General features: G+C 38.5%; 3 protein-coding genes across 3 annotated transcripts in view; all 3 read left to right on the top strand.

Annotated features, from left to right (window-relative positions):
- Positions 1-2,387: 2,387 nt before the first annotated feature.
- On the top strand, positions 2,388-20,567 carry LOC143855632 (uncharacterized). The gene is made up of 4 exons (XM_077365737.1): positions 2,388-2,955; positions 10,135-10,302; positions 19,737-19,945; positions 20,240-20,567. Exons 1-3 carry the CDS (start codon positions 2,428-2,430, stop codon positions 19,938-19,940), a joined length of 900 nt encoding a protein of 299 aa, XP_077221852.1. The 5' UTR covers positions 2,388-2,427; the 3' UTR covers positions 19,941-19,945; positions 20,240-20,567.
- A 21,301-nt stretch (positions 20,568-41,868) lies between these two features.
- Positions 41,869-42,327, top strand: LOC143890267 (uncharacterized). Its single transcript, XM_077394882.1, has one exon. It carries the CDS (start codon positions 41,869-41,871, stop codon positions 42,325-42,327), a length of 459 nt encoding a protein of 152 aa, XP_077250997.1.
- Positions 42,328-43,720: 1,393 nt separating this feature from the next.
- Positions 43,721-53,484, top strand: part of POL (Protein phosphatase 2C family protein) — a 16,344-nt gene continuing 6,580 nt past the window's right edge. The window contains exons 1-2 of the mRNA XM_077365696.1: positions 43,721-46,919; positions 51,274-51,387. Coding sequence (XP_077221811.1) covers positions 44,604-46,919; positions 51,274-51,387 — 2,430 coding nt within the window. The 5' untranslated portion in view covers positions 43,721-44,603. The remainder of the gene's footprint in view (positions 46,920-51,273; positions 51,388-53,484) is intronic.

The raw sequence follows: 53,484 nt of genomic DNA, 5'->3' as shown, positions 1-53,484 counted from the left end.
GGTTAGGATGATCCTATGGATCTGATTTTTTGTGGACACCCTATCTATGTGAGGGCCTTTAAAATGAATGGTTTGGATCACCCAAATAATGTGGCCCCCACTGTATTTTAAGCTAGTGTGTAGATAACTTATCTACACATATGTGTAGGAACCGTTTTCTCATATATATATATATATATATATATATATATATATATATATATATATATGAGAATAAAGTTCCTGAGGGTGCCCTCATATAAGCTTTTATGAGGTGACTCTCACAAAACATAAGGGGCCCACATTGTTAGGATGATCCGAAGCATTCATTTGAAAGGCCCCATCATAGATAGGGTGTGAACAAAAAATCAGCTCCATTGGATCATCCTAACCCCTCCAAAAGTGGGGGCAAAAATAGACAAAACGTGTCTATCCAGTTTTGCCCCCACTTTTGGAGGGGTTAGGATGATCGAATGGAGCTGATTTTTTGTACACACCCTATCTATGATGGAGCCTTTCAAATAAATGCTTCGGATCATCCTAACAATGTGGGCCCCTTATGTTTTGTGAGAGCCACCTCATATAAGCTATATGAGGGCACCCTCAGGAACTCTATTCTCTCTCTCTCTCTCTCTCTCTCTCTCTCTCTATATATATATATATATATATATATATATATATATAGAGTTAAGTGAAGCTACACATACGTGTAGCTAACTTAGCTACACCGACGGCTTAAAATACAGTGGGCCCACATTATTTGGGTGATCCAAACCATTCATTTGATATGACCTCACATTGATAGGGTGCGCCCAAAAAATCAGCTCCATTGGATGATCTCAACCCTTCAAACTGTGGAGGCAAAAATGGACAGATTTGTGAAGGTTTTTACATGTCCATTTTTGCCTCCACAAATCGTAGGGTTAAGATGATCCTATGGAGCTGATTTTTTGGGCACACCCTATCTATGTGAGGGTCCATCAAATGAATGGTTTGCATCACCCAAACAATGTGGGGCCCACTGTATTTTAAGCCGTGGGTGTAACTAAGTTAGCTACATGTGTGTGTAGCTACACTTTTCTCATATATATATGATGAAAAGGATTGTACGCTCGACCGTACCTAAAGTTAGGTACGGTAGAGTGCCAAATCACATGGGTGCCCCATTTTTGGTGGGCATCTAAACCATTCATTTGCAAGGCCCCATCATAGATAGGGTGCATACCAAAAATCAGCACCATTGAATCATCATAACCCCTTCAAAACTTGAGGGCAAAATGGGCAGATTTGTGGACAAACACTGTCTGTCCATTTTGGCCTCCACAAATGGATGGGTTAGGATGATCCTATGGAGCTAATTTTTGGTATGCACCATATCTATGATAGGGCCTTGCAAATGAATGGTTTAGATGCTCACAAAAAATGTGGGACCCATGTGATTTGGCACTCTACCGTACCTAACTTTAGGTACGGTCGAGCGTACAATCATTTTCCTCTATATATGAGGAATAAGAGTGTGCGCTCGACCGCACCAAGCTTAGGTGCGGTCGAGTTGGGCCCACATTGTTAGGATGGCCCAAAGCATTCATTTGCAAGACTCCATCATAGATAGGGTGTGTACAAAAAATTAGCTCCATAAGAGCATCCTAACCCATCCAAAAGTGGAGGGCAAAATGGACAGACACCGTTTGCCACAAATCTTCCCATTTTTGCCCTCCACTTTTGGAGGGGTTAGGATGATCCAATGGAGCTGATTTTTTGTACACACCCTATCTATGATAAGGCCTTGCAAATGAATGGTTTTGATCACTACAAAAAGTGTGGGACCCATGTGTTTAGGCCCTCGACCGCACCTAAGCTTAGTTGCGGTCGACCGCACACTCTTTTATATATATATATATATATATATATATTAAAACATGATCATGAAGATGATTGATCTATTTTGTATCCAAAACTCAAATCCAAATCAAAATACAAATGCATAAGGTATCCAAATGGGCTCTTACTTCCACTTGGTGGGTTTGAGGCGTTAATGGGAAAGAGATAGGCAGTAAAATTTGGTAGGTGAATAGTAAGAGAGAGAAATTTCTACTCTAACTTGTTCCTTTTGTCATGAGGGGTATTTAGGTAAAAGAGCATGTCATAAAAAGGTATTTTGACCTCCGTTCACAAGCTTTCAAAAGAGTGTCACCCATCCACAATTTTGCCTTTTCGTATCACCCAGTGAGTTTTATATGATGCCCGACCGTGAAAATTACACCTTGCCCACTTGATTTTTCATCTAGGTTTTGACTTAGATGAAAAATCAAGTCTTCACTGGATGAAAAATCAAGTCGGCTGGCTTTTGACACCCTGCCCTTGTAATTTTCACGGTTGGTTATCCTATAAAAACTCTTTTCCTGAATAGTGAAAAGCATCCCTCCCTTCGTAGCCCCCATATCAACAATGCTCGCCTTCCCTCTCTCTTCTCTGCACCCGCATTTACCTTTCCGACGACGCCCTTCTCTCGATCTTACCAAAACCCAAAACCCTAATCCTAACCCTAACCCTAACCCTAGTTTCTTGCTTACCGAAACCCTAATTTATCCTCCCAAACCCTTTCTCCTCTCCAAATCCCTCCCAAATTCCACTCCCAACAATGGCAATTCGGAATCCGAATCCGAATCCGAAATCTCCGTTTCCTCATTCCCACCGAAACCGCTCTCAAATTCCTCTCTCATTGATTCGGATTCGGAATCAGAATCCGAACCCTTCGTTTCCTCGTCGGATTCGGAATCCGTATCCGAAGTCGAGACCAAGATCGAAAAGATCAGGAGGAATGCGATTAGGATTCGTTCTCGGATCCGAATCGAGGCTGGCCTTGAAACCGTATGGAATCTGTTGACAAATTATGAGGGTTTAGCTGATTTTATTCCAGGTCTAGCCGTGTGTCGGTTGCTCGAAAAGGGAGAGAATTTTGCGAAGCTTTATCAGGTAGTGATCTTTTGCTTCTTTGATTTCTCATTCTAATTTCCCTTTTTCACGAATTTTTATTCGGTTTGTAGAGTTTCAATTTGGGTTAAATATGTTAGGTGTAGAGTATCACTCTGCTAAAACAAAGCTTATTTGTTACGAAATCCTTCTCTTTTTCATTAAGATATGACTCCTTAAATACCAGATGAATGCTAAAGTGAAGGAAGGGCGATCCATTGGTGGAATGTTACCAAAGTGCATTTAATGTTCTCTGACTTTTGCGTGTTATAAATGCACTGGGTCATCTGGTTTTTGCAAGGACGCCCATGAGTTTAGCATTCCTCTAAATATAAATACAAAAGTTTAGCATTACCCACCTACACGACACATAACAACTAACACCCACAAATCTAAAATGCATAATCCTACACTAACTACTTTGTGACTGCATCATATATATAGCACAACATGTACGTATCAACATCATATAGATCATGTACATATCAACATCATATAAGATAGTGAATTCCTTCCTCATGTATCACTGTTGTAAATTTGTAAGTATTTTAGTTTCAGAGTAATCTGGATGCGAATTGAAACTAAACTCAATTAAACAATGGGAATCGAGTAATTTTGACTTGGATTAAAAATAGGAGTTAGAATTGAATGCATTTCATTTGTTTGATCTCAACATCATTTTAATCTATAAAGATGGATGGCTTTCGGAAGGATCTAGGAGGAAAAAATAATGTGGGGAAACGCCCTCGAAGTGTATAAAGTTGGGAAAGAGGGAAGAACTAGGATAGGGTTTTCCGTACAGTCTGCTGTTATTTTGATGGAGCGAACGCATTGGGTTGAATTATGTGGACCTATCTCATCAGAAAGTTGGAAGAAAATGGAACAAATGGAAGAGTGGAGTTCAATCACTTGGGTTGGGTTGTAGGTTGGGGTTGTGTGTGTGTGTGTGTGTGTGTGTGTGTGTTGTGGGGGGGGGAAGAGATTGAAAGGGGAGTATTCTCATCGGGGAAGGATAAAGCTCCTGGCCCGGATGATTTTTTGTCTCGCCTTTTTCCAGAGCTGCTGGGAGTATGTAAAAGAAGATGTTCTCAGCTTCTTTAAAGATTTTTTTTGAAAAAATGGACCTCAATAAAGGAACTGATGCTACCTTCATCGCCTTGATCCCGAAGGTGAAGGGTGCCTTGTCAATTAAAGGCACCCGCCCAATTAGTTTGGTTGGGTGCCTTTACAAAGTGTTAGCAAAGGTCCTTGCTGAAAGATTGAAAAGCACCCTCCCTAATATAATATCAGGAAGCCAAAGCTCTTTTGTCAATGGAAGACAAATTCTGGATTGCTCTATCATTGCTAACAAGACCGTGTATTACTTTGCTAAAACTGGGAGAGGGGGAATTGTTTGTAAACTGGATATAGAAAAAGCTTATGATAGAGTGGAAATGGAACTGCTTGGATTATCTTTTGGGTAGAATGGGGTTTGGTGAAAGATGGAGATCATGGATAAGAAAGTGCATCTCGTTTGCTTGGTTTCGGTTCTAGTCAATGGAGTTCCTAAAGGCCTTTTTAAGTCTTCTAGGGTCAGAGGCAAGGAGACCCCTTATCCCCATTCCTTTTTGTTATTGTTGACGAGACTCTTAGCCGGTTGATTGGTAAAGGGAAAGCTTCAAAGTAGGCAATGAAGATACATAAGTTTCTCATTTGCAATTTGCCGATGACACCCTCCTCTTCAGCTCCCCTAATGTGATGAAAGTTATGAATCTCAAAGCCATATTGCGTTGCTTTGAGTTGGTCACCGGTCAAAAACCAACTTCCATAAATCTAAGGTCATTGCCATCCATTTAGAAGAAGAGCAAATTCAAGGTTTGGTGGGCATCATGGGTTGTAAGGTGGATTATCTTCCTACTTCCCCCCTTGGGGGGTCGAGCCAAAAAGACTAGTAGGGATCATATTATAGAAAGAGTGGAAAGAAGACTAGATACATGGAAGATAAATCTTGTATCAAGAGGTGGCAGAATTACCTTGCAACATTCTGATTTATCAGATCTGTCTTCAAATGCTCTTTGAGTGTTATGAAAAGAATAGAACAAGTTCAGAGAAGATTTCTATTTGGGGGGGGGGGGGGGGGGTAGTGAGGAAAAGCGAGGTATCCCCTTGGTGAATCGGGATGGTGTTTGCAAATCTATTAGACAAGGAGGTCATGGCAGTAGAAAAATATGGGAGGTGAATATTGCCCTATTGGGTAAATGGCTTTGCAGGTTTGGGAAGGAGGGTGATTAGCTTTGGGTGGTCGTGATTGAGAGCAAATATGGTGCTTCCTGGGGTCATTGTGAGTCGAGGGATTGTTTTGGGCATAATGGCCTAACAGTATGGAGAGATATCAAGCGTTTCAGTCATATCTTTGTAGAAAGAATTAGGTTCAGAGTCTATTCAGGAGAGAGAATTCGCTTTTGGCTTGATAAGTTGTAATACCCGACCCCACACACAATGACATCACACATTATGAATTTTTTTTATGGGTGTCGTTATCAAAATAAGTCTATAATTATTCTTTTAGATGGGTCCGTTTATCAATTTTATTAGTGGGTATCAATTGGTCACTTAGGGCAGGGGTGTCCTTATCAATCCTATAAGTGGGTATCAACTGGGCTCTTTGGACAATGAGTGTCTACCAATTTTAATAGGTAGGGCTAATTTTGTTGAAATGGAGTGCCCTTATCAACTTGATCAAAGACAATAAATCTTTAGGCGGGTGTCATTATCAAATGGAATAGATTTTAAGGAAGAGTTAAATGTGCATTTATTGTTGGGCAAATTTAGCCCAAGGCATACGAGAGAGAGAGAGTGGTAGACTCTATCCATTAATAAATACACCCTCTCACACCACTCTCTATCCTTTTCTTTAATGAGATACTCCATCTCCATGCCGTAACCTATAACCCCATAAATAAATCCCTCATTATTACCCACTCTTCATCTTTCCTTTAAAGATCACACTCCCTCTCTATTTTATTTCCATCTCCATCTAATTCCATCTCCATTTCCCTCTCCCCATATCCCATAACATACCTTATTTCACCACCCATCTCCATTAAATTTCAGTTTTGATTTTTGAGGAAAAGAAGAGCCCTTTGAGTGGATATTCGCGACTTTAAGAGCGGTCCGCAACAAGTTTTGCAACCCACTTTACATAATTGTGTGGCTGCCTTGTGATCACGGATTTCCGGTCGAATCCCACCAAACTCGTCCCTACTATTACTGATCTAGTGCTTCAAGGAAAGATATTGATCCTTTTTTTGTGCTTCTTAGCTACTTCTATATGCAAAAATTTTGCATTTACTTTTTTTGAAATAGGTTGGGTAGTTAGTAAGGGATTTTGATTCTATTAAGAGATGATTGGTTCAGATGTGGACAACAAACTGGGGCTATTTGATGCTGAAATAATGCACAGCAAAACTAATTATAATGGCTAAATTTTGGATGTGACACTCATCCGAGGAAAGAGTTACAAGGAATCTCAATGGAAGAACTAGATCTAGCCATAACCCCAATGATCTTTTAGTAGTGTATGCAAGGATGAATGGTTGTTTACATATATAAAATAATATTCGAAGAGCTGCTCTTAATAGAATCAAGATCCCTTACTAATTTTCCAACATTATTTCAATAGAAGCAAATGCAAAAATTTTGCACATAGAAGCAGCTTAGAAGCACAAAAAATGTTTAGTACATTTTCTTATAGCACTAGATTAGTAATAATAGGGTCGTGGTATTCGACTGGAAATCCGTGATCACAAGGTAGCCATACAATTACATTAAGTTGCTTGCAAAACTTGATGGCAGACCACTCTTAAAGTCGTGAATATCCGCTCAAAGGGCTGCTCTTTTCCTCAAAAATTAAAACTAAAATTTGATGGAGATGGATGGATGAAATGAGGTCTGCTATGGGATATAGGGAGAGGGAAATAGAAATGAAATTAGATGGAGACGGGAATAAAATGGAGATGGGGTGTGATCTTTAAATGGAAGATGAAAAGTGGGTAGTAATGAAGGATTCATTTATGGGGTTATGGCATGGAGATGGAGTATCTCATTAAAGGAAAGAGATTGAGAGTGGGGTGGGAGAGTGTATTTATTAATGGATGGAATCTACCACACACACTCTCTCTCATATGCCTTGGGCTAAATTTGCCCAACAATAAATGCACATTTAACTCTTTCCTTAAAATCTATTTCATTTGATAATGATACCAACCTAAAGATTTATTGTTGTTGATCCAATTAATAAGGGTACTCCATTTCAACTAAATTAGCCCCACCTATTAAAATAAGTAGAGACACTCATTGTCCAAAGAGCCCCGTTGATTCCCACTTTTAGGAGTGATAAGGACACTCACTAGGGGTGTTCATTATTCGGTTATAACCGAACCGAACCGAATTGGTTCGGTCGGTTCGGTTCTTTTTTTTTTTCTGTTCGGTTCAATTTCAGTTTTTTTTTTGGAAATTCGGTTATTCAGTTTCGGTTTTCGGTTATCTCAAAAATAAATCGGTTAACCGAATAACCGAAATTATGGATGAAAACCATTTTTTTCCAAAAAAAGTGCTATGTGTGCACTCCGTAGGATGATCAAAACCGTCCATTTGTAATTAGGTGTGCTAAAAAAATCATTTCGATTGGATGATCCTAGCCCTCCGATCCAAACCAAGATTTTCCTTTTTTCCCTCTTTTTCTCCCACAATTCGGTTATTCGGTTATAACCGAATTGTTAATCGGTTCGGTTTTTAGGAATTTCGGTTCGGTTTCAGTTACCGAAATTTGATAACCGAAATTATTTCAGTTATCAAATTTCGGTTTATTCGGTTCGGTTATAACCGAATAACCACCCCTAACACCCACTGCCCTAAGTGACCAATTGATACCCACTAATAAAATTGATAAAAGCACCCATCTCAAGGAATAATTATAGACTTATTTTGATAACAACACCCATAAAAATATTCATAACGTGTGTGTCATTGTGTGTGGGGTCGGGTATTACATAAGTGGTGCTCGATTAATCCTCTCAAGGAGCTCTTCCCATACTTGTTCTTAATTGTAGTGGCTAGGGAGGCTTTTGTTAAAGATTATATGAACAAGAGTGAAAATTGTGTAGATTGGAGGCCAGTGTTTAGAAGGAATTTCTTTGAAAGAGAGATTGAATTCGTTGCTCGACTTTTTCAGGTGATCGATTTGATGCGACACAATATCTTTCATACATGATCAAGGATACATCACTTCTCGAGAATATTTGTGAATGGGAAGTTTGTGACTTGATTATCAATTATGGAAGCTCTTAGAATATTTCTTGCAGTTGCAGTTCAAGGTGAACATGTTAAAGCTAAATAGTGAACCTCATCCCACTCCCTGAAGATATGTTGGTTGAAGTAATCGGTCAGAATTTGTACACAAACAATGGCTTGTTTCTTTGTCCACTGGTAAGAAATATAAGGATGATATTATGTGTGTTGTGGTAGATATGCCATATAATTTTAGGAAGACTATGATAGTGTCACCAAAAAAGAATTAATCATGTTGGGAAGAGTACTTGCATGTTTTATTGAAAATAAAGAGTTCTTGCATGTCATACCAAAAATGCATGAAAGTAATACTTGTACCATGGAAGAGAACGGTGATTACAAATCCAAAAGGAGAAATGCAATTTTCTTTCAATGAATGATTTTACGGGAGAATCTATAAAGGATGATGTTAACATTGGCTTGTTAGAACTTAGAACTTGTCATAGATCCAACTTGCCAAGGAGACGATGGCGAGGTTGATTGCATCTTTGGACAACGGGCAATCAATGGAGGACAGTCACTTTTCCAATATCTTGTCCATTGGAGATCTATGCCCTTTGAGTTCATCACATAGATCGACAAAGAATAATTAACGAGCATTGATGATATGGCTGTTGAAACTTGAAAGTGTGTGAAGACAAAAGTTCTACAAAATTAGGAAGAAGAAACATGGCCGAGGCAGACCGTATTGATGACATCATCATGATATCATGCTGATATTAGTTGAGGTCCCACTCATGTCCACATATGGACAAATATAGGTAAGCTTTTTGTTTCTTATTTTGGGGAATTTGGTCAAATTTTCTTTGATTTTAAGGATTGCGTAAGGGGAGTTTGTAAGGGGGTCACTTCACATGACTTTCTGTCCGAGTTTATTGTGATTAGCGTTGTAGTTTTCTTCCATAGAAGGGTTCCCATTATAGTAGTTGGTTTTAATAGGAAAGTAAGACTAATAGCTAAGAGGTGAGTTTAAACAGAGAGACTATTCATATGGAGATTTACACAATTTCCACAGATTTGTGGGGATACTAATGTAAAAATTTGGGGGTTTGTTTTTTCTAATCTTTTCTTCTTCTTGTTCCATGAACTGGGTAATCTGTCTGCTAATTTGCCTGCTTCCATGAACTGTGAATTTCTTGCTTCATCTGAACTACGTTGGTATTGTTCCAATGAATTTTCTTTTGTTTTCTGTATATTTCTGCTGGGAAGTTTTTTTCCCTATTGGGGCATCATGAACAAGGTTCTCGTTAATGTCACATTTACCTGAAATCACACCCTTCTTCCAAATATATTATTTCAAGCATGCAGTTTCTTGGGCCAAATTAATTTCCTTTTAGAACGAATAAGTGAAGCTTGCATTCCTTGAACATCTTACATGCTAATTGCTAAATGTAAGAAATTGATTTAATTTGGATGCCACCTCCTGCTTCAATTGGTCATCTATGTTTCAAATCTGAGGTTTTTCAGTCGTCCCGTCTATCATTGCAATTTGTAAAGAACGTCCATTGTGTCATTATATTTTGGTTCAACCAATAAAAAATGATCAAGAGAAGAAAGAACTTTGTTGTAGCTATAGATATGATATGAATTTATGTTGATCTTGATCCATCCTGAGGCATTTTGAATACTTCGAAAGTTGTGGCTGTGGCCATGTCACCCAATGGGTCATTGAATATCCATGGTATGCCCAATATGTAGGTTGCTGGTCTTGAAGTTATTGAAGCACTTATGAGATTTTATAGCGATTTTTATTGATGTTCCTTCGTTTATTTTGTTGCCACCTGGACTTCTTTCTGATTTTGTGTGCATACAATTTAAACTTTACATATAATTTTGTTTTTTTTTTCCAAACAGGTTGGTCAACAGAACTTGGCATTTGGGTTGAAATTTAATGCCAAAGGCATTGTGGATTGTTATGAGAAAGATCTTGAACATCTTCCATTCGGTCGAAGGCGAGATATTGAATTTAAGATGGTCGAGGGTGACTTTCAAACCTTTGAAGGCAAATGGTCGATACTTCAGGTAGGAAACTGTATTGGTTTTCTCCCATAGGGCTGCTGCTCTATTGTTTCATTTGGTGCACATCAATCTTTCATATTCAAGTTTCTTGAATTTCAGATATGCTTCATTGAAGCGTTTTCATAAACTGAATTGGCTAGTCCACTAAAACAATTAAAATATGTAAAAGAAAAAGAAAAGTGACAGGGAAATTATCAAAAATTTGATTCTAAAAATAAAATAGAACAAATCTAATAATAAAGATAAAAATAGAGAAAGATTTTCTTTTGGATAAGAATGGTCATTTGATTGTGCCAGTAAAGCTTTTTTTTAAACATTTGATTGTTTTAGATGAAATTCTACATGTAAAATACAGTGAATAATTGCTAGAAGTAGAAACTTCCTTGAGAAAATGATGTTTGAATAGGAGATAATGTCCACACCCCCAATTTTTATGCAAATGCCCTCTATTTCTCAGTTTTGTGACATGTAAGACATTTTATTTAATATGGCTAAAACATTTTGACTGGGGACCATCAGTCTTGAAAACCAGGTTGTTTTTATTTTGCTGTATTTATTTATATTGTAAGTTTATAATATTGTATTGAGACAATTATGGGATGTCATTTGTCATTCTCTCTTTGAAAGAGAGAGAGCCCCAAGTAGTTGTCTTACCATAACCTCCCATCTCCTAAAAGAGAAAGCCTTTTGAAATTTGAATGATGAAATGAATGAATGAAGAATAGAAATGAAGCTTTGAGCCTTGTGTGTGGAAGTGATTTTCTAACTTTATGATTGTGGAGGTAATGCTCATGCTCGAGCCTTTGGTGTGATGCCATTGCTGCCATTGGAGGGATTCCTTTGGTTTGCCCTAAGGTGTGATGCCTTAGATCCTACCGTGTGATGCCTACAAGACACCTGGTGTGATTTTTTTTTTTGTTTTCTTGAAATGGTGCAAATTATATAATAAAGGAGGGGAAGACCCCAAGATCGAGGTGGTAAAAAAATATGGAGGAAAGAAAAATACAAAGATGAAATACAAACGAAGATCAACGGGGAATATAGTAAAAAGTCTCCAGATTCGTCCGGTTAACTCCATCTCTGAAACTGGCAAGCCGATCTGCCTCGCTATTGCCCGAGCGGCGAACGTGCTGAAACTTGACTAAATGCCCCTCCACAGGGTATTGAATCTCATCGATCAACTCTGCGAATCTCCACGAGTGAGACCGACTACCATCCATTCATCTAATGACGTTTAAGGAGTCACCCTCCACTATTAGCCAATGTAAAGCACTATTTTCAGTAATCTTAATGCCTTGCCTGAAGAACCATTCTCATCTCTGCCCCATTAGCGTCCTTGACCCCAATGGGGCTAGAAAAAGCCCTTCTATTCACTCCCTCCTTGTCTCTAACCAGGACTCTCACCCGTGCTGGCCTAGGGTTACTAAGACTTGAACCATCAAAATTTAACTTGATCCAGCCAAGGTCAGGCGGTACCCATCTAGGTTGTTAGAGAGAAAGAATGAGAGAAAGGGTTTGTTTAAGTCAGGGATGTCTCCCCCTTACACATGTATTTATAATAACAAGAGGATAGCACAAAGATAGTTATACCCTTAGGCATTCTACATATTCTAACACACCTCCTCAAGCTAGAAAGTATGTATCATACATTCCAAGCTTGTTACAAATATCACTCAACTTAGCTTTGCTTAAAGGCTTTATAAATATATCTGACAGCTGATCTACGGTTCGAGTGAAGACTGTGGATATCTCTCCTCTATGGACTCTCTGACGAATAAAATGGCAGTCCACCTCAACGTGCTTCGTTCGTTCATGGAAAACCGGATTGGTAGCAATTTGTATGGCATCTTGTTATCACAATACAACCTAAAAGGGGAAGAAGGAACAACACTGTTAACTTACCAACTTCTCCAATAGCTTAAGCTATTGGAGAAAGGCGTTATTTATCTTTTATACTTTAACACTCCCCTGCACGTGTGGCCCACTTGCAAACACGAGACACATGTGGTCCCAATTTGGGCCGACCATCGCATGTGGATTTTTGCTATCCGGGAGGTTTTGAACTCGAGACCTTTGGCTCTGATACCATGTTAACTTACCAAGTTGGAGAAAGGCGTTATTTATGACCATGGCCGAGAATGTGAACAAAGCAAACGCAGCCAAACACCCTAGGCGTGAGAGGAAAAGGATCCAGCTGAGGGCGGAGAACCCGGTAGGGTGAGTCACCATGAAGAACCGTTGAAGGAAGACAGTTAGCAAGAAAACAGGCAATAAAGACAGCATCACTCCAAAAGGATTTTGGTACTTGCATTTGAAAGAGTAAGGTGCGAGCCACCTCAAGTAAGTATCAGAGTTTCCTCTCAGCCACACCATTTAGTTGAGAGGTGTAGGCACAAGAGAACTGATGTAGGATGCCATGAGTGGATAGATAATCTTGAAAGGCTGAAACCCATTTGAACATGAGATATATTAAACATTTGAGAGTGCCCCCACCCCTTTAACGTTATCTGTTAACTTTCAAAGGTAAGGAAAAACGTTAAGAGGGGGGGGGGATTTATCCTCAAGTAGTGAACCATTCTCACGGAAAACGTTAATGGGGGGTGGGGGCGGGGGTGATTTTATCTGTCGAAGGTGAGGAAAATATCATTCCCTCCATTATAGTGTGTTTGAATTTCAGCATGAAAGGCTCGAAAAGCAGAAAAAACATCAGAATGATCTCTAAGTAAAAACAACCATGTCATACGCAAATAATCATCAATAAAAACAATAAAGTACTTATAAGTTATAACCAGTTGAAGACGCGACCCTAAAGGGCCCCCATACATCTGAATGGACTAACTGAAATGGACTTGAGACTCGACTAACTACTCAGGGAGGAAAGGACACACGATGGTGTTTTCCGAGTTCACATGACTCGCACTGAAACGAAGAAACAGATCCAGGAACCAAAGGCGTCTACTGAAGTCGCTGAAGAGAAGGGTGGCCTAGACTACAGTGCCACTGATATGTGTCTACAGAACCATCCAAGGCAACAGAACCGAGCGACACTCCAGACGATAGAGCCCATCTATCTCACGCCCCAAGCCGATCGTCCTGCCAACTGAGAGATCCTAAAAGAGACAATAAGATGGATGGAATGAGAGAGTAATTTATAGTCTTAGTAAGTTGGCTAACAGAAAGTAAACTAAGGGAGACTTAGGAACACATAAGACTGAAGAAAGCGGAAGGCCAGGGTGAGGAGAGATGCTTCCAACACCAGAGATAGGAGTAGTGGTACCATCAGCAAGAGTAATGGACTGAGAAGCAGAATGAAATGGACGAAAAGAACTAAGCTGAGAAGAGTTATTACCATTCATGTGGTTTGAGGACCCCGAATCAATAATCCATGAACCAGAGTTAAAGAGAAGGGTAGTGTGCGAGTTACCTGGTTGTGCAAAGTCCGCAGTAGGATGGACGCCCAAGTGAAGACGCTGAAACTCCTCAAAGTCAGCCTTGGAGGCTGTGAAAGAATCATTGGACGTCACTGGCTCCATAGCAGGGGAAGGAGGAGCAACTGGAGAACTAGCAGTAGAAAGATGGGTCGAGCGGGACTGACGAAGCTCTGAATGCAGTCGAAAACAAGTGTCAAGACGGTGGCCCTTTCGCTGACAATGTGAACAATAAGGGCGACCACGGGCCCCACCAACACGGCCATCACGACCTCAACCACGGCTGAAAGAACCACCTCCGCTACCAGTGCGGCCACCACTATCATAGGCAGCTAGGATAGAGCTATCAGCAGAAATAGAGACATCCCGGGAAGCATCAGTCAAAAGACATTGTTAGGCACGAGAGTAGACCTCTGTGAGAGTTCTTTTCAAGTGGAGGAGAATGATGCGGATAATAGGCCAATAAGTGGCATATTTGCCTATTAGGATTTATATTTCCATGTTATTTAGTTTAAGAATTTATTTTCATGTTATTTAGATTCTTGGATATTTATTTCCATGTTTTTAGTTGTTTGGACTTTTGTTTTCCATGGAACTTTATTTCCATCCCATTGCCTATATATAGGCCTAATTGTATTAGGAATTATAACTTTGATGATTAATAAAGATTGAGTGATATTTCTCCCCTCTAATTTTCTTCTCCCCTAATTTCTACTCTTCTCTTCTTCTCCTCCTCTATTCGTCTTCACTTCTCCTATTCTTCTTCTACTTCTCCCTAAATTCTTCTCTTCTACTTCTAATCTTCTCTTCTTCTTCTTCTTTATCCCCTTTCTTCTATTTCCCTTCCCGGTCCTACATCAAATTTGGTATCAGAGCCAAAGATCCAAGTGTCTTTGACGATATTTTAAAGTGTTCTTCATTTTCTCATCCTCACAGATTGCATACCCACAACCCATCTTTTATTCTCAGCCGAAGCATCAGTACAACCCCTTTAATTCTCAGTCGAACAATTCCTTTTACAAAACTACCTAAACCCAAATCCAAACCCATCAGTTTGTTAGCAGCCCATATTCTACCTTTCCACTGTCCCTAATCCCGAAACCCATCTCTTTTTCACCTTGAACCTTAGTTTAACCCAAAACCCTAGTTATTAGGCCTGAGATTCCAGCCCAAACCTGTGTATTTTTTTATTTTTTTGCCGAATACCCTCACAAACAGTCCCTAAATTCTAGATCCTGTAAACCCTGTCCAAAACAGTCCGAAACCCCTAAACTTTAAACAAAAACCATCTTTAATCACCTTAAACCCAGCGCTCTTAAATCATAAACCTTAACCCATCTTCTTGTTCCTTTGGCGTCTCCAAAACCTTCAAACAGCCAAGCAGAAACAGCCTTTCATCTTCTAATTCTCAGCCTTGCTAACCTACCGGTCCGGAGAAATCTGCCTTCAACCACCAAGAAACCACAACCGGAATCTCAGGCGACGCTTTTCTCACTGCTTTCTTCTCCGACTAAGCTGCTTCTTGGGAAAAAAAGGAAACCCACTAGAGTTTCTTTCTTTCAAAATATCAAATTTTCTACATTGAAGCTATCTCATAAAGCATCTTGCCTTATCTGTAAGTCCCAATTACGTTGCTTTACTCGAGTCTATTTTATCTAAGTTAGTAACTTGCTCATGAAGTTACCCCTTCAACCTTTTTTTTACCTCGTAACCTGCAGTTCTAGGTAACAAATGTAACCGGTTTAGGTAACCCTCTTCTTAAAGTGGATCACGTGACCACTTCAATGATAGAAAAGGTGGAATAAAAAGTATTGCTTAAAAGAGAAATTCTTCTTATTATAAGGGTAGCCAAACTTGTCATATCAAAGGAGGAAACTTGCACAATACGGTGTCATATCAAAGAGAGGGAGTCAATTCCTTCTTGAGGCTACCAGAGTGTTGTACTTGTCCTTGAATGGAAAAAAGATACGGTAAGTTCATTTACTTTTTATCCACCCCTTTATTCCCCTGGACACCCCCATATTAAGTCATTGCTTACCTTATAAACGAAGGTAAGTTCCTACCCCATTCTTCCCCTAGGCACCCCTTCCATATTAAGGAAGGGCAATTTCACCCTCCCTTTTATCAATTAGTGCACCCCCCATTCTTTAAGTAATATTTGCCCTCTCTCTTTCCCCTGGGCAACCCCCTTCAATTAGGAAAGAACAATTACACCCCTATTTTTTACCTTTAGGTGCCAAAAAAATCAAAAGAAAAAAATTAGAACAAAGTGTGAACTCTTTTCTCTCTCTCCATTTTCTCTCTCCTCCATCAATAGTTTCTTTCTCTTCATCCGGGCACTTTTTGCTCGAAATTTGATTTCGCCATCAACACGAAAGTTGTTTGTGTCAACTTTTAGAGTGTATCCAGCACATTTTCAGCAGTCAACAACGAGTGCAAGCACTACAACGACCAACTTCCATTGCCTGTCCGTTTTGGTCCGACCATTGATCCGAATCATTCGGGAGTCCGATTTACGATTCAAGACAGACATTGTGTTCCTTTCGACATGACAGACAAATCAGACGGTTGATTTTATTTTTTCGACGCCGATCCCAATGGCATATGTTCCAGATTTTTATGGGTACGACTACCATTGTTTGCAACACTGGACTCACTACCGCTATTATGAGGATGCATGTCTACGGTGAATCTATGCTCTAGACGCATATCATGAGTACAATTGCTATGATCACCGCAAGACTATCTCTCGAGCCAGAGATACTGTACTACGACAAGCCCAGTTGTTCTGGCTAGAGATGGTGAGGGTGCGTCGTATTGCAGGTGCACCTCTATTTAGTCGATGGGAGGAGATTCGTTCTGAGTTTATGAGAAATTATGCATATCAGTATGTACAGAGATTGAAACGCGAGCGAGCAGCATATAAACAAAAATTGATACGTGAAGAAGCCGCTCGACTTGCACACGAAGCTGAATTTCAGGTCATATTGGAAAGGATAGTGCGTGACTTGGATGATAGGAAATTGACAAATCCATCAGCTAAGGACTTTGCTAACACTACTGAGGAGCCGTCCGATGATCCAGCTGACATTGTGGATGAGACCATTATAGTTGTTGAGCCCATGATTATGTCAGATACAGAGTCCATGATGGCAGATACAGAATCAGAGATTGCAGATATAGAGCTAGAGAGTCCATTGATTGATGATTCATTGCCAGATCATGCAGAGCACGAGCAGTTCATTGAGGATACCGATTCCATATCATTACATGAGCACAGTGACATCATTGCTTCTCCTATATATGTCCCGATTGAGTTGATTGTAGAGGTTGAGATCGAGGATTTCAGTGCATATGATGATCATCAAGAGGATTGTCAGCCTGACATCACTGAACCTAATACAGTTCTAGCAGATGGTTTTGTTGCTGATTCCATTGAGCCAGATTTGATACCAGCAGATAGCTTTATTAAGGCTGGTCATGGATTGGTACTGCCCATAGCTGTTATGCCGATTCCATCGATCCAGGAAGAGTACGTTGCCATTTTTCGAGCTTCATTACTTGTCAGGAGAGGTTCGCATATTTATGATTTTACATGGGCGTTTTCTTCACTCATTCCATCGGCATTTCAGACGCTTTTCACGGTTATCACGAGTCTTACACATCAGGAGTGCCTCCTACGGATTTCGACCACTACTACTTGAGTGGGTCGTCTACGTATTTGATCCAGGTGGACTAGAACTCGAGGTCGAGTTCTTTTCAAGCGGGGGAGAATGATGCAGATAATGGGCCAATAAGTGGCATATTTGCCCATTAGGATTTATATTTCTATGTTATTTAGTTTATGAATTTATTTTCATATTATTTAGATTCTAGGATATTTCTTTCCATGTTTTTAGTTGTTAGGACTTTTGTTTTCCATGGAATTTTATTTCCATCCCATTGCTTATACATAGTCCTAATTGTATTAGGAATTACAACTTTGATGATTAATAAAGATTGAGTGATTCCCCCCTCTAATTTTCTTCTCCCCTAATTTCTACTCTTCTCCTCCTCTATTCGTCTTCACTTCTCCTAATCTTCTTCTTCTCGTCTCCTATTCTTCTTCTACTTCTCCCTAAAATCTTCTCTTCTACTTCTCATCTTCTCTTCTTCTTCTTCTTCTTCTTCTTTATCCCCTTTCTTCTATTTTCCTTCCCAGTCCTACATCACCTTAGAGTCCTCCCTTCCATTGATCCACCCTGCGTCAAGTTCCCTTATCTCCTAGCCGTAGCTTGAATGTGAGAACAAAAACAGGGGCGAAAATAGAAGAGTATGGATTGAATTAATCACTTAATACGAAGGATGTGGTAGAAGTTGAGAAGTCAAATTTGGATTCGGGAATGTATGCTCTCAATCAAGTGATGACTACCTATAATATCCAAAATGCGATCATGCAATCGAGCTTTCCAGTATGGAATCCTTGCCAGAAACCCCAGTTTCTGGCTTGGGATCATTGCAACCTTGCATTCCTCTTGAAATTGAAGAACAACACGGCCAATTCCATTATTCAAGTCCTCAAGTTGTTTATCATCAATCCATTCTTCTCGAGGATAGAGCTCACACCCAAGTGATGGGAGGCTCTATTTGTTTTCTTCTACATTACACGGAAACTGCACTAATGCACGGGCTTATAGCTTGGACACTCTGTTGCATGGTGAAGCCAGTATATAAGAATGAAAAAGAAATTGATTAAATAAGCCAGAATCAAGGGTGAAAGCAGATCATGTTTAACCATTTCAAAATAAAATGAAAGGGGGAAAAAAAACAGATGTTTAACCATTTCAAAAGAAAATGAAAGGGGAAAAAAAAACAGATGATGTTTAAAGATAGGTTTGAAACAGATCCTAGACAAGAATGGATAAAAATGCACAGTGGGAACAAATCCTAAACAGCTTTGAAGTTGGAATATCGTGTACAGAATCTTGAATTGAAGCGGAAATGGTAGAATAATATGAAGAGGGATTTTTATTTTATTTTTTGAAAAAGATACCAATGTTTTTGGAAAAATTTGTGACTATACTTTGATGGTGTTGTGGATGCTACCCTCAATAAAGGAGCTCAGCCTAAATTAGTCTTCATGCAACACTTGGGACATATACCTAGAGAATCCAAACATACCATGTGTGGCAGGTACATAGAATCTTTTCCGCTTGTATAACTTTTTTTGAAAGATATATAATATATATATATATATATACTAAGCATGTTTCTTTCTACTGTCATTCTCTTTTGTTATAAAAATATTTCCCCTTGAAATTCGGCCCCCTTTTATCACAATTAATTCGGTTTTCAGCTTAAATTAGTTTTCCGCTCAATTGTTTTTCTGCTGACATTCCATTTATTCCTAAAACTTCGGATTTTTATTTTTCTGAAAATTTCGACTTTTCAGTTTCCCTACTCAATCGGTTTTCCCTCCCTAAATATTCAGTTTTCATTAACACTCAAATGTAACATTCTAACCATCCTCACATAAGATTTCTCTTGAATGCTATTTCACTTATCTATATGTGCACATACAGAGAATTTTACTGGAATTTATTTGATATGGTAGGACCTTCCATCTCTACCCAAAGCCATGCATATGGTGGGCACCATTTTACATCCATGGGAGGCCCACCATCTTTACCTGAATCCTTGGAAGGGGGCACCATTTTAGGCCATGTTTTAATTAGGGTGGGTCCTGCCATTTTACCTCATGTTTTGATGGAATAGGTCCCACGATCTGCACTCAAGCCCATGCATTAGGGTGGGGCCCACCATTTACACCTGTTTTGATTGGGTGGGCCCATTATGTTGCACTCTAAGAATGCTTGTGTGTGCACGTGGGCGTGGGCAATTGGAAACGTTAGATAGATAGATCTAGATGTAAGATGTATTGAGTAGGTAGGAAAAACAATCGATATTTCACATGATTTTTTATTTTTCAAATACGGGTTTAAACATTTCTTTCTTTCTTTTTTTCTTCAGGCTGACGAAAAATGCAAGGATGATGAATCTTCTGAGGCTCAAGAATTTCGAACAGTTCTTTCATACATTGTTGATGTGGAGCCTAAGCTATGGTTGCCGGTCGGCCTTGTGGAAGGAAGGCTCTGCAGGGAGATTGAAGTGAACCTCCTTTGCATCCGAGAAGAAGCTAGGCGATCAGTATTTGATGCTCTTCCAACTTGCTAATACAGGTAGAATTTTCAAATTATCTAATGTAATTAATGAAATTCAAATGCCATGTAACTATGTTTGTTAGTAATTTATTGAATATAATCATAGATGCTTCTAATCCCAGCTTGCGTGGAGTTCAAAGTTCACATTTTACTGTAAAAATGTTATCAGAGTTCACAGATGTATATATGTTGTGGCCCCACCTATGTTCATCAATGGCCATGACCTCATAGTAACTATTCGATCAATTGCGTTATGGGCCTTTGATTGCTGACCATTTTCTATCTATATGGTTTTTGTTAATGTGTTTGCAGATTGTTGATTTTATGGGTTGTATCTTCCCGTCAAGATGATTTTTGGGCCATCGGATATACAAGAGATATGACCCTCTAGATGAAGATTAACGGCTAGGATTTATCGAAGTTAATGACCACTATATTATCAAGTGAAGATGTTCCTCCCTGGTTCATTTTTTATTGTAAAGTGAAGATGTTGCCATCATCCATGAGTTTATCTTTGGGGTCATGTAAATAGTAGCCATAAGAGTGGGAATCAGTGTGTAATTATGTGGTCAAGATATCTCATGTAGGGCGTGTAAAAGAATAAATCATGCTATTGTCAGGTGGGGCGGTTTTCTTCTCATTGTTTTGTTAACCTTGCATTTGTAACTGATCAATCAAATAATTAGAATAATCCCAGACAGATTGGCATGGATCTCGGGGGTATCATTGGATCCACTTCGGATCCCATCTATGTCTTGGTGACAATTTGTTTGTGATCCCTTATCAGTCGGATCCTTTTCAAAGTGCTTTCTGGATCGTACAAAGTCTTAGTAACGATCCATTTCAACTTGGACCGTCATCAGTGTGTTCTAGGACTTGCATTGTGAAGTTTGCTCGAGTGCAGATAGCTTATCTGCACTGGCCCATTAAAAAATCATGTGGGCCCACATTTTTTGGATGATCCAAAGCATTCATTTGGATGGTCCAAAGATAGATAAGATGTGTACAAAAAATAAGCTCTATAGGATCATCCTAACCCTTCCATTTGTGGAAGTTAAAACAGATATAAATGGAAGGGTTAGGATGATCCTATGCACATTTTGTGCACACTCTATCTATGTAAGGGTCTTTCAAACGAATGCTTTGGATCATCCGAAAAATGTGGGCCCACATGTTTTTTTTAACATTGGTAGCTGTGGAAGTAGAGAGAAAAAGAGAGGGGTCTTCATCAAAACAAAAAGGGGAAATGACCCAACTTTCTTCCCTGGGCCAGCCCACACTAAAAATGGGTGGCCCAAGGAAGAAAACGGGGCGAATATATCATTTACCAATGTAATTAAAAAAAAACCCTCATGAAAAGACATAAATCAATGAAAATATGTAGGGTATTCAGATCTCGGATGCTCCAATGGATTTTGCGGCTACGTCTGGGTCCCAATCCAAAATGATTTTGGACTACAAAATATGAATCAAATAAACAAAAATCAGATCCAAGTGTTTGATCAAACGTTCGAATCCTTCGGAAGCATAGGACCGTCTGGGTCCATTGACAATTACGGCTCTTATTTTAATAAAAAAAATAAAAACATTACGGCTCTTATTTTAATAAAAAATATAAAAAGAAAACTCTGCCAAAGTTTATCTTTTTAACCCTTTGATACTTCAACTTTGTGCCTAAATTCCCAAGGTTATTCAAAATGTCAAAGTTTGGACAATTCCCTTCGATTGATATTCTTTATACGTTTGAAACATTTTAAGTTCAGTGACTCTCTTCCTTAACCTGATAGTTGTTGAATTTATACCCAATAAGAACATTTTGCTCAGAACATTATACAATAAACAATCATCGACGGATTAGTTAGGACTTGGGACAATTTACCTACTTAGACTTTGTAACATATATAATATATTTGTCTAACCATAGCTTGTTAACCTCTGGTGTAGATTCCCACCTAATCACACTTCCATTACTTTTAAAATCAAGTATGACTAGTGGCTCCCTTTTCATTTTTTTAGTAGTCAAGCAATAGTTGAGATAAATCTGGACCCAAATCTATAATATTAGTATTGTGCATGGGACAAGCCCTTGTTGATGTAACTTTATCGATCAATATGCCACACATACCATGGTGTATTGCCAGTAACAAAGTCTAACTAATTATTTCGAGAAGTTACAAATAAGGTAGGTTATATTGTTATTCAATGAGCTACTATCCACTCTTTCACGGGTGACTGCTTCTAGGCAAACCTTTTCGCTGTCTCTCTGCACCCCTACCTCGTTTATCACTGAGCAGTCATTTAGAGGGAGGTCATTTAGAGGGAGGTCATCGCTGGTGAATTGGGTTGTTTTTCTCTCGATGATGAAGCTTATCCTCTTTTTCTGATAGGTCGGCTGGGATTGAACCTCCCACCTCGGAGAACAGTGATATGTAGTGTTTGGTTGTGTGGCATAGACTCAGAGAAAGGGAAATAAGTAGGGGGTCTCATTACTAATAGAGAGAGAGAGAGCACCAATCTCAAGATTTTTCAAGCAAAATTCCACTTTTGTTGTGTGTGTGTGTGGGGGGGGGGGGGGGGGGGGAGGGGATTTGGTTTGAAAGCTATAAGGGACAAGAATTCCACCTCAGCGGACATGCAATAATTACCTAGGGGTATGTTTGGATGCACGGCATAGGCATGGAGAATAGTAGAATATGAAGTCAACAAAGAGGAGACAAGCATTGGATTTGTCCAGAATTACCTAGGAGAATAGTGGTAGTGTTTGGTTGCACAAACTCTTGGCAGCCGTCTAGATTTTGAAAGAATTTTAGATGTCATTCCTCGCTTGGTTGCCAATATTGTATTCAACTCCCAGGAGACTCCTTGCCATATCTCCTAGGGTAGTGTTTAGGGTAGTGTTTGGTTGCACAAACTCTCGGCAACTGTCAAAATTTTGAATGAAAAGTAAATCGGATTCCTCATCTGGTTGCCAACATTGCATTGAATTACCCGGAGACTCCCTAACATGGTTCTAGCATAATTATTGCATTTCTGTTGAGGTGGTATTCATGTCCACTCTTATAACTTTCAAACCCAATTTTACAAAAGAAAATGGGAGAATTTTGGTTGAATTTTTTTGAAAATTGTGCTTCTCTCTCCACTCTCTATATTGGTAATGACACCCCTACTTATTCCCCTACTCTCCGAGCGCAACCAAACACGACTAAGAAGCTTATCCCCATCATCTCATTGGGCAAACTTGAATGAGCTGTAATGCATGCGTGTTTGCCCCATTATGTGTGACATTGTCAAAGGGCTTCTTTAGATACAGCTAAAAATTATTGCATTTAATCTTAGATGAATGCTAAATTAAAGGGCGTCGTTGCAAAAACCCAACTACAAGGGCGCCCCCATTGGACCATCTCACCAGAGTGCATTTATAATGGCATAGAAAAATATAAAATTGAATGAATAATAAATGCACTTTGGTGAGATGGTCCATGAGCACACCCTTATCGCTGGTTATTTTTTCAAGGGCACCCTTGAGTTTCGCATTCCTCTTAATCTTATATACATGTAATATTATTTGAATATAATTTCCTATGTAAATAGTGTTCATAAATTGATGTGTAACTTTTTTTTATCAATATGCCTCACATAGTATTGCCAGTAACAAAGTCTAACTAATTATTTTGTGAAATTCCGAATAAGGTAGGTTACATTGTTAATCAATGAGCTAGTATGTACCCTTTCAAGGGTGACTGCTTCTAGGCAAACCTTTTGGCTGTCTCTCTGCACCCCTACCTCTTTTATCACTGAGCAGTCATTTAGAGGGAGGTCATCGCTGGTGAATTGCATTGTTTTTCTCTCAATGATGAAGCTTATCCTCTTTTTCTGATAGGTAAGCTGGAATTGAACCTCCAATCTCAGAGAATAGTGGTAAGTAGCGTTTGATTACGTGGCATAGACTCAAGAGAAAAGGGAAATAAGTAGGTGGTCTCATTACCGAGAGAGAGAGAGAGAGAGAGCCTCATTCTCAAGATTTTCAAGCAAAATTCCACCTTTTGGGAGGAATTTGGTTTGAAAGTTGAAGGCAGTGAAATTGCTTCTTATTCCCGTGTCCGATCTCTTCCATCTCTGCCCGTCAAAGGCATGGAGAGTGGTAGAATATGAAGTCAGCAAGGAGGAGACAAGGATTGGATTTGTCTGGAATTACCTCAGAGAATAGTGGTAGTGTTTGGATGCAAAAACTCTCAGCAGCCGTCTGGATTTTGAAGGAATTTTAGATGTCATTCCTCACTCGGTTGCCAATATTGCATTGAAGTCCCAGGAGACTCCATAATTATTGCATTTCTGTTGAGGTGGCATTCATACCCACTCCTTATAAATTTCAAACCCACTTCTACAAAAAAGGGTCTCTCCCTCCCTCCCTTTCTCTCTCTCTCTCTCTTCACTCTCTATATTAGTGATGACACCCCCACTTAGTCCCCTACTCTCCGTGCGCAACCAAACACGACTAAGAAGCTTATCCCATCATCTCATTGGGCGAACTTGAGTGGCTATAATGCATGTGTGTTTGCCCTAGGGGTGCAAGTTTGGCCCTGTGAACCCTGACCCGCCCTGAGCCCGAACAGGGTTAGGGTTGGAAAATCTAACCCTGAGGACGGACTTGGGTTCATTTTGTAGGCCCTGACTCAGGGTCGGGACGGGCTCAAGGTTGTTACCTCGGGCCAGCCCCGCCCGACCCTATTTACACTTTGGCCCTAACCCGCCCTGACCCAACCCTGTTTGACCGAAAAATCTTGACCTTAAAGTGATAGATAGATTTTTCAGTTTCTTTTTATGTGGCCAAGTTTTCTTTTTTATGAGATTTGTTGCCATGGGTAGAATATTTGCATGTATTTAAGCTGCACTATAATATAGTATACAATAAGGTATATATTGCTTTAGTATAGCCGTATAGGTGTTTGTTTGTATTGCAGAGTATTAAGAGCTATAAAGAAGTTTTGTAGAGAACTTCCACTGGCTGGAAGGTAAATATTGCCTATAATCTTCTTTTTGTAGCATGGTAGATGATGGTGTAAATATGATATATGAGCTTTTCCTTTTGGCTTAATCTTGGGTTCAAGTGTGCTTACTGTTTGGATGTGATCGCTAAACCATACAGACAAATTTGCACTTGCTCAACGGAGATCCAATACATTGGCTCGTCAACAATTCCTTTGAAAGTGGATGAGAAAAATTGTTGTGTCACACTTTTCTTCGTATAGTTAATTTTTTATAGTTTTGAGTGTTCTATTGATAGCTCTCTGTTCTTTTTCTTTTTCACTAGGATCAATCAGGGCCGACCCGGCCCAGCCCGGCCCAATCAGGGCGGGTCAGGGCTGGGCTATGCCTTGCAAGGCGGGCATTGGGTTGAGGTTTTTAGGCTTGACTCAGGGTCAGGGCGGGTCATGGTTGAGATAATGGGAAGCAGGGTTGGGCTAGGGTTTTGAAAAACCCGGCCCAACCCGACCCTGTTGCAGCCCTAGTTTGCCCCATTATGTGTGACATTGTTAAGGGGCCTCTTTAGATATAGCTAAAAATTGTTGCATTTAATCTTAGAAGAATGCTAAACTAAAGGGCGTTGTTGCATAAATCTAGCTACATGGGCGCCCTCATTGGACCATCTCACCTAAGTGCATTTATAATGGCATAGAAAAATATAAAATTGAATGAATAATAAATACATTTTGGTGAGATGGTCCATGAGCAGACCCTTGTAGCTGGTTTCTTTCGAAGGCACCCTTGAGTTTAGCAGTCCTCTTAATCTTGTACACATGTAATATTATTTGAATATAGGGAAAATGACCAAATAGAAGGGGTTTCTACTGACTATGACATTTCAAGAGGGGTGTTTTCTAAATCACCAATCAAGAGTGCATATGACTAAAATGCCCTTGACTCTCTCTCTCTCTCTCTCTCTCTCTCTCTCTCTCTCTCTCTCTCTCTCTCCCTATCAAATCACCTTTTTGAAATGATTACATTTAGAGAAAAACAAATCCCAAAACCCACCTTTTTCCCTCTTCTTCTTCTTCCTCCTACCTACCAAAAAAACGTACGTATGAAAAACCCAAAAACCTTCATTGTTAGATGCCAAAAGCTCCATTCTATTGCTGAAAACCTCATTTTTAGATGTGAAAGCCTTCCTAACCCTTCATTGCATTGCACAACGCCTCCATTTTCAACAAATATTGGAAAAAAACGTTATTGGATTTGGAAATCTTAAAAATCTTCACTAGAAACCACCATTCCATTGCAGAAAGCTTCCATTTAATGGAAAGGTGTGTATTTTTACCCCTCTCCCCTCTTTTTCCATTATAAGGCATGTTTATAAACTTGAATGAAAGTTTTCCATGTTAAACTACTGTCTTCCATTGCAGAAAGCCTTCAATCACTATTTAATCTTATTTAAATTACTTTAAACACTTTATAATCATTGTTATTTTTCTGTAAACCACTAATTTCTTAAGTTTAACCACTATTTCACTACCATAAACCGGTACTGAAGTGGGTGTTTATAAGTGGTTTATATAGCTTCTTTGGTTAAGAATCCTCCGTAGTGGTTTATAATCGTAATTAGTGGTTTATTAAGGCTTACCAGTGGTTTAGAGTGTTTATAATTGGTTTATAAGGATTTATAAATGATTTATACAGGGTGAGCAGTAGTTTATAGTGTTTATAAGTGGTTTATATAGGCTTATAAGTGGTTTAGAGTGTTTACAACTGGTTTATATAGGGTAAACAGTGGTTTATATAAGCCTATCAGTGATTTAGAGTGTTTATAAGTGGTTTATGTAGGCTTATCAGTGGTTTAGAGTGTTTATCATTGGTTTATACAGGATAAGAAGTAGTTTATAGTATTTATAAGTGGTTTATATAAGCTTATCGGTGGTTTAGAGTGTTTACAACTGGTTTATATAGGGTAAACAGTGGCTTATATAAGCCTATCAGTGGTTTAGACTGTTTATAAGTGGTTTATGTAGGCTTATCAGTGGTTTAGAGTGTTTATACATGGTTTATACAGGGTAAGAAGTAGTTTATAGTGTTTGTAAGTGGTTTATATAGGTTTATCAGTGCTTTAGAGTTTTTACAACTGGTTTATATAGGGTAAACAGTGGTTTATATAAGCCTATCAGTGGTTTAAACTGTTTATAAGTGGTTTATGTAGGCTTATCAGTGGTTTAGAGTGTTTATACATGGTTTATACAGGGTAAGAAGTGGTTTATATAGACTTACTAGTGGTTTTAGAGTGGCTTATCAGTGGTTTATAGTGTTTATAAGTGGTTTATATAACCCTATCAGTGGTTTAGAGTGTTTATAAGTGGTTTATATAGACTTACCAGTGGTTTTAGAGTGTTTATAAGTTGTTTATTTAGGATTACCAATGGTTTAGAGTGTTTATAAGTGGTTTATATTGGCTTAACAGTGGTTTATAGAATTTATAAGTGGTTTATATAGGGTAAGCAGTGGTTCATATTTCCTTGTCATGACTTAGTAGTGGTCTAGAGTGTTTAAAAGTGGCCCGAATTGTCTTAGTAGTGGTTTATGTTGTTTTATGGAGATTTAGTAGTGGTTGAAGTTGTGCATAATTCTAAAATGGCTGCTTTACTTATTAATTGGAATGATTTTTTTTTCAATTGGTTATTTTGACAATGGTTTAATTTTGTGTAAACAGAAGAGCGGTAGAACGAAGAGCTTCTTTTATCTTACACGTTGACGGCTTTGTAAAGGATGCGGTATCATTTGAATACATCGGCGGGAAGAAGTTGCCCGTAATTGTGGGTCGAAAAAAAATTATGAAAAAATTGGAAGCAATTAGGGGTTTAAACCAAACTTTAGGGCTCTAAACCATACAATTCTAAGAAATTAGGGGTTCAAACAAAACTTTACGACTTTAAACCATATATTTCTAAAAAACATAACCAAACTTTAGGGCTTTAAACCATAGATTTCTAAAAAAAAATTAGGGTTTTAGTTGCTGATTTTCCAAACTGAAAGAGGGAGAGTACCAACCCTAACTTATTGGTTTGAGTCTAAACTGATTTGGGAAAATTATAGAGTTTTCTAAACTGATTTTCCAAAATATACGGTTTTCTCAACTAATTTGGGAAAATATAGGGTTTTCTAAACTAAATTTCTAAACCAAACTTGGAGGTTTAAACCAATAATCTGTGAAAAATTTGGGAAAAATTAGGGGTTTAAACCAAACTTTAAGGCTTTATACCATAGATTTCTAAAAAAATTAGGGGTTTAAACAACTGAAAGGGAGAGACTACCAACCTGTGAGAGGAGGTTCACTCAGAATAAGAGGATACCGGAGAGAGGTGCACGAACCTGAGGGGCATTGTGACCCTCTAATGGACGGTTGGGATCATCCCATGAGAGAAAGAGGGCATTGTGGCCCTCTAATGGACGGTTGGGATCATCCCATGAGAGAGAGAGGGGCATTGTGACCCTCTAATAGACGGTTGGGATCATCCCACGAGAGAGAGAGAGGGGGGGCATTGTGGCCATCTAATGGACTGTTGGGATCATCCCATGAGAGAGAAAGAGAGAGGAATTGTGGCCCTCTAATAGACGATTGGGATCATCCCATGAGAGAGGGGGAGCATTGTAGCCCTTTAATGGACGGTTGGGATCATCCCATGAGAGAGAGGGGGGCATTGGGGCCCTCTAATGGACGGTTGGGATCATCCCACGAGAGAGAGAGAGAGAGAGCCCTCTAATGGACTGTTGGGATCATCCCATGAGAGAGAAAGAGAGAGGAATTGTGACCCTCTAATTGATGGTTGGGATCATCTCATGAGAGAGAGAGAGAGAGAGAGGTGACGGTATTTTAAAAATGAGGGTATTTTTGTCCTAAACCCTTGCAAACCAGTCACCATCACTATAGATTGGTTATTTCCAAGTCTCCCCTCTTCATATGTCATAGTCAGTAGAAAGTCCTTTCATTTGGTCATTTTCCCTTGAATATAATTTCCTATGTAAATAGTGTTCATAAACTGTTTTATATCCACCTTAATGGCTTCCAAAGTGGCCGTAATGTCCCATTTCCAAATGGGGTTGTTCGGCATGGGGATAATTAAGGTTTGCAATCCTCGGTCTGCAGAGAAGGGGGAGAGAAGCCGAGGCAAGCATACCTGAGCTTAAAATTATTGCCCGTCTTAAAAACTATGATCTACCCAGAGACTCTTAAGTCCATGTCTGGCTGCCATGAATTTTTTTTCATGATAAATCGGAGTCTCCAAGTGGTGAGAGACGGTTAGGGCAGTGGGAGAAGGAGAGAGATTTGAGAGTGCATGATTGACATGAGTATGAGAAATAGCTAAAAATCAAGATCAAGTTTATCCAATTTCACCCCGAACAAATGACAAAGGTATTTAATAAAGTAAACAGTACCTTAAACAACACAAGGGAGTTCAAATACCGTTTCCCTAATTTTTTAGGGTTTATTTTTTTTGCAAAAGAAGTCTTATACTTTGCTTTGTTTGCAAAACCATTACAATTTACAAATAGAGTCTTCACATTTGAGTGAATTTTTCAAATCCCATCATGCCATCAATCATGACCAAAATACTATGTTAGATTTTTTTTTTTACCTTATAAAAAAACCAAAATGTCCTTATATGAAAATACGAAAATTGCTTTATAAAAAGACTAAAATACCCATGACGCTCAATGATATGTTTTGAATCAAGGGTGTGAGAATATAAGCATTCTTAGGCCATACTATGCTGGTGTGAAAAAATGGGCCCACCCCATCAAAACATGAGGTGTAAAATGGTGCAGTGCCCAACCAATTACTTGGGCTCGGGTGGAGATTGTGGGACCTATCCCATCAAAATATAAGATAAAATGGTGGCCCACACCTGATCCATTGGCTTGAGTTGAGTTGGTGGGACCCATGCTATCAAAACCTACCAAGGATATTTTAGTCATAAATTGATAGCATGATCTGATTTACAAAATTCATTCAAATGTGATGAATATATTTGTAAATTGTCAAACTAGAAGACTGTTGTTTTTGTTGCAAACAAAGCAAAGTAGAAGACTTCTTTTGAAAAAAACGCCATTCTTTTATAAACCACAACCCCATCTCTCATACACCGTAGCAGTGTGTATATCCTAGAAATCGTGCATGCACGTGTTTTGTAAACCATCATCTCCGAGAGGTAGACAGGTAAAAGAAGAAGAAAAGAACAAAAGAGGTAGAGAGAATCTGATGTAACATTGATCACATATATGGTCAAAGCTCATGACTCACTTATTTACAATAATCAACAAGACCAGAATTCAAAACAAAGATAAAGTTTTTAATATTTACATGTTTGGTTTTATTCTCAACCACATCCCCATCTCAATCAGTCTCCCTCAGCACCAAAACCCATAAAAATGCTTTTTTTCCCCTTTTCAAATGCTTAGTGGCCTACAAGGGGTGTGGGAATCAAATTAAGACCTTTATTAGGGCTTTTTCCTTTTCAGCATGTGAAGCCTGATATGGGCCCACCAAGATCTCAACATTGATTTGATCTTAACCCACCATTTGGTAGGCCCTATATTTGAGATGACCATGATCAGAAAAATCACATTTATAGGATGATCTCAACTGTATAATCAATTGCAAATAGTCAAAATGAACAATGGCGGCCCACATTCGATCTTATGATCGGGTGGCTAGAAATGTTTGATCAACATTTGGGGCCCAATTAGGCCTTTTTTTTATGTCGATATATCTATTTCAAGTCCTAAGGTGGGCGTAGGGGGGACGTTTATGTGAAATTAAGACTGTTGATCTTGTGAGATGACTCACATGATCTTGGTCCCACACTAAATGGACATCACATGTTTAAGACAAAGGATTACAAATAATCAACTGTTTAGTTTTTTTTTTTTGGCAGAACCCTAACTTGGCCTAGGTTCATCCGATGAAGGTGTTCTTAATGAATTTTTGGCTGAATTGCCTTTCACATCAACAACGGATATGATCATATCATGTAAATGAGGCAGAAGTGAGACCCAATAAGTGTCTTTTAGGAAAGATTGTAAAAGTGATTTCTTCCATACATGTATTTACTGTAAGATTTGTTACATGGGGTTGAAAGAAAAGGAGTGTTGGATCACAAAAGTGCCTGCCAAAAGATTTTATGGGCTTTGGACTTTGGTTGGGGCTGTGGTGGTGCCCACTTCAACCACTTTTTATATGTAATATTTTTATGTTATGTTTTTGTCCACACCCCCTTGGAAATTGTTTCTTCAACAAATAAACACATCAAAAATGTTTTGGGGGGTTGAAAAGAGAACATGGGGTTCGTCCTTTAGTGGTTCTGGTTAGTCAAAATCTAATGGGGTTGGTGCTTCTTGTGGAGTAGGCCTTCAATGGGCCAATGGGCAATTTTTGGATGCTTGCATGATATGGATTTTCATGGAAATGGATGTATATGGCATGGCCATATGGGTTATGGGGGAGCTCATGAATGTGTCTAGGACACTGTTTAAAAACTCACTAAGTCAATTGTCGAGTTGCCCTACTAGACTCTTCTTTTGGAAATGTATTTCCATTAGGATGGCCCACATTGACTTTGCCTAGTGATTTAGGGGTCTTTGACATTTTTATGATTTTATCTAATATGGGTTTTGGGCTAACTAAACATAACTCTCATTAGGTGTCCTAAACTAACAAAGAGTCTTAATTAAATTAAGCGATTGCTTAATTGGAGCAATAGATCAAGGAAAATAAGACCAATTAGGGTTCTTTTCTGGGTGGTCCCTGATCTACCAAGGAAATGCCAGTGATTCCATTGATCTAAGCATAAGGGCTTGGTTATGTGATTTATGTTCGTCTGGAGCGTCTCACCAAGTCAATTAAATTATCTTGGATAAGTTTTCACTTGAGTCCAATCAATTACCAACTCTTTTTACCCAAGCTGAATTCTCTATTGAGTCTGAGTTTTGCTCTACCAAGTCAATTAAAACTCTTTTGACTCACCTGAGTCAACTTCCTTTTATCTTGGCCGAGTTCTCTTCTAAGTCAGTGTTGAAACTCTGGGTTTGAAAATACTAGTTAAAAGTGCACGCCATGATTTAGGGGCGTTATGGGTTATGTATATGGTCATGAAGAAGGTTATTTTGTGTGTTAGGAATGAATGACTACATTTTCTCATGTGGCTGCAATCCATACATGCATGCATTGAGTGACCATGTGCATGCATCCATACTCAGTGCTTACAATACATGCATGCATGTTGTAAAGCTTGGTTTGTCTTCTTCTTCACACTTCTCGTTCTCAACTTGTTGCATTCCATGTGGTATCTTTTCCTAAAGCACAAAGATATTTGAATGTCAAATGAAATGTTGACTTCTAAGAAAGAAAAAGAAAAAAAAATATCACCTCTGTTTCTATATTGAAGACCATACAAATATTTACTTAAACTATGTCTATGGTAATTTAGGTATGGTGGTTGTTTCCATGGTACTTTTAAAAAAGGAATTTTTGCCAGCAAGTCCCTAATTTTCAAAGGACATCCCAATTAGTCATTGAAGATCAAGAAACAGCTAGTTTATTTATTTTTTAAATATTACCAAGAACATCCTAAATAGTATACCAAACTTTTGTTGACAAATGCCCTTTAAAGAATTCTAAAAACCTCAATTTTGATCAAAAATTGTTTTGAGTAAAGTATTTTTCAAAGGAAAATTCCATAAGGGCATGTTTGGCAACCATGAAAACTTATTCCATGGAATATTGTGGGGTCAGTTTGAGAGTTGGGTGGAAAGGAAGAGAGTTAAAACTTAAGAGGATGGGATTTAGGGAAGGTTTGATTTTTAGGAATTACTCATGCTCCCTCCACTATTGCCCTCTCAAGTAATTTCTTTTCACTTGTTTTTAGGAATTTCCCATGTTCTCTCCACTCCTGCCCTCTCATGTCTCCTCCCTCCCTTCTCTGCTCCTATCTCACAATTGGGCCCACGATATTCCATGGAATAATTTTTCATTGTTGCCAAACATGCCCAAAAAAAAATTCAGCTTAGTCAACATGCCTTTGGTGTCCAATTTATGTTGACATAAGTAGTACTTGCATGGGCATTTTCTCTTATTGAAAATATTTCTAAAAAGTTAATTTTTTTCGCTAAACCATTTTTTTTATGACTAGTTGGAATATATTTGTCAAATTCCATATCTATATGTAAAAAACCATTTTTAAAAAATTTAATACATCCGTGAGTATACATGTATTTCCATAGGCTGATCCTAGCCGTCCAATCTATAGAGGTTTCCATAATTCCCCTTAAATCGGATGGTTAAGATCACTCTATAGATTTTTTATTAAAAAACCATAAAGGAGGGGGGTAAGATTGAAATTATGTGGCTTTAATGGGTGTGTGCGATGCACGGGCCGACAAAGAACTGTACGGACCACGTCATAGGTTGATCCAAACCGTCCATGTGATGGAACACAACATAAATAGGTTGTGCCCCAAAAATCATTTCCGTAGGTTGATCCTAGCCCTCCAATCTATACATGTTTCCATAATTCCTCTTAAATCGGATGGTTAAGATCACCCTATAGATTTTTTATTAAAAAACCATAAAGGAGGGGGGTAAGATTGAAATTATATGGCTTTAATGAGTGCCTTTGTTAAAAGCATAAAGGAGGGGGTATGATTGAAAATATGTGAGTTGAATGGGTGCATTTGTTAAAAAAAGTCAAAAAAAAGTGATGTGTAATTCTCATAGAATTTTCAAAAAAATCAAAAAATTCTCTTCTTTTCCATCCAGCTTATTATATATATATATATATATATATATATATATATATATATATATATGAGGAATAAGATTGTGCGCTCGACCGCACCAAGCTTAGGTGCGGTCGAGGGCCCAAAACTCATGTGGGCCCACTTTGTTAGGATGATCCAAAGCATTTATTTGCAAGGCCCTTACATAGATAGGGTGTGTACAAAAAATCAGTTCCATAGGATCATCCTAACCCATCCAAAAGTGGAGGGCAAAATGGATAGACATCGTTTGCCACAAATCTATCCATTTTTACCCTCCACTTTTGGAGGGGTTAGGATGATCCAATAGAGCTGATTTTTTGTACACACCCTACAAATGAATGGTTTTGATCACCACAAAAAACGTGGGACCCATGTGTTTGGGTCCTCGACCGCACACTCCTTTTCCTCTATATATATGAGAAAAGAGAAGGTACTCCCTGGAGTAGATAGCTTATCTACTCCCTACCTTAAATGAATGCTTTGGATCACCCAAACAATGTGGCCCCAACTGTTATTTTAAGGTAGGAGTAGATAAGCTATCTACTCTAAGGAGTACCTTCTCTTTTCTCTCATATATATATATATATATATAGAGAGAGAGAGAGAGAGAACGGTATCTACATACAAGTGTAGATAAGTTATCTGCACACTAGCTTAAAATTAGGGGTGTTCATTATTCGGTTATAACCGAATAACTGAACCAAACAAAATTGGTTCGGTCGGTTTGGTTCGGTTTTTTTTCCTTTTCGGTTTCGATTATCTCAAAAAAAAAATTCGGTTAACCGAAATAACCGAAATTATGATAAAAACCATTATTTTTGTAAAAAAAAGTGCTATATGAGCACTCCGTAGGATGATCAAAACCGTCCATTTGATTGGTCACAACTTAATTAGGGTGTGCTCAAAAAATCATTTCGATTGGATGATCCTAGCCCTCAGATCGAAACCGAGATTTTGTTTTTTTCCCTCTTTTTCTCACACTATTCGGTTAACTGAAATAACCGAATTTTTTATAGGTTCAGTTTCGGTTGCCGAAATTTTTTCAGTTATCAAATTTCATTTCGGTTCGGTTATAACCGAATAACCACCCTTACTTAAAATACAGTGGAGCGCATATTATTTGGGTGATCCAAACCATTCATTTGATTGGCCCTCACATAGATAGGGTGTCCACAAAAAAATCAGCTCCATAGGATCATCCCAACCTTATGATTTGTGGAGGTAAAATGGACGTGTATAAACTTTCACAAATTGTCCATTTTTGGCTCCACGGTTCCAAGGGTTAGGATGATCCTATGAAGCTGATTTTTGGGCACACACACACACACACAAGTGTGCAGGAAATATTTTCTCATATATATATATATATATATATATATATATATATATATATATATATATATATATATATATATATATATAAAGAGAGAGAGAGAGAGAGAGAGAAAACGGTTCCTACACATGTGTAGAGAGTTCTCTACACACTAGCTTAAAATACAGTGGGGGCCCACATTGTTTGGGTGATCCAAGCCATCCATTTTAAAGGCCCTCACATAGATAGGGTGTCTACAAAAAAATAGATCCATAGGATCATCCCAACCCTACGATTTATGGAGGTAAAATGGATGTCTTTAAACCTTCACAAATCAGTCCATTTTTTGCCTCCACAGTTCGAATGGTTAGGATGATCCTATGGATCTGATTTTTTGTGGACACCCTATCTATGTGAGGGCCTTAAAATGAATGGTTTGGATCACCCAAATAATGTGGCCCCCACTGTATTTTAAGCTAGTGTGTAGATAACTTATCTACACATATGTGTAGGAACCGTTTTCTCATATATATATATATATATATATATATATATATATATATATATATATATATATATAAGTGAAGCTACACATACGTGTAGCTAACTTAGCTACACCAACGGCTTAAAATACAGTGGGCCCACATTGTTTGGGCGATCCAAACCATTCATTTGATAGACCCTCACATTAATAGGGTGTGCCCAAAAAATTAACTCCATAGGATCATCCCCATCCTTCAAACTGTGGAGGCAAAAATGGACAGATTTGTGAAGGTTTTTACGCGTCCATTTTTGCCTCCACAAATCGTAGGGTCGGGATGATCCTAAAGAGCTGATTTTTTGGGCACACCCTATCTATATGAGGGCCCATCAAATGAATGGTTTGCATCACCCAAATAATGTGGGGCCCACTGTATTTTAAGCCGTTGGTGTAGCTAAGTTAGCTGCACGTATGTGTAGCTACACTTTTCTCTCTCTCTCTCTCTCTCTCTCTCTATATATATATATATATATATATATAGATGGACACTGATGTTCAAATATCCGTCGATTCTTCTAATTTTTCCTAGTACTGCATGTGAGGATTTTTAATTAGTAGATGGACACATGACACATATCATTGCGGTTTTAGAGTGACTATAAATCGAAAACCTTGTTCAACTCTAACAAATCGAGAGGTACTGACGTTTTCTAAAGAGGCTCCATTTCTTTTGACATAAAATGGTTGTAAAAGATATTTTACACCCATTTTTAAATGGAAAAAATGGTTGTAAAATTTGTTTTATGCCCATTTTATTTCAAAAGAACTGGAGTCTAGGCTGATACATCGAAAATTGAAGATTGGGTTACTAGAGGTTGATACATTGAAAACTACATCGAAAATTGAAGATAGAGTTACTAGAGGTTTATTAATTTTCACTATATTATAAAATTAATGATATATATGTACATATATCTATATCTATATTGTTTTTGGTGAAAATTAGTGAGATAATATATTAGACCTTTGTCATAATTTTCACTAACTTATAAATACGTCAGTTCAACTTTACAAAAAAAGAACGTAAATGATATCTGTTAAAGTATAAAAGATTAAAAAATACCTTTCTCCAACAGCTTAGACTTTTGGAGTAACTGGTTGTTTCACATGGTATCAGAGCAAAGGTCCTGAGTTCAAACCTCTCGAATAGCAAAATTCCACATGCAATAGCCAAACCCAAAAAAGGGGCCACATGTGCCACGTGTAGGCCAACCCAAGAAAGAGGGGCCACACGTGAGGGAGAGTGTTAAAGTATAAAAGATTAAAAAACACCTTTCTCCAACAACAGCTTAGGCTTTTTGGAGTAATTGGTTGTTTCACAATATCCCTCCCCCCCCCCCAAAGGTCTCTGTGAGAATGGTTCACTGCTTGAGGATAAATTCACCCCCTTTAACATTTTTCTTTGTGAAATTCCAAGGGTGGTCCCGAGTACGGCAACTATGAGGAGTGAAAATTAATTAGGTTTCTAACAACTTTTAATCTTTTGAAAACTCAAACCTAAATTGGAAATTAAGAGATCAAAATGAAATTCAAGCACACAAGTTAAATCTAGAGGTGCAATACAAAATAAAGAGCTAGAGTTCAAGAGAGAGTGCACCCGAGATTTAAAGTGGTTCGGTCCTCAAAACGCGAGGCCTACTCCACTCCACCAACAAAGACCCGTTGATGGCTTCACTAAGTGATCTTCTTAACTTCGGCGAAGATCGGTGCCGATTACAAATTCCGATTACCTTTAACCTTGGTGGTAATCTTCACCACGGAGAGTGGGCTACGCTTCTCCGAACACTCGCCCGAATACAATTTCTTGAATAAGAAAGAAAGAACAAAAATCCCTCACAAGGGTTTACAACTTTGTAGAAGATGTACAAATATAGCCTAACGATCCAAATCCTAATCTTAGAGGATGAGAGGCATAATCAAGTTTGATTCACTCTTTGGATGTTCAAATGAAGTTTAAGAGTGTTAGGATTGATAGTCTTGAAGTTTAGAATGCCCATATATATAGAAAAACCAAAATATGACCGTTCAATGGCATTGTGGTAATTCCAGCAAAATTCCCAACGGCTCAAAATATGACTGTTATAGTGTTCTCGGAGTTCCGAGAAAAAATCTGGGAGTTCCGGGAATACAAACAGAAGATGAAAAAAAGTCTACTGGACCATTTCTCGGAGTTCCGAGAATATTTTTCGGAGTTCCGAGAATTTCTCTCGGAGTTCCGAGAAGCCTATGAAGAGCAGATTTTCACTTCACGTTTTTGGGCTTCCAACTTAACACCAAGTTGGGATTGCTATGAGGGTTCCAAGGTGTTGGAACACCACAAAGACAATCACATATAAATTTAGGGTGTGTGTTTATTTCCTTAATTATGCCTTTCAAAATCCTAAACTATGATTGGATCTTAATACAATCTAATATAACTTGATCTTCAATGGACTCTTCAAGTCTTCATTTATCTTGGACTTCGATGTCTTTGGCCTTCCGAATGTGGTCCAATGCGAGCTTCTTTGGCCTTAATCCAAGCAATGATGTCTTTAAGCAATTATGATCTACAACTTAGACAATCAAACACATTAGTGATCATAAATCACTTGTGTATTGGAATCATCAAAATAAGATGGGAATTGCCAAGGTGGGAACCATTGGGCTTACAATCTCCCCCTTTTTGATGATGACAAGCACAAGAGATTTTTCAATAAAAGCTTACATATTTTCCTTACACTAGAATTCTCTCCTCCTTTGGCATCAATAAAAAAGATTGGGGTAAAAGAGAAACAAAGGGATGTAATATTCAATTTAAAGCTCCCTCATTTTCAAGGAAAAAGACAAACATAGAACTCCCCCTATTTAGAATTTTTATTCAACATAAGAGGGGATATTTAATTAACTTTGAAAAAGATATTCAATTTTAAAGCAAAAGCCCCTAATCTAAGCACATATGAAGATAATCATATGGGGGCTTTGGGAACCCAAGATTTCTTGGTTCCAACACTATCCCTAATCTTAGATGCACATTGGAATTGGTAATGACCATTTATTCCACAATAATAGCATCTAACATGAGGGTTAGATATGTTAGTCCTATCATATGCATGTTTAGGTTTTTGACTAGTCTTCTTTAAGATTATGTCAATAATTTTGTCACCATTTAAGAATCCATGGAGACATAATCTTAACCTTTCATTTTCATTATAAAGATGGGTTATTTGATTTAGAAAATCATTAAATTCATCTTCATAAGACTTGGAAGAGCTTGCCACATCTTGGAGTTTTGCAATTTGGCAAGTTTTCTCATCCAAACAACCCTTAAGGGTTTCAATCTCAAGTTTAAAATTTTCAAGTTGTGCTTGAGATTTTGAAGAAAATTCATTTTTCAAAAAATTAAGTTCATTTTCTAATTTTGAAATGGATTTCTTTTGAACTTTATTTTTAGAAATTTGAGAGTGCAAGGTTGAGCACAATTCATCATATGATATTTTTTCACTATCACTACTAGATGAATAACATGAGGGGTTAGAGTCTACCTCATCTTCATGGGTGAGTGCCATGAAGCAAAGATCATCTTTCTTTTCTTCCCCTTCACTTGAACTCTTTCCCGAGGTGCTAGTAGCATCCCATCCGGCGGCAAGAGCTTTATGTTTCTTCCATTCCTTCTTTCCCTTGTATTTAGAGGAAGATGTCTTGAGAAGTGGACAATCCGGTCTTTTGTGTCCGGTCTTCTTGCAATTGTAGCACCTTATTCCTCCATCTACTTCACTTTCTTCTTTCTTTTTCGTTTTATCCTTTTTATGTTTCTTTCTCCATAAGCTTTTAAATTTTCTTAAAGCTTCTTCTTCATCGCTATCCGCCTCGCTAGAGGATGATGAGTTCGCTTTGGAGGCTTTTAGAGCTAGAGACCGACTCTCTTTTTCTTTCTCTTTCGGCTTCTTCTCCTCTTGTCGGCTAGTGAGGAGCATCTCATGGGTGATGAGAGATCCTACAAGCTCCTCCATGGTTAGCGTCTTGAGATTCTTTGATTCTTGTATGGCGGTTACCTTTGGATCCCAATATGGTGGAAGAGACCTAAGCAACTTACTCACAAGCTCATCAGTAGGATAAGATTTACCAAGATTTGCTAGTTCATTAGAAATTTTAGAAAAACGGGTATACATTTCGGAAATGCTTTTGTTTTGATCCATTCTAAACATTTCGTATTTGCTCTTTAACAAGTTTATTTTGGAATCCTTAACTTGAGATGTTCCCTCATGGGTAACGGCAAGTGTATCCCAAATAACCTTCGCGGAATCAAAAAGAGCAACTCGATTAAACTCCTCGGTAGATAGGGCGCAAAACAAAGAATTTATAGCTTTGTAATTTAAATTTGCATGCATTTTCTCTACCGCATTCCATTCTTCAAATGGTGTGGAAGGCAAAATGTATCCATTTTCAACATATGCCAAAGTTCCACATCTATCGATAGAAGATAGATACGCATCCTTGTCTTCCAATGTCCATAGTTGGACCCATTAAAGAAGGGAGGTCTAGTTGTGGAATGGCCCTCCGGAAGTCCGGTTCCATTTCTATCCGCCATTTCACAATTAGAAAGTTGCCAAAGATCTTATGATCTTTCCCTTGTTGAAATTTAAAAAAAAAATTTACCAAAGATTTATAGAAAAGAAAATCTTTTAAGAGCCTTTGCTCTGATACCAAGTGAAATTCCAAGGGTGGTCCCGAGTACGGCAACTATGAGGAGTGAAAATTAATTAGGTTTCTAACAACTTTTAATCTTTTGAAAACTCAAACCTAAATTGGAAATTAAGAGATCAAAATGAAATTCATGCACACAAGTTAAATCTAGAGGTGCAATGCAAAATAAAGAGCTAGAGTTCAAGAGAGAGTGCACCCGAGATTTAAAGTGGTTCGGTCCTCAAAACGCGAGGCCTACTCCACTCCACCAACAAAGACCCGTTGATGGCTTCACTAAGTGATCTTCTTAACTTCGGCGAAGATCGGTGCCGATTACAAATTCCGATTACCTTTAACCTTGGTGGCAATCTTCACCACGGAGAGTGGGCTACGCTTCTCCGAACACTCGCCCGAATACAATTTCTTGAATAAGAAAGAAAGAACAAAAATCCCTCACAAGGGTTTACAACTTTGTAGAAGATGTACAAATATAGCCTAAAGATCCAAATCCTAATCTTAGAGGATGAGAGGCATAATCAAGTTTGATTCACTCTTTGGATGTTCAAATGAAGTTTAAGAGTGTTAGGATTGATAGTCTTGAAGTTTAGAATGCTCATATATATAGAAAAACCAAAATATGACCGTTCAATGGCATTGTGGTAATTCCAGCAAAATTCCCAACGGCTCAAAATATGACCGTTATAGTGTTCTCAGAGTTCCGAGAATATTTCTCGAAGTTCCGAGAATTCTCGGAGTTCCGAGAAAAATCTCGGAGTTCTGGGAAGACAAACAGAAGATGAAAAAAAGTCTACTGGACCATTTCTCGGAGTTCCGAGAATTTCTCTCAGAGCTCCGAGAAGCCTATGAAGAGCAGATTTTCACTTCATGTTTTTGGGCTTCCAACTTAACACCAAGTTGGGATTGCTATGAGGGTTCCAAGGTGTTGGAACACCACAAAGACAATCACATATAAATTTAGGGTGTGTGTTTATTTCCTTAATTATGCCTTTCAAAATCCTAAACTAGGATTGGATCTTAATACAATCTGATATAACTTGATCTTCAATGGACTCTTCAAGTCTTCATTTATCTTGGACTTCGATGTCTTTGGCTTTCCGAATGTGGTCCAATGCGAGCTTCTTTAGCCTTAATCCAAGCAATGATGTCTTTAAGCAATTATGATCTACAACTTAGACAATCAAACACATTAGTGATCATAAATCACTTGTGTATTGGAATCATCAAAATAAGATGAGAATTGCCAAGGTGGGAACCATCGGGCTTACACTTTGTTTTTAAAACTTATCGAATAACGTTTTTTTTTTGTTTTGGGGGGGGGGGGGGTTGGAAATCATTTACCAGAAGGAATCATAAATGAATTATATTGGTAGTACTATTTTTTTTAAAAGAAATAAAAATATGAACACTAAACATTTTTTAGTTTCCATATGAGAATTCTTTGCCTATGTTTCTCCACTAAAAACCCTCAACCCTGAACCCGAACGCTGAGAAAAATAAATCAACAACGACCAACAACCAAAAGGGAGGATGTTATGGAAGATTATCTTGCTACCAGTAATTTGGGTCTTATGGAAGGAGAGGAATGCACGATGGCAAAACTCTCGCATGCCATCTTTGTACTTTGTTTCAACTCATGAATTATGGCAAGGTGGGCAAGAGGTTTCTAATAGCCGGGAGATAAGACCGGTGCTTTCCAGAGTTTGGGAGCCTCCTAGGAGCGGATTCTTAAAGTTGAATTTTGACGGATCAAATTTGGGCAATCCTGGACCGGCGGGAATTGGCGGAATCCTTAGAGTTGAAGATGGGAACACTCGATGTGTAGTGGAATCAAATGAGGCAGAGATGCGGGCAGCACACAATGGGATATTGATGTTGGAGCAACATCGGTTAAACAATGTTATAGTGGAGGGTGATTCTTCAAATGTTATTAAGTGGTTAGAAGGTTCATCATCTCCTCCTTGGAGGTTTGCTCATGGATGGATGAAATCTCCGACCGAGTGGTGGGTCTCGTTATATTACTTCACCATGTTAGGAGGTCAGCTAATTCTGAGGCCGATAGGTTAGCAAAGGTGCTCAAGGTCGGGGTTTGAGGTGTTTGATTTCCTTTCCCTGAGTTGTCTCCAAGTGGTGGTTTGTTCTTGTGTTGTTGTCTTTTTATCATCTCGATAGGTGGGTTTTCCCCTTGTTTTTTTAGTTGATTTGCATCAATAAAATTCTTTGCCATTAAAAAAAAAAAAAAAAACCGACAACCAAAATAGAAAAGTATGTGTGAACTGGATTTTTAGTTAGTTTTCTACAGCAACTATTTTTGAAATGAAAAAGGATACTATGAGAAGCTCGATTGGGGCCCACCTAAAGGTACACACATGATCTTGATCCTACATTTGAATGCCCCATCGTGTGGATGACAATAACACACACACACAAAAAACATTGTATTCATTCTTACCATTCGATTACCAAACTTAAACGTGGGCAGTTTCTCCTTATTTCTTAATCATCCATTGGAAACCACTAAATAGGCAATTGGGATCTTTCAAAGTGGGCAGTTTCTCCTTATTTCTTAATCATCCATTGGAAACCACAAAATAGGCAATTGGGATCTTTCAAACAAGTGTGATTCTCCCAGTCCACTATGGGGCACACTAATGGAGGGCTCTGATCATGCGGATGAGCTCCGATATGGCTTCTCATGCTCTCTTCTCATATTACGGCTTCTCATAGTACCATTCTCCTTATATAAAAATATACCACTAGAAAAATATTGGCCCAATATTTCCTTGAACAAGATAATTGCTTTTGACAATTGTTGAACTTACTATTATTTAATACTTAAGATGAGGATTCACAGCCGATCCCATGTTGTTTTGTTTTGTTGAACTTACCATTTTATTTTATTTTTTGTTGAGCAAGATGATTGGTTTTGACAATTGTTGAGAGTTTAGTTAGACATTAAACCTTCTTATACTATCATTCTCCTCTTAACAATACATCATTTGAAAGATATTGGCCCTATATTTCCTTGAACAAGATTACTTCTTTTGGCAATAGTTTAGTCTTACTATTTGTTTAACATTTGTAGTGGACTCACTGACCATTTGTTTAACATTTCCATCTGACCCTTCTTTTAGATTTTTTTCTTGAACTTACTATTATTTAATACTTAAGATGAGGACTCACAGCCCATCCCATATTGTTTTGTTTTGTATTATTTTGTCTACATCAAGCCATAAGGTGTTTTGTATTATTTTGTCAATATCAGCCCATTGGGTTTGACTCACACCATGCATTAAAGTCCACCCATCACATCACATCCATGCGATGTCATGGTATGATGATAAAATGTTCATGGTAATCATGGTCATGATGATTTGATATAGATGTCCAATGGTTAATTATTTATTTAGCCACCAATCATTCAAAGAAAGGGGGAAAAAAAAACATTGCAAGTGTTCTCAATTTCAACTCTATTTAATTTCCTTTTACCCTCCCAAACCATTTGAAAACCCCGAGAAAGAGACCTCCTTGATGAACTCCATTTTTCCTCACCAGACCAAACAAAAACCCCCATTTTTCTCCCCTCCCTTTAGTTTTTGTTCCTCTCTCTGTTTTTTCTCACTTTGCTTCTTAAAATCCCACCTGGGTTTTGCTTCTTTTTTTCCCCTTTCTTTTTCTCTGTATTCATTTGGTCTTGGTCTTCCCCATTTGGGTATTTTTTTAATTTTCTCCCTGCATGGTTTTTCTCATCTGGGTTCTCTTTATTTTTTGTCCCCCCTTCAATCTCGGCCTGTTTTCCTCATTTGGGTCCTTTTTCTCACCTGGGTTCTATTTATTTTTATTTTTTCTCCACACCCTTAGATCTGCTCACTTGGGTGCCTGATCCAGAGGTTTGTAAGAGCTTGGAGATTCTTGAGAAGGTCAGATGATAACTTCTTTTATTTGTTATATCCCATTTACCTAATAGATATAAAGGAACTGTTATGTATACATAGCCTTGTTTAGTTGGAACAACCCTCTATTCACTGCCCTTGTTGGGTTTTTGATGCTTTAGTTTAAGATCTTAATGATGCATAGTTACCAGAAAATTCATTGGGTTGAGGGGTTTTCTGGATTGGGATTTTGATGCTTTAGTTTGAGGTATTAATGATGCATAGTTACCAGAAAATTCATTGGGTTGAGGGGTTTTCTGGATTTTCAAGGTGGGCTTTTTGGTTAAGTTCTTTCCTTCTGTACCTTCTCATGGTGCAGAGTCACAAAAACCCTAGAAACGCTCCACCTCAGAGGTCATTTAACAAATCGTTAATGGACGCTGTGATGTTTATGTAGTATAACAACAAGTTATGGGGAATAGTACTTCTCGCGTTGTTGGGTGTTTTGAACCATTTGGCCATGGAAGAGATGGGGTTGATTTAGACTTCTTAGAGCCCTTAGATGAAGGATTAGGGCATTCCTTTTGTTATGTTAGGCCAGTGTTCGACTCTCCTGCGATAACCCCATCAAACTCTGAACGGTTCACGGTCGATTCGAGTACTTTAGATTCGGAAACGCAGAGCGGTTCGTTTAGAAGAGAGATTGTAGAAGATTCAATAGGACTACAAAGACCGAATAAGACTCATCCTGAAACCACATTCAAAACAATATCTGGCGCCTCGGTGAGTGCCAATGTGTCTACTCTTAGGTCTGTGAATCAGAATGCACTGTTTATGAATGATACCCAAGAGCCCGCGGCCTCTTTTGAAAGCACGTCTTCGTTCGCTGCGATCCCTCTGCAGCCGATACCTCGTGGGTCTGGACAATTGAATGGTTTTATGTCTGGACCTCTTGAGAGAGGTTTCGCATCGGGACCTCTCGAAAGAGGGGGTGGTTTTATGTCTGGGCCTATAGAAAAAGGGGTTTTCATGTCGGGTCCTCTTGATAGCACTGATAAAACGAACTTCTCGGCTCCACTTGTGTATAGTCGAAGAAGAACGGGTTTTGGACGTATTGTGAGGAGCATGAGTAGACCAATGAGGAATGTGTTCTCTCGGACGTTTTCAAGACATTCGTCGGGGTCTGGTTGGATGCAGCGTTTGTTTTTGCACCCGATGACACAGTGGCATCCCAAGGAGGCAAAGTTTCAACCTGAAGTTCCGCGGAATTGTTTTGAGATTGGGCCTTCTGAAGGCGAGTATAGTAATAGTCGTAACTTGCAATGGGCTCACGGAAAGGCCGGTGAGGACAGGGTTCACGTCGTGCTGTCTGAAGAGCAGGGATGGTTGTTTGTTGGGATATATGATGGGTTTAGTGGCCCGGATGCACCTGATTTTCTCATGAGCTATCTGTATCGAGCTATAGATAAAGAATTGGAAGGGTTGCTTTGGGATTACGATGATAAACCCGGAACAAACCCACCGACATCTAGGCTTCTTGAAAATGATAATGGTGTTACTGTTTCAGGTTCCCGAAAAGAGGATAATGTGGTTTCTCGACCGTGCGAAGGGGTCGTTTATGATGGTTTAGAAGAGCCATGTTCCATGGAAAATGTGGGTATTCAATCAAATGACGGTCGAAGTAAAACTCAATCAGTAGAAATTGGTGAAATAGTTGAAGAAAAAGATGATGTTGAGTATGGAACTGAGTTACAAGCATCCAGTCTAACCAACCAAGACCTCTGCGGAGACATGAGCAACAGAAATGCAGATACAGCAGGGCTTGCTAACACCTCAAAGCAGATGGATTTCCGTGTTTCAACAGAAAAATTGGCAGGTAAAGGTAGGAAAAGCAAGCGTCTTTATGAGCTACTTCAGATGGATGGCAGCGAAATACAAGACCCACTCCCAGTTTCAGCGTCTGACCATAGAAGACCTCCATGGGACTTGCAACCAAGTGTGGGAGACTTGTGTTCCAGAGTTGAACAGCAAACATTGTCATGCTCAACAAGCACCAAAAGAGATGAGTCTAGTTGCCGGGTAGATGTTATCAATCCTCGAGAGGATGAAGAGGTGGCTGGGGAGGAAGCTAAACATGGCGGCACGGCTTCTTTTTCTTTTATGGGGCACAAGCAGCTTAAGAAATCTTTAGTTGCATCAAATCTGAGAAAAATGTATAGAAAACAGAAATCCTTGCGTAAAAAACTATTCCCTTGGAGTTATGATTGGCACAGAGATAACACACAGGTTGATGAGAGAATGGCTGACTTGGTTGACTCATCGGCACCCATTCGAAGATGCAAGTCAGGGCCAGTTGATCACGTGGCAGTCTTGGAAGCAATGTCACGGGCACTCGAAAACACAGAGGAGGCTTACATGGAAATGGTGGAAACGTCACTTGACAGAAACCCGGAACTCGCATTGATGGGATCATGTGTTCTAGTGATGTTGATGAAGGATCAAGATGTTTATGTCATGAATCTCGGTGATAGTCGTGTTATCTTGGCACAAGAAAGGCTAAATGACCGACACGGAAATCCAAATGTTGCAAAAGACGATGCTAGGCAAAGAAACAAGTCTAGGGAGTCTCTTGTCCGTGTGGAACTTGACAGGATTTCTGAGGAGTCTCCCATGCACAATCAGACCAGCAGAGTAAGCAAGGTCAATAAAAGCAGAGAGATCTCCATTTGCAGATTAAAGATGAGGGCCGTTCAGCTGTCAACTGATCACAGCACAAGTGTTGAGGAAGTAAGTAACATGAATAGATTCAAATGTAGTCTCTTTTTAGAATTTCAATCTACTAATGTGCAGCTATTTTTTCTATGTTGTTTAACTTGATTTCTGTTTTCTATTTACAATTTTGAATATTTCAATTAATTGACATGTTTCTGTTCACTTATTGATTGACAAACATATATCAGAAATTCAGAACATTTTTTTAATGAACATTTATTAACACTGAATTTTGAGAAATACTGTAATTTGAATACTTATTGTGTTGTTTGGTCAATTATTCATTGCGAATATCACACTTTATGATAGTGTCAACATCGTAAATAAACCTTTGAAGGTATACTTTGTATGCTCTAGGCCGGCAGTTCAAGAAGTCGTATGACGAGGTAACCATACATCAGGCTCAAATTTTCTGCCAAACACTCTTCTGTTGTCTTATGATCTATTTATATTTCGATAAGTTAAAGCTGCGAGACACTATATGAACTTTTGGTTGGATTCCTTTTTCCACTTGTTTTCTATATAGTAATAATATATTTCATATTTGAATTATATAATGTCAGAGTAATTACAGTTTCAGTCTGCATATTCCATACAGACTTATTTGTCCTTTTGGTCATTTTTTCTTCTTCTTGTAACAATTTTTTAGTTAGTTATGTTTGTGTCCTGCTTCATGATGATAAATAATAGGCAGCAAGTGTTCATCACTTTCAGTTTCTGTCCTTTGACAACTGTATTACCCCCATCTCATCCCGAATCAACAGTTTGAGCCCTGACAAATAATGGACAACAAGTGTTCACCACTTTCTTGGAGACCAACCCTTATGGACAGGTTGTTGAACTCTGATGTGTTCTCTTTAGAGTGCTACTATGGAAACCAGCTGCTAACTGAGAGTGGAACTGAACAAATCCCTACACGCCACATGGCATATGGAAGGGTAGTTTTGCCATTTTAAGAAATAAAATCAAGGAGCTAAGATAAAGCCAAATAGTTGTTGACGTGTGAAGAGGCTATGTGCTGGTTCCATACCCGGTTCCCACATGTAATTAACATGGAGATATTGCTTCTTCATCTTAGCCTTCTTATGTTCCCACATACAAATTTTAGGCTTCTCTTGTCTGATCTGTAGCTCATCGACTCTCTTTCACCATTGAAGTGCTTTTCCTTTCAGTTTCAGTTTCAAAAACATCACTTTTCTTCTGTCATTGATTTCCATTCAAAATAGATCTTGGGCTCGATTCCCAATCAAGAAAGTATTTGGCATACATCTTCCAATAAAAATCAGCAACCTCGATCTTAATTATTCCAGCATTTAAATCGATCACTCTTACCAACCGATCCTCTAATCTAACTCCTCCAAGCTGATCACGAAGTGCTGGATCATGAAACGAATTCTCATCGTCCATATTTCCTTTGAACTTCGTATCCTTTTTCCGGTAGATCCAAGTGGTCGTGGTCACCTTCTAGTATCTCCACTGTGGCTTCCACTCGATCTGTACGCCACAAGGTCTGCACCACACACGTGAGCTACTCATTTATTATTTGCCTCTCCAACGTGTAACCTTGCTAGGTCTGGTTTTGCCTTCGCACCCGCGGATGTCAGGCTGCCCTCGCAAATTTCGAACCTGCTTTAGCTCTGATACCAACTTGACACAACAAATATAAAAGGAAAATATTTGAATCAATCTGGTCTATGAGATGAAAGGGAGAAAACCAGAAAGAAGAAGGGGGGGAGAGAGAGAGAGAGAGAGAGAGAGAGAGAGAGAGAGAGAGAGAGAGAGAGAGAGATGCTTGCTGGTCGTAAGACTAGTTTGTGGGAGAGAACCTCCTTTTGTTTTCTTTTATCTTCAATAATTATCTCCATTACGTAAATAACCCATTTTTATTCTTAAGCAATCCTAAAAACATTTACAGCCATAGGCTTAAATTATTTAAGTTATGACTTAAGTTGACCGTCCCCGGCATTTTAAGACACTAAAACCCCAAAACAAAATTAAATAGAAAAGGGCTGCTAGTGCTCCTCCCCCAAGGTTATAATGGCACTCTTGCATCAGGAAAGCTTTCAACTGATTAAGAAGCTTATGACTGAAGCCCTTATACTTGCTCCCGTGACTAGCAAGGTTTTGAAGGTGGAGCGTGATGCTTCTCGTGTCGGTATTAGTGTTGTCCTTAGCCAAGAGGGATAGGAGATGGTCCTTTTTAGTGAGAATCTTAACGATACTCGACAAAAATACTCTATATATGATGTAGAATACTATGCAGTGGTCAGGCACTTAAGCAATGGCGACACTAACTAAGTTACAAGGGATTTGTACTATATTCCGATCATGAGACCCTTCGTACCTTCATTCTCATAAGAAGTTAACCTCTCACCATGCTCAATGGAGTTCCTTGTTATAATAATAGTAGAATACACTTCTGTGCTCAAACATAGTGCGAGAACCTAGAATCGGGTAACTGATGCACTTAGCCGCATGAAAGTATCACTAAGTACTTTAATTGTTCAAGTAGTGGGATTTGAAGTCCTTATGGAGTTGTATCCTGAGGATGCCTATTTTGTACAGATTTATAATTTATTTCAAGGGCGGCAAGGAGAAGAGATTAATTGATTTACTATGCAAGATGACTACCTATTAGGTGTAAGTTTATCCTGGATTGTTCTTTTTGGGAGTTAATAATTAGAGATTTTCCTGGGGATTAATAGATTTGAAGTCCTTGAGGAGCTGTATACTGAGGATGCCTATTTTGGACAGATTTATAATTTATTTCAAGGGCGGCAAAGAGAAGAAATTAATCAAGATACCATCCAGGATGGCTACCTATTTTGTCGAACACAATTGTGCATCTGGATTTTTCCCTTTGGGAGTTAATACTTAGGCCCTGTTTGGATTGCAAGAATTTTCGGGAAAAATTTGGACAGGAAAAATATCACTAGGATTTCCTACCTTTTTAACTTGAAGGAAATCTATTCAATTTTTTTTATCTAGAGGGACCTTGATGCTATCCCCCTATAAATTGTGAAAATAAAAGAAATTCCGAGAAAAAAAATTCCACCTGAGATTTTTTCTTGCTATCCAAACAAGGGGATTTAGTGGAAGGAGTTTGACATTAAACTTCAATTTTCTACCATCAATCATCCACTGACAGATGGCCAAAAAGAAGTGACCAACAAAAGCTCGGGTAATTTATTGCAGTGCTCGGGCGTTATTTAATCGTTTATACTTGAACATTCCCCCTCACATGTGGCCCGTCTTTTTAGGGTTGGCCTTCATGTGGCACATGTGGCCCCTCTTTTGGGTTCACCATTATATGAGGATATTTTCATAAACGAGTTTTGAACCTAGGACCTTTGCTCTGATACCTTGTGAAACAGCCAATTACTCCAAAAGCTTTAGCCGTTGGGGAAGTCGTTATTTAATCTTTTATACTTTAACAGGATTATATCAATAAAATGAGTATATTTGGACGGTTTTCTGTTCCCACCTTTGATTCTGCATCAGTTCCCTTCCAATCATTCTCAAATCTCAAGTCACCAAAACAATTTCTTTGAAACCACTAAAGCTTCTCAGTCATGATCTTCGGGTTTTGATTTATGAACATGGAGTATACTGGCAGGTTGGCTGGGTTGGCTTTAATAAGTGTAATTTTCTTAGTGAGGAATTAATGGAGGCGTTTCTAAACTGCAAGCGGTTTCAAGCCTCTCCACCATTGGTTCCTTGTCATTGTCATCATGCTATGCATTTTCGGACGAAAATATTCATTCATATTTTAAGGGGAGCCAAGGTATTTGTATTCTGAGACCAAGATATACCTCATTGTATACTAGGTATACTATGATGGTATGAACTGGAGTCCAGTTCCCTGTTCATCCTGCACACAACTATTGGAGATATGGTGCTCATCATCACATTAACATGCTACCATGGGTTGAATTTATTTTCTTTTAATAATTGTTTTTAGAATAGTGTTGTAGGCCTTATTTAATCAGTGAATTTGGAGCTTCTTCTCCCTTATATATTGCACTGTCCTTAACAAGAGTAATTAACCTCCTTGTTGTGTCCCGTATTACAATTATTTTAACTGTTGATGGGCCATAACCAATGCCATATGAAAATATATAATGAAATATCCCGCCATAAAACTTATTGGTTGCTTAAACAATTGGTTAGTACCAAAAGAAATTGCGCTAAACAAAGTATTGATTTCTTCAGCCATTGGTTAGAACCGGATTTCAAGCATTTAGGATTGGGAGCTAATGGATTTCATGTTTTGAGTTTGAAGTCTTGACTGTTATTTTCTTGAACCATTACAGTGGTCGACTTCATTGTTATCTGAATTATGACCTTGTACTTTTTATTAATGATGCAGGAAGTATTGAGGATAAAAGCGGAGCATGCTGATGATAACCAAGCTATCTTAAATGATAGAGTGAAGGGGCAGTTGAACGTTACTCGGGCATTTGGTGCTGGGTTTCTAAAAAAGGTCAGATGATTTATAATTTTCGCTTTTTTAACCCTTAGTCTCTCCTATGCAAGGTAATTTCGACCGAAATCCAAAATTTCGGATTTTGGTCAATACCGAAATCAAAATCGATTAAAATCGAAATGTTACATTATTTCGATCGAAATTTCATTTTCCTGAAATTTTGGTCTGAAATTTCAGGGATTTTGCCAAAAAAATCTTGAATTTGTTAGTTATTTAATATATTCCTGAAATTTCAGCCGAAATTACCAAAATTTCGGGCAAAATTTCAGGGGAGGATAAAATAATACTTTTTTTTATTTCGTTGGATTTCGAACGCAATACCGAAATTTCGGCAAAATTTTCGGTTTCAGTGAGTACCGAAACGCATTCCGAAACCGAAATTTAAAACCTTGCTCCTATGTCATAAAAAAAAACCTTGGTCTCTCACTGATAAACTGATGTGTTCAATCACTTCATTTTGTGCACTTTGGTATGACATATGACTTGGAACTTTCCTCTTCATTTATTGATGTTGGCATGTTGGTATTCTTGCATGCTTGCATTTTTTGTTCATGCATATTTGTGCACACTTAAGCACGTTTAGGTTCACAGTTTAGAGACGAAATGCAGCAAGGACATGGGGACACAAACTGTTTCAATTTTTCATTCACACAGATGATAGGAAAAAAGTTTGATAGTAAATAAAGGAACTATACAAAATGTCTGGCTTGCTATCCTGAGTTGAATCCACGGTGCAAGTGGAACATGATTTTCTAGTTTATGCATAAGTGGTTTGTTTCCTGATGGTTGCATGGCATATTTACGAATAATGGCATTGGATGATATATTTTATACCATAGACTTTGTTCACCAAATGCACAGTTTTTATAGAGGAAGTTTCTCCTTGTTAATCTGTTTTACTTTTACCACATTAGTGGAATCTTCCTCTGTTACTATTGTTATGAATGTATTCTTTTTATTCTTTTTATTTTTTTGAATGGTGTGAATGTATTCTTTTTATAGGTTTCACTTTCTTTCATAATGCCAACACCTACCAACAATGATAACATTTTTAGCCAACAATGGTCATGAAAATTTGTTTGTTCTGGCTAGAATGTTGAGGCCTACTCCCATAACTTATTCTTTTGAAAATCACCGTGCCTCATAAATTGCTAGAGTAGCATGAGATCCATCTCCTATAATTTTTAGATTTCTTGAATACCCTCATTTTCACTCACTAGATTCTTGAAAGAATTTGAGGAAAGTGCTTCCCTAATGATTGGGCCCTTTTATTTGTGTTGTGGTGTTTCGATAATGGTTATAATAATGGTGGTGGAAATGTTTAAAAACTCCCCAAGTTAATGATCAACTCTCTCGACTCGACAAGGCTTTACCTTTTCCGAGTTCTCGTTTGAGTTGATTTTAAATCTTTCAAGTCAATCAAAAACCCCTTTGACCCTCTAGATTTAAATGAAAAATTGACCGCGTCAATAACTGGCTTGCTTTCTGTTGGATAGGTTTTCATCTGACCCCAAATTTGTAAACACTAGGGGGAAGAGAAGAGATAAGGATAACCCAAGAAAGTCTCATGTGGAGCATGTGGGGCTTTGATATTAATTTGCTTAAGATGGTTATGTTTGTTGCTAACGGATCACCGAAGTCGAGGCCTGTAGTAACAAATAAGGACCCTTGGGGTCCTTCACAGAGGCCTGGACAACTTGATTATTAAAAAATTGACACGTAGGGGTTCCTCCTTTTGTTGTATAGATCTTCACTTTACCCTTTACAATGTGCAACTTTGGATGCCTGTAGTAAAAACTAAAAACTAAGACCTAAGGGATTAGTAGAGACTTGCCCGATTCGAAGAGGTTTTCCCTTGGCCGAGTTCTCGTCTGAGTCCAAGTTTAACCCTATTAAGTCAATAAAAAACTCCTTTGACTTGCCTGAGTTAATGAAAAATTGACTGCGTCAATCACCAACTTTTTTTTACCTTGGCCGAACTCCCTTTCGAGACCGAATTTATTAAACATTGGGTGGAGGAGACAAAAATAACCCAAGAAAGTCTCACTTGGAGCATGTGGCATAATGGTGTTAATTTACTTAAGACGGTCATGT

Source organism: Tasmannia lanceolata, unplaced genomic scaffold (genome assembly GCF_043159265.1).
Source record: "Tasmannia lanceolata isolate RefF3 unplaced genomic scaffold, GAP_Taslan_0.1 ptg000002l, whole genome shotgun sequence".
Taxonomy (NCBI): domain Eukaryota; kingdom Viridiplantae; phylum Streptophyta; class Magnoliopsida; order Canellales; family Winteraceae; genus Tasmannia; species Tasmannia lanceolata.
Note: the sequence above shows the minus strand (reverse complement) of the source record. Positions and strands in the feature narration are given on the sequence as shown.

Coding starts and splice junctions, on each gene's coding strand:
- LOC143855632 (XM_077365737.1), top strand. CDS start 2,428: ATGCTCGCCTTCCCTCTCTCTTCTCTGCACCCGCATTTACCTTTCCGA. Junction 2,956..10,134: donor ATTTTGCGAAGCTTTATCAG/GTAGTGATCTTT, acceptor TTTTCCAAACAG/GTTGGTCAACAGAACTTGGC. Junction 10,303..19,736: donor GCAAATGGTCGATACTTCAG/GTAGGAAACTGT, acceptor TTTTTTCTTCAG/GCTGACGAAAAATGCAAGGA.
- LOC143890267 (XM_077394882.1), top strand. CDS start 41,869: ATGCCATCTTTGTACTTTGTTTCAACTCATGAATTATGGCAAGGTGGG.